At 58.9% G+C, this 58,609-nt stretch overlaps 2 protein-coding genes across 2 annotated transcripts; one reads left to right on the top strand and one right to left on the bottom strand.

Moving 5' to 3' along the window:
* Positions 1-6,622: 6,622 nt before the first annotated feature.
* Positions 6,623-15,694, bottom strand: MRPL21 (mitochondrial ribosomal protein L21). The gene is made up of 7 exons (XM_066252265.1): positions 15,571-15,694; positions 12,124-12,181; positions 11,452-11,537; positions 9,883-10,046; positions 8,123-8,175; positions 7,651-7,754; positions 6,623-6,744 (listed from the first exon to the last, which is right to left on the bottom strand). Exons 1-7 carry the CDS (start codon positions 15,668-15,670, stop codon positions 6,680-6,682), a joined length of 630 nt encoding a protein of 209 aa, XP_066108362.1. The 5' UTR covers positions 15,671-15,694; the 3' UTR covers positions 6,623-6,679.
* Positions 15,695-15,751: 57 nt separating this feature from the next.
* On the top strand, positions 15,752-36,608 carry IGHMBP2 (immunoglobulin mu DNA binding protein 2). Its single transcript, XM_066252266.1, has 15 exons — positions 15,752-15,878; positions 17,682-17,851; positions 20,079-20,262; positions 20,448-20,545; positions 21,951-22,114; positions 22,854-23,054; positions 24,174-24,321; positions 25,538-25,712; positions 28,387-28,569; positions 28,811-28,929; positions 29,445-29,539; positions 29,659-29,782; positions 30,801-31,901; positions 33,834-34,006; positions 36,077-36,608. Exons 1-15 carry the CDS (start codon positions 15,793-15,795, stop codon positions 36,272-36,274), a joined length of 3,219 nt encoding a protein of 1,072 aa, XP_066108363.1. The 5' UTR covers positions 15,752-15,792; the 3' UTR covers positions 36,275-36,608.
* The last annotated feature ends 22,001 nt before the right edge of the window (positions 36,609-58,609 follow it).

The following is a 58,609-nucleotide window of genomic DNA, read 5'->3' on the forward strand; positions in this document are numbered from 1 at the left end:
CGCCTGGCCTGGGACGACAGGGAGTGATGGAGTGGGCGGAGCCTGCGTGCTCAGCCTGGCCAGGTGGGCGGGGCCGGGCACCTTGCAGAGTAGGAGAGGGTTCTGGCGTTGGAAGCGGTGCCCTTCCACACCTGCTGCTGCCCACAGGACAGTCTCCTGTCCACTGACCTCACTCACAGTGGCCTTCCTTGCCAGGTCCCCTCCTCTTCCCACTTGCCACTCTCTCCCCAAGTTGGCTCCGTTTTCCCAAGCATCCCGTGTCTATCGGGGCGATAGAAGTAACAGCATGAGCACCGGCGGCGCCAGGCCTTGTCCTCAAACCAAGGTCCCAGCTCGGCCTCTGGACTTCACCATGACGATGTGGCTGGGGCCCGACACGAGAAGTCAGTTTCTTGTGCTTCCAAGTATTTTTCGTGAGCGGAGCTTGTCTGAGAAGTCTGCTTGCCAGGACGCTCGTATCCGACGTTCGTTTATTCATCCATCCATTCACCCACCCTTCACGTTATCCTTGCGATCCTCTTTATCCTTTATCCTTCTCAGGTTTCAAGCGCTTTACCCACCATTCTTTTGCCCAGTTTGGAGACAAAGAGACTGAGGCAGAGACAGGTGGAAACAGCTTTGTCCAAGGTCACATGGCTTACAGGGGGCAGAGTTGAGTGCGAAGCCCCAGCAGACGGGCTCCAGGGCCAGGGTGAGTGGCTGCCGTGGTCCATGCAGACCCACAGAGCTGGGCTCCACCAGCCCAGGTCAGGAACTTGGTTGTCACCTTGTCCTGTGTAGGGCACTGGGCCAGGCTTTCTGCAGGACCCAGAAGCAACAACAGCACTGTTTTTGTGAGCAAGTTGCTCAGCCTCCCCGAGAGATAAACAAAAGGACTTGGCGAGATTCTGAAAGTGTCTGCAGCCCTGGTCACATCTGGAGTGCGGGACGAGCACCCAGGCTTTCGTAGTGACCACTGTGGTGGCAACGGACACAAATAGAGCATGTCGGGACAACGCTCTAACCAACTGAGCTACCCTGCCAGGGCCAACCTACAATTTAAAACAGAGGATGGCACCCTCATCTGCGCGCAGAGGCTGATGATGGAGGCTGTGCCCGCAGAGCGAGTACTGCTTCTGCCCGGTTTGAGGAAGGAGGAAACCGGAGCTCAGAGGCGAATCTTCCCATCAGAGCTGGGGCTCCGGACCAGGTCGCCTGTCCTGGGAAGGTGAAGGGGTCCCACGAGTGGGCCCCGCACAGCCCGCAGAGCGAGCACGGTGAACTCTCCTGAGTGCCGAGTGTCCCTCAGGTAGGAACACGACTATGTGCTAACCGGGTGGGGACAGGTGGGCTGTGTGCGGAGGCAAAGGTGCAGAAGGAAGGTCGTTTCCCGGGGTCGTAGAGGGCTGTGAGCTCAGGGCTCAGATCCTGCCTCCTGAAAGAGCCCCACAGTGAAGAATGTTCTCTGAGCCTCCTGAGACCTTCTAGTCCAGTTCCAACACTCCTGGGGGAGAGCGTGTGGCGCCTGGCGATCCTTTCATGACGCTGAACTCGGGGAGGCCTGGCGGCAGCCCGCGTGCTAGGCAGCGGGGGTGGGGGGTGGGGTGGATGGGGGTGGGCGGGGGTAGGGGTGGGGGTGGGCGGAGACCCTCCGGGGCAGCTCGGCTTCAGGTGCCCCCTCGGGCAGGCCCTCCGGAAGGACGTGTTCTCCTTTTTGGAGATTTGGAAAGTTTTCTCAAGGATATCATTCCTTATCAGATGATACGCCAGTTTTGCTTTCAAGGTTTGGGTTTGACAGGGACGCAGAGCATTCCCTTACAGGGGAGGAGGCATGAGTTTCTGTGAGCGGTGGCACCGTCCTGGGGGCAAGAGCGTTTACTACTAGGGAAGCGACGTCAACCTGCCATAGCGTCAGCATTTAGCCAGCACCACGGCAATGACGACCACGGCCCTGCACACCACCCAGGGCAAGAGAGGGCGGGTACAATAGTGTGCCCACGCCACAGAGAAGGAAACTGAGGCACGTGGCATGAACTGTCTCAGGGTCACAGAGTAAGCGGCAGAAGTGGGGTTCAGCCCCCCTCACAGAGACAGACTCTACGGGGAATGATTCAGGGGTCTGGACAGGTCCCCTTATTTCCTTATCTGTCCAAACCTTCAGGCGGGGGAAGCCCCCTGACTCTCTCTCGGTTAAGAGGGGAGCCAGTTTCTCAACCCCTGGCCACCCACAGAATTCCCCGGGGAACCAAAAACACTCCCCGGGTGGTCTGGCTCCCAACCCAGACCCAGTGCATTGGAATTTGGAGTTTGGCATCTGGCCATGGCATCTTTTCTTTTTTAAGATCTTATTTATTGATTTGAGAGAGAGAGGGGGGGGGGGAGAGAGAAGGAAGTATCAACTGGTAGTTGCTTCCCATATGTGCCTTGACCAGGCAAGCCCAGGGTTTCGAACCGGAGACCTCCGTCCTCCAGGTCAGTGCTTTATCCACTGCGCCACCACAGGCCAGGCTGGCCACAGCATCTTTAAAAGCTCCTGTGTGCACATGAGCTCTTCTGTTTGGCACCTCCCAGCACCCCGACTCGTTCTGGGATCGAAATCACAACCTAACGTGCAACAGGTTACTCTGGAGCAAGAAACAAAACCTTTCTGTGTGGAGCCCTGAGGAGCTGGGGTCTGCTGGCTAGAGCAGCACCGTGCGCTCTGTCCTGACCAAAACCCCGGGCAGCGCCGAGGTGCAGCTGGGATGGAGACTGACCACAGTCTCCCTGGGCTTCCGTCTCCTTGTGGGAGAAACGTGTGAAAACCCGTGTACCTGTCGATGTAAGAAACATTGAAACTGGGAATCTTTTTTTTTAATTGAATTTATTGGGGTGACACGGGTTAACAAAAGCATACAGGTTCCAGGTGTCCAATTCTACACGTCTTCTGTATGCCGTATTGACTGTTCACTCCCCCAAGTCAGGTCTCTGTTCATCACTGTTTATCCCCCCCAATCCAGTTCATCCTCCTCCACATCCCACCGCCACAAGAGAAACTTATTTTATTTTTAAATTGATTTGAGAGAGGAAAGGAGAGACAGGAACACCGATCTGTTCCTGGATGCGCCCTGACTGGGAATTGAACTAGCGACCTCTGCACATCGGGACAATGTTCTAACCAACTGAGATATCGGCCAGGGCAGAAGAGAGTCTTGCTTTTTTTTTAGCGAGGGAGAGAGGACAGAGATGAGAAGCATCAACTTGTAGCTGCGGCGCGTTAGTTGTTCATTGATCGCTTCTCCTACGTGCCTTGACCGGGGGGTCCAGGAGAGCCAGTGACCCCTTGTTAAGCCAGTGACCTTGGGCTTCAAGACAGTGACCTGGGATCATCGACATGATCCCATACTCAAGCCGGCAACCCTGCGCTCAAGCTGGTGTGCCTGCACTCAGCTGGTGACCTTGGGGTTTTGAACTTGGGACCTCAGTGTCACTGCTGGTGTCAGTGATTCCAGGAGCCTGAGGTCCAGGGCCACCCCCTCCCTTTGTTGAGCTCTGTAGACAATGCAGAGTCCCCTGCACAGAACACAAGGCTTTACCTGTTTGATGCTTTCAGACCTATGTTTTCCTGCGGTCCCAGTAGACACGGGTGACTCCATCTCTTCCACAAAAGCCCGGGGCCATCAGCCTCGGTGACACCACTGGACAGGCTGCCCCAACCCTCCCTCCCCAGGACCCCACAGAGGTCTGCACTGCATGGGAGGAATCGCTCTGGTCCTTCCCGGGGACCCACCATCCTCACCAGTGGCGTGGAATGAGGGATTCTGACAGAGACGTTCACTCTTTAGGAGTGCTGTGGGTCAGGTGTAGTGGTTGATGGTGGTGGGTATGTACACATCAGGGAATTAAACAGTGCCCTCTGCTGGAGCTGGCAGGCTAGTGGGGAGGCAGGTGAGAAACCCCAGGACAAATAAAATAACGGGGAACAAGACATGGAGCAGACAGTGTGGAGTGTGTGTGTGTGTGGGGGGAGGACCTCATGAGATGGGGTGGCCCGAGCAGCCTCACCTGAGCTAGTGACAAGAATTCGCAGCAGCCAGGCCTGCTGGTTAGTGATGGAGGTGACAGACCCTTATGGCTCTCTCAGCACCTGCTGGGCTTGCCTGGGATGATTTGGGTGGCACTGTCTTGGGCTTTGGGCCACTCGCGGCTGGGAGAGTGTGGGCTGAGCTCTGAAGTCCAGGGGAGAAGCCAGGGTGAAGACTGAGGGCAGCCACGGGGCCTTTGGAACCGGGCGAGGCCCAGGAGGGTGCTGACTGGGTTGGCGGCTGGGTTAATGGGCAGTGGGGCACACAGGTGCCCAGAGACCGCCGGGGAAGCCTGCACAGCTAACTGAGCAACAAAATGTTCCCGTGGAAAAGGGAACAGAGAAACCTGGCCTGGGTGGACCCAGCAGGCCGCTGGGGTGGGACAGTGAGTGCTGGTGTGGTCAGAGTGTCCTGCCAACCCTGAGCCGATCCACACTGTGTCTGGGACACCTGCCAAGAACAGCTGCGTCAAGAACCTGCCAGCGCCCCGGCCGGGTAAGCCCAGCTGGTTAGAGCACCATCCCGACCTGCGGAGGCCGTGGGTTTGATCTCAGGCGTGGGCACATGCGAGAATCAACCAATGGCTGCGTGAGTAGTGGAATGCAAAATCGGTATTTCTCCATCTGTTTCTCTCTCCCTTAAATCAACGAATTAAAAAATACCCCAAACAGAACAGAAAGAGCATGTGAGGGAACACTCACACTCCGCTGGTGTAGATGTTTCTGCTTTTCCTGTTACGTGATGTCATGAACCTCGTTGTATGTCTGTTTTTAGAAACAGTGGTAAAATAGACATGCCGTACAACTTAGCACTTTACCCACTGGTGACAGTTCAGGGACATCAAAGATGCTGCAACCATCACCCGTGTTCCCAACTTTCCTGTGACCTCCAACAGAAACCCCGCCCCTGGGACACAGCGGCCCCTTACCCGCACCCCGTGACCCATCTGTGCCCCAGGACTCTGCCTCTGCCCGACGCAGGGATTGCGCAGCAGCAGAACCACCCACGTCTGTCGTTCGTGTGTGGCTTCCCAGGTCCGTCCGTGCTGTGGCACGTCAGTGCTTCGTCCCTGTTCATCTGGACACGAGTTATTTCTGCCTTCTGTGTGGACGGCGAACTGGTCCAGTTTCCGAAAGGGGTCAGTGGTCACCAGCGCAACACTGCTGTGGATGCTGTGTGCGTGCCACCAGGTCCCTGATCCCGGGCCGGAGGGGCTGGGCACATTTCTCCTCCACCTGAGGGATGAGGAAGCGAGGCTGGTGCTTGGGAACCTGGCTGAGATCGGACACGGCTTGTGGGTGCGCGGCTGCAGAACCCCCACGGAGCTGCGCTGACCGCCCTGGACTCTCGGTCCGTTCTCTCTTTCAAGCATGTGAATGTGCGTTCGGTCGAACAGTGTGGGAGGTGAGTCCTGTCTCCTTGTTCACGACCTGCACGGGGACAATCTCAGGGTGCCGTGCCAAGCGGGCAGAGAGGGTGCTGGGGAGAAGGCCAGGCCCGGGACTGCAGACACGTCCCTCAGACGTCCATGCGACCTAGGGTAGTGGGCAGCACGAGAGGGCACCCCCCCCTCCCAGCCCAGCACCTGCAGCCAGGAAACCAGCTCCCGGGGCTCCTCCTGCAGGACTGCTGCCGTCCCCTGCTGTCCATGGAGGGCACTGCCTGGGAATGAGTGTCCCCAAGGGCCTGCCCAGCAACCCTCCTACCTGAAGGGGGTGGGGGGGAGGGCCAGGAGAGAAGAGGGAGAGGCCTCCTGGGTGGGTACTGTCTTCACTTTTCGATTCCCACATTGCAGGGATGAGCCCCCAAGGCACTCTTGAAGGAATCTTGCCCAGAAGCTATTGGCTATGTTTGTGTCCCTTGAAGGCCCTAACTATTCTCCTGGGGGGAAGGCCCTGCCTTGAGGGCTGGCACGGAACCAGGGCCTGGGCATCGGAGAGCCCCTTCCTCCCCCACACTCGCTCCCCAAAGTCCTCCCCTCCCTTCCCTGGGCCACGCTGGGTCCAGGACCTGTCCCCTCTCTCCTGGGTCAGCTGCCTGCCCGAGTGCCCCAGACCCTTCAGGGCAGGCGTCTGCTTCAGGTTCAAACCTCCTCTGCCCCCTGCTGTCTCTGCCACTTCGTAGCACTGGCCCCTCCTCCGTGGTCAGAGCCCTCCACTCCGGCCCTATGACCTCCTCCTGCTGGACCCAGCGGAGCAAAAAGCTAGACAGCACAGCAGTGTCTGGGCCCAGAGAGCCCAGAGTCTGTCCCAGCTTCCTACAAAGTAGGTCACGACACACAGGGACCCCGGGGGACTCAGAGACGAATCTGTACTGTGTCTCCTGGCATCAGCACCCAGGTTCTAGCTGCGCCCCCAAAGGGTCCCTCTGGCCCGCTGTCCACAGTGGGGGGTGCAGGGCAGCCGACAATGCCAGCATGCCTCTCGCACAAGCACCCAGGCTCTGCTGGGGGGGGGGGCAGGCCTGGGACCCCTCCACTCCCACCCCCCACCCCTCCAGCCTTGCCCACTCGGGGGGCTGCCGCTCCCCAAGGACACACGCGCGGACACGGCGCTCAGCCAGAGCATCAGGACACGGGCTCGGGCTCCCTGAGAAATGGGTTTATTCCTCCTCTTCTGTAAATGCCGGCTCAACGATCAGCACAGACGCGGAGCGATCGCAATGGAGTTTATCCGGAGGACGGTCTGCGGGTTCACAATAACTGGGAGGGAGAGAGAGCGTGGTCACAGCGCGGCTGCAGAACGGGGACCTCGCTCAGCAGCCGCAAGAGGTCCTGCCACCTGATGCTGGCTCTTCGCACGAGGGACTGTGCCTTGAACCAAATCGTCCCTGGGCGACACCGGCCACACACCTCCCATGGCACGAGCTGCGAGTGGAGTGTGCTGACCGCTGAGCCCACTGCTGTGTGAGCCCCGTCAGAACCACAGAGGCCGTGATACCTGGAGGCCCGGTGTCCAGGAGGGCCCTGCCGCGGGCCCCGCCTCCCCCCACGGCACCCACTCGGAGAGCCCTGGGCCGCAGTGGGTGCACGGCCGCGTGGGCTGCAGTGGGGCTTCCTCCCAGCCCAGCCTTGACATCACTCCCCTCCTGCCTCAGCCTCCGTCACAGGATGCTGACCTCACGTCCTCCACGTCCTAGCCGGTGCACCTTCCTCTTACGAGGATGTTCGTGTGACACCAGTAACACGAGACAACACACAGGCACAGATGCTGGGTTCTGCTGCTCAGGGGCCAGGAGCTCTGATGAGCCTGCCACATGCACTTGACCGTGAGGACGCTGTGACCCTGGGCCCTGGCTGGCACTCTTCCCTCAGGAACATGCGCCACATCTGTGTGCGTGTGCCAACGCGTGCTCTCAGGCCTCCATGCCCGCTGGGAAGGGGCCGGGCTTTATGAGACGGTGCCACCCTGTGCGCGACCGAAGACCCACTTCCGCTCACGCACTGCCCGCTGCCCGCCGACACGGGCTCTCTCCACTGACGCGTCTGAGCGCAGGCGGGCACGGGGTGCTGCTTCTCCCGTGTCCCCGCATGAGCAAACCTGTCCCTGATGTCCCGCCATCCCCTCCTGGCCAGGCCTGGCAGGGGTGCCGCCCGAGCAGAACTTACTGTTCTTCTTCCTGTAGTTCTTCCTCTTCCTGAACTTCATGTTGACCTTGGGCCACGACTCTGTTTTCTCGATGACCGTGGCTTCGACACGCACGAGGTCCTTCCTGGGAGGGAGGAAAATAAAACGTGACACGCCTCCGCGGCCGGGCTGCGCCTCTGCCAATGCTTTATGCGAGACTTCCTAAAATGGAGGTTTATATTTTTGCTGACTGTAAGAGCGATATACGCCTTCCCTGTACACAATTGGAAAGCAACAGAGAGGCACAAGGAAGGTGGCGTGGTCCGTCGTGCATCTTAAAGGCCATGCGGGACTGCATTGGCACCAGGCCGCTGACCAGCCTGGGTGTGCTTCCCATGGGGGCGCCAAGCACCCACTACACAAAGTATAAGTGCCTTGTGTCGGGCGTCCGTACAAGTGACGGCCGCCCCTCCACCCGGCCCGGACAGAGCCCCGCACCCCAGAGCACGTTACCCCAGGAGAGGCTTGCCCAGTAACGTGAAGTCGTCAGCACCAACCAGCAGGACCTGAGGGGGGAAACGGGCATGAGCGGCGAGCAGCATGGAAGTGGCGAAGAACTGGTGGCGACTCGGCCGCCCGGGGAGATGAGAATGGTATCGCTTGGGGGCCGTGCCGCGGGCGTAGTGCGCTGTCTTGCTATCGGTTCTCTTAACCTTTAGCTGCACTGGCCACTGGCGGTATCTGGCGGACATGCCCCGACTGCCCGGTGTGGTTATGTGATGTGGTGATCACCTATGAAGGTAAGCGTCAACCTCCTATGAAAACGGTGGCTTAAAAAAAAAAAACACCCTCCTTAGTGAAGTTTAACATGGCGTCTTTTGAAGCCAATCTCAGGACCGCTAGGACTGAAAACCGGGCTCAGGTGTGCCTGCGTGTCTGATGGCAGCAAATCCTGCACTGCCACCAAAGCTCGGCGTGGGACACCATGCTGCTGAGTGTGGCTGCAACGGACCACCTTTGCATTCTAAATTTTTTTTTTTTTTTTTATTTATTCATTTTTTAGAGAGGAGAGAGAGAGAGAGAATGGGGGAGGAGCAGGAAGCATCAATTCCCATATATGCCTTGATCAGACAAGTGCAGGGTTTTGTTTTGTTTTTAATTAATTTTTTTTAGTTTATTCATTTTTAGAGAGAGGAGAGAGAGAGACAGGGGGGAGGAGCTGGAAGCATCAACTCCCATATGTGCCTTGACCAGGCAAGCCCAGGGTTTCGAACCGGCGACCTCAGCATTTCCAGGTCGACGCTTTATCCACTGCGCCACCACAGGTCAGGCCACCTTTGCATTCTAAGTGAGACACTGTTTTTATCAGGTGTTGGAGGACCGTCTTAAATTTTACTGGTTAAAAAAAAATCCAATCACACTAAACTTAAATGTCTAAAGACACAGCATAGTTATAACAACACCGACGGATTAAGTACGTTAGACAATGACAATACATTGATTGAGTTACTCTCAGCACGACAGGTGCTCTATTGCTGGGTTCCCTAAGTGATAAGAAGCCGTCTGCGTCAGATGAGGCGTTCTATCACGTTTCCGTGAATGTGAAATGTTTCCAAGCAACGCCTTTTCAGAAATCTCCACATACACATTCCCATAGGCTCATGTCTCCTCGCCACGAAGACGTCAGTGTGCTCTGCTCACGAGCTCATGACGGAGCCACAGTGTCCCCAGAGTCCTGTCAGAGAAGTGGGCTCTCTGGCTGCGGACACCAGCTCTGCGCTGAGAGTCCTGCTCAGATCGCAGGTGGGGGGGGGTCTCTTAGCAACAGAGTGAACGGGCAAACACTCCACACTCACAAAGACAGGAGGCAAAAATAAAAAACAAAAACAAACAAACAAGGAAGAGTTTTAACAAGTAAAGGAACTCCTATGTGTCATACTGCGCTACAGTAACAGTAACATGCATCCTAGAAAGATGACCTCGCACAGAGCTTGTCTTTTCCGTGTAGTTTTCTACACAGAAGCTGAGGAGGTGAAGACTGCATCGACCCGTGAGCACAGCAGACGGAGTCACACCCGGCGGGCAGAAGCGTGCAGCTGAATACACAGATGGAGCATGCAGCCCCGAACGGTCAGAGAGAGCCGGCACCCGGGGAAGTGCCCAGACCCGGGCCTGGGCAGCCTGCAGACAGACACCTCCCTGGGGACGGCCCGGGATGGCAATCGCACATTTGGTGACCAAGTCCCCAAATGCACAGAGGCCAACAGTCTCACCTTCTCCAGCCGAATCCTCTCCCCACACTCAATGTCTAACTCGTTGTCGATTAAAATCAGGTCTTCGGACGTCACCTTCCACTGGTGGCTGGCAAAGTGGACCACAGCAAAGAGCCTGCCGTACTGGCCAGCGGCGATCAGCCCGTTCACCTTCCGCACGACCTCTGCGGAGAGAGGCCGGACAATGGCCGTCATGCACACGGAGGGGCAGTGGCTACGCCTCCACGCTGACCCCCAGGACAAAACCGCGCCTCCCCTTTCCGCTTTCCTGGTGGCTGGCCACAGGGCGGGTGAGGGCTGCTGGCCAAGCCCTTCCCCTCCCTGCTGCGGGCATAGGCGCCTGGGCACGGGGCCTGCCTGCTGTTCTCAGGAGCACTGGCGTCTGGGCATGAGGGGCATGGAGGCTTCATAGGATGCCCCCTGCACCCCGTCCTTCTCTGGCCTGATCACGCAGCATGATCAGGTCATGGCTCGGTCCTACGGCTCCGGGTGGCCCCCCGCCCCAGCCATTTGGCTCCCAGTCGTCATTAATAAAGAGCTGGGGGACTGGGAAGTGTGCGAACCCGAGAGGCCCTCCTGCAAACCAACAAGGGGCATCTGGAGCGACACCCAGGGGGCTGGGTCCTCCCCGCACGCCTCCCCACACAGCCACCTGCTCCCACGTCTGTGCCTCTGCCCCTGCTCACACCACTACGACCCTCTTACCCTGCACCGTTTACTGTCAGAACCGCGTCCAGTGAGCCCTGCCCCACTGGCCTCGCCTAGGGCTGGACGCAGGTAAGCACCCCCAGTTCCTGCCCTGGGGACCACCCAGACCAGAGGCTGCACAAGGCCAAGGCCAGGACCCAGACTGCACCTTGCTTATCTCACAGTCTCCAAAACAGCATATTAAAACTAGATGATTCCAGCCTGACCAGTGGTGGTGTGGAGAACAGAGCATCGACCCAGGACGGTGAAGTCCCAGGTTTGAAACCCTGAGGTCGCCGGCTTGAGCAAAGGGCCACTGGCTCGGCTGGAGCCCCCCAGGCAAGGCACATATGAGAAGCAATCAGTGAGCAACTAAGGTGCTGCAACTACAGGTTGATGCTTCTCATCTCTCTCCCTTCCTGTCTCTCTCTCAAACAAACTAGATGATTCTATGTATTGACCTGCTTTTCCAGCTTTTGTTTGGAAAACAGAGGACCCCACACCCTCCTCACGGCAGGCTCCAGGGACACTCCTGGGTCACCCTGACAGTGCCTCCAGCACGCAGGCCGGTGCCGGCGTCCACTGGTCATCATGCATCTTGCTCTTCCGGTCGGGGAGGAACCTCTCCCTGAACCCACATTTCTACCCACAGCAGGAAGACATGTGTGCACCCCCACTTTCCCTCCCTCACACGCGTCACCTGCTTCAGGTGCTGAGGGGTCCCTGATAAATGACAGGGGCTCTCAAGTCTGCTGCTAAGGGACAGAAGCGATCCAGAGCGTCCACACTGTGTGCATCCCGGGGCATGGAGGACCGTGACACCCTCTGTCCGTGGCCAGCATCCGCGTGGGGGGGGGTGCTGCCCCTCTCTCTGCCTCTCACCTGCATGATGTCTGGTCTCCTCGGCGGGGTCTGGCAGAACGACTTCTGGCCAAGGTGGTGAACTCAGGGATGTTTTAGGAACGTATCTGTAAAAAAACATTTTACACACGCATGTCACACACATGTGAGAGGTAGTTCAAAATCATAAGAGATGGCCGTGTCCCAACTCCGGGAAGGACGGGGGTCCACCATGTCACCTGGTCATGTCTCGGGCGCCCCCTGGCCAGGAAAGCCGCCCTCACAATCAGAGCGGTCTGTGCGCCCACACCCTGGGGGCCGGATGCTGGGAGGGGCGGTGGGTGTCACGTGGCTCAGGACCACAGCGGCACCTTGGTAGGGCCCCACCCTTTGGTATAAATGTGAGGACAGGCCCCCCACGCACCCTCTTAGGGCTGCCATGCATTTCAGCGGACAACAGCTAATTGCTCATAGTCAAAAGAGAGACTGTAGCATTCTATCTACCCGGAGGGACCGAGACCTGGGAACACCCTGCTCTTTGGACCCTTGAAGCTCTGCCTATACTTATTTATGCCAAGGGGCTGAGGAAAACAGAAAAGTGAACAGGAAGTCTAACTATTCGTGAGAACCCAAACATCTGAAGCTCTGCTTCCAGAAACAAAGTCCTAGAGACGAAAGGAAAAGAGTCCCCGAAGACCACACTGTGCCCATTACCCTTGTGGGAGCGAAGTGCTCTGCGAACCGAACCTCCGAGAAGCAGACCACAGGGAGGCTGAGGGAGAGAGAGAAACACGGCAGTTACTACCGCGGAACACAAACCACCCCGGGCGCCACGAACCGCACGGCTGTTGCTGGTATCAGTTTAAACCGCATCACAACTTGTCTACTGAAAATCCAGGTCGACAAAGCTGAAGGACCATCGCTGGCCGTCGTTAGTTACTGTAAGCGTCCAGATCCATGCATCCCATGGACACAGCTTAGCTGCAAACGCAGAGGACAGAGCTCTCACTAACTAGCGTCTTGTTAAAAATTGAGCTGTAATTTATGTACCATAAAAGCCACCTGGTGAAAGCTCACCCAGTCACAGGGGCTCCCCATGCTTGGGAGCCGCTTGGTGGATCTACCATCTTGTTGGGCTTAGACCTTAGACCTCTCCTCTTCTTTAACTAGGGACACTGCTCTGGTGACTGCATTCGTAGAATGGATTTGTCACTTGAACACTGGCGACTCCCACGTTTACACCTGCAGCCTGGACTTGGGTACCCACCTGTGTGCCGTCGCCACCTGCGTGTCTGACAGGCATCTCAAAACCTACCAATGGCTTCCGATCTCCCTGCGTGCCTGCTTCTCCCATACCCCTCCCGTCTCACACAGCGGCAACTTCACCCTTCCTGATGCTTCACCCCCAAACTTTGACCTTTCTCTCACACCCCTCAGCCGACCTACGGGCAAGTCCTCTTGGCTCTCTGGTCAAAAGATCCAGGCTCTGACCAATGAAATCATCCAAGCCACCGCCATCCCCTTGCCTGGGTGATGACTAACACCCCGCTCTCCCTCCTGCTCCCCGCTTTCTCTGCACAGCAGCTGGAGCGGTCCTGTTAAAGCCCAGGTCCCATCATCTCACTATTTTGCTGAAACTGTCCAAGAGCTTCCCATTTCAATCAGAGAAAAAGCAAAAGCCCGGCCTGACCAGGAGGTGAAGTAATGGATAGAGCGTCGGACTGGGATGTGGAGGACCGAGGTTCAAGACCCCGAGGTCGCCAGCTTGAGTGCGGGCTCATCTGGTTTGAGCAAAGCTCACCAGCTTGGACCCAAGGTCGCTGGCTTGAGCAAGGGGTTACCGGTCTGCTGAAGGCCCGCGGTCAAGGCACATATGAGAAAGCAATCAATGAACAATTAAGGTGTCGCAACAAAAAAAATGATGATTGATGCTTCTCATCTTTCTCCATTCCTGTCTGTCTGTCCCTGTCCCTCTCTCTGTCTCTGTAAAAAAAAAAAAAAAAAAAAAAGGAGCAAAAGCCCATACAGCGCCTGCCTAGAATCCTGTGCTGGCCGCTCTTTCCTCGAAACCCCTCTCCACCTCAGGCATCTATACAAGGCTACTTCCCTCAATTTTCCTGGGTCTCCACTCAAACACCATCTCTGTAGAGAAGGCCTTTCTTGACCGTTCTATTTAAAAACAAACCCCTCTCACTCAACTCACACTTTTTCTCCATAAGACTTATCAGCTTCTAACATATATACTATGTCATCTACTTATTTAAAACAAACAAATAAACAAACACTTCTGGTCTCTCTGAACACCCAGTCTCCCTTATACACAGAAATTATTGTTGTGTGTGTTCACGATTGATGGATGCCCACCCTGGACCAGTGTTTGACATGTAACAGGTACTGAATGGATGATGAATGAATGAATGATGGAAATCTCTGCTCGGGCATCCAGCGAAGCCCCCGTGGGAACCCTCTGTGACTGGAAACTTGGCACCTCTCTTGGGAGCCCTCCTACTGTTAAACCCTCAGAAAGTTTCTGTCCCTATCTACCTGCCTGTTAACTCGTGCCAAGGTCTTAGCTTAGCCTTGGACCCTACGGCGAACAAACGTGCTCCCTCGTCTCCCACAGGACCGTCCTTTCTATCTCTGAGGTCTGAGGCTGTGTGTCCTCCCATCCCATTTCCTTCGCTCACTCTTCCAGGTCCTGTCTGCTCACTCGTTTGGTCACCTTCTCCGTACTCACTACACTTTGCGTTTCTCTCCTAAAAAGTTTGAGTCTGGAATTGAACGCAGCATTCTGCAGGTGGTTGACGTCAGCAGAACAGAGGAAGTCCCACTGCTTTTCGTGAAGACGTCCCTGCCTACCTCAACCCACGTTTTATTACGGAAAACGTCAAGTATGCAAAAGTAAAAAGAATAGCCCGGGGAGTCCTGAGCCCTCAGTTATCCCTCTCCAGAATCAAGTTATCGACTCACGACCCATCCAGTGGGATTTACACTGCCTCTGGCCCAACTCTGTGATTAGTTTAAAGCAAATCAGACATTGCTGGATGAGTCAAGATGTCCGAGTATTTCTCTATATGGATGAAAAACAAGTGCTATCATAAATGATAAATTCCTAACTGGGCAGGTCATGGTGGGTAGTCATAGCACAGACCTATCCCTTCTTTAGTGACAGGTTTTAAGCCAGCCTTGTCCATCGTTTCTGTGCACCTAACACACCTCGGAAAGCCAGAAGTAACACTCATTGAAGCTGTCACCAACTCCTGAGAAAGCATATCAGCTGGCAATCTGATTCCTGCCTTGCCTTCCCTCCCTTCACCTTACCCTTCCTTCCCTTCCTCCTTCATCTCAAATACATAAAAGCAACTGCAAAACTGTTAGCTCCCTGGAGCACTTGAGATCTCGCTCTCCCTCCGGCAACTGTCATTCTGGTTCAAATAAACTCTTACAAATATTCTCTGCAGGTCTGGACATTTCTTGAGCCAGCACACGAAAGACAACTCGTTAGAAGACAAAAGAATGTAACCATGGGACTATCATGGCACCTGAAAAAGGTGAAATTCTTTAACATCGTCAAATACACGTTCAGTCCAATTTAAAAACGTACGTAAAGACTCATGCATACACACACCCTCCAATCATTTTTGGGCAGAAATTGAATGTTTTTGATGAACATAACATTTTTTGAGCTTCATAACCCAGTGTCTAAAATACAACTTTTTTTTTTTTTTAGCTGAATGGGTTAAGATTAGGTAAAGGCATCATCACCATTTTCCCAGGTGAGGACGAGAACGCTCAGAGAGCAGCTTGAAGCCCGGGTGTTGGAGCAGGACCAAGCTGTCTCAATGATTCCTTTCCAATTCCCTGCTGTGTGACCCCGGGCAAGTTACCTAACCTCTCTGAACCTCAGATTGCTCCTCCCTGTAATATAGGGCTTATACATCTGTTGAAGAGCTATTTTCAATGATTAAGCTACTAAATAGAGGAACCAGGATCTGAATCTAGCGTTCCCCGACTCCATGGCCTGGGTGCTACGTTCGTAGCATCAAAAAAGGCGATCAGCACCCGAGGGCACCAGATCGGACGCAGACACACACGTGGCGGGACGGCGGGAAGCTACAGATCGTCCTGCTTCCTTCTTTCATCCCGCGGCCCGGGTCTCACCCGCTCCGAGTCCCGATGGTCTGAGGATGCTGCGGCTGCACGCAGACACCAGCTGCCCGAAAGTAATTGGCAGCGCCGTGACCGCTACCGCCGCCGCCATCTTCCCGCAGCCTCGGCCGGAAGCGGAAGCGCCGCGAACCTGGTGCGTCGACGCACCGGGCCCGGCCGGGAACATCTTTCCCCGGGCGGCACCCGGACCGGCATACGGGCTGGGCGGCAGCGATGGCCTCGGCGGCCGTGGAGAGCTTCGTGACCAAGCAGTTGGACCTGCTGGAGCTCGAGAGAGACGCGGAGGTCGAGGAGCGCAGGTACGGCCGCCGGCCCGGCAGTTCCCGCAGCCCTGTTTGACCCGGGCGGACCCTCCGGGGAGGCTCGGCCACCTCCGTAGGTGGACATCTCGTCCCTCCCCCGGGGCAGCCCGTCCGGGTTTTGGACCTTCGGAAAGCCCTTCCTGAAGTGCCCCCTCCTGGGACTTCCACCCCGACGTTCTGCCTCTGTCCCCGGTGCGACCCCCAGCCTCCTCCCCCGTCCGCGCTGCTCACGGTGGTATCTTGCTGGGTACCGGGTACCAGGCCCCAGGACGGGGGTGATTGACCCTGGGAGCCCGGGTACGAGCAGAAAGGGTAGACGGGAACCTGAGCCGTTCCCTTCCAGCGTGACAAGTGACAGAAGCTAACCCCGTGTGCGCGGAGAGGGCTGTGGTGGGAGCATGGGAGAGAACACCTGACCTGGGGGCCATTAGTCAAGGTGGGCTTCAGGGAGGAGGTGGCGTCTGAGCGCAGCCCTGGGAAAACAGGAGTGAAAACGGCCCGGAGGAGGGGATGGTGGTGTCTGAGCAGGAGCCGTCATTCCACCAACGCACGAAGAGCACGCTTGTTGAGGGCTGTCAAAGCATTTCGTGTGCATCAATCCCCTTACACCTTATGCCACTTCTACAAAGCGTGTTACTGTTATTCTCACTTCGTGTCTGAGAAGATGGAGACAGAGCCGGGAAGTATATGGCCCGAGGCATCAGGTAGAGTCCCGTCCTGACCCCAGAGTTTGCACTCAGCCTTGGCCCTATATACACAGATAGGCTGGTGAGAGAGGTTTTGATCGTGACAGGTGAGAGCTGTTGGGGAATCCAGCTCCTTGGTTGCTGGCTGTGCCACTTCGCAGGTTACACCTCTGGGCCTTAGTGACCGCGTCTGTAAAGTGGGATCATTCCTGCCTCACATGTTTGCTGCGAGGACAGGGTGAGTCTGCTACACGTCAAGCGCTCAGCCCGGTACCAGGTGCCGAGTAAGCCCCCGTGAGAAGACGAGCAGGCATCAGATTGGGGAGGGCCTTGCTCAGGAGCCTGTGTCCGGTCTAGTGCAGAGGCTGGGCCTCAGTGAAGTTACACAGGTGGGGGGATAGTTAAGTGAAGCAGGCAGTGAATAGATTGGCATTTTGGGGGGATCCCTTGGGCGCGGATGCTGGCCACGGGAGGGGGAGAGCCCAGGCGTTAGGCAGTTAGAAAGTTCTGTTTAATCCCGACCGTCAGCGATGTGGGCTTGCCTCTGAGTCAGGGCTCCGGAGGTGAGAGCGAGGTTCCCGTCTACCCCTTTCTGCTCGTACCGGGCTCCCAGGGTCAATCACCCCCGTCCTGGGGCCTGGTGCCCGGTACCCAGCAAGATACCACCGTGAGCAGCGCGGACGGGGGAGGAGGCTGGGGGTCGCACCGGGGACAGAGGCAGAACGTCGGAGTGGAAGTTCCAGGAGGGGGCACTTCAGGAAGGGCTTTCCGAAGGTCCAAAACCCGGAGGTGGATTCAGGGTGTAAATGGGGGGGGGCCCAGTAGGACTTAATGACTCGTGGGAACCAGGTGTGGGGAGAGAGGAGCAAACGCGGAGGTGACTGTAGGCTCTGTCTCAGGTACCTGGGAAAAATGCCGTGTCACGGACCGTTCTGGGGGAGGCAGGAGCAGCAGGTCTGACAGGCGGAGGCAGGGCCTGACCTTCGCTGTCTCGCATTTACTGCCTGGGCCCCCAGACCTTTATTTTCTCTGCCGTTTTATATTTCTGCTGCCCGGGTAGAAATAAAAGCTGATGAGGTATGGACATTGACGTTTGCTATTGGGTATCTTCCAGGTCCTGGCAGGGAAATATCTCTCTCAAAGAGCTCCAGAGGCAAGGCGTCTGTTTGCTGAAGCTGCAGGTGTCCAGCCAGCGGACCGGGCTGTACGGACAGCTGCTGGTCACCTTCGAGCCCCGGAGATGTGCGTCTGCGGGAGTGCTGCCCAGTAACAGCTTCTCTTCCGGTCTGTGCGTCTCTGACGTGGGCACAAAACGGAACGCAACTGGCCTCGCACTGGGAATTTTGCTCTTGTGGAGACTGGGTTACACGTGACCAGCTGACAGGGCCGGGGCTAAGGGGTTATTATGGTGCCTGTCACGGTTAAAGGGGCGGGGTCACGGTTAAAGGGGCGGGGTCACGGTTAAAGGGGCGGGGTCACGGTTAAAGGGGCGGGGTTACGGTTAAAGGGGTGGGATGGAATGTGCACATGAAATGTGTATATTCGGTTAATAAGTGTTGTGGAGTGAATGACCCAGGAGATCGGTGACTGGTCGATAAACAGGAAGTGGAAGTGGCATTTGTTTCAAGAGGGAGCCAGCTGAGAATTTTTTTTTTTTTTTTTTTTTCTTTTCATTTTTTTCTGAAGCTGGAAACAGGGAGAGACAGTCAGACAGACTCCCGCATGCGCCCGACCGAGATCCACCCGGCACGCCCACCAGGGGCGACGCTCTGCCCACCAGGGGGCGATGCTCTGCCCATCCTGGGCGTCGCCATGTTGCGACCAGAGCCACTCTAGCGCCTGGGGCAGAGGCCACAGAGCCATCCCCAGCGCCCGGGGCCATCTTTGCTCCAATGGAGCCTCGGCTGCGGGAGGGGAAGAGAGAGACAGAGAGGAAAGCGCGGCGGAGGGGTGGAGAAGCAAATGGGCGCTTCTCCTGTGTGCCCTGGCCAGGAATCGAACCCGGGTCCTCCGCACGCTAGGCCGACGCTCTACCGCTGAGCCAACCCGGCCAGGGCCAGCTGAGAATTTGATGTGTGGCTGCAGCTGTTGGGAAATTCAGGTGGAGTTTTTTTTCATCTTCTGAGGAGCGGTTTTAAGGCTCGGTGGCTTCAAGACGTACATTTGCGAACGTGGGATCCTGTTCAGGGCACTCGTGGGACAGTCACAGAAGGGCGAGGGGGAGGTCCCCATGGCGGCCCGGTGCACAGAACCTGGCCTCTGTCCCGGCAGCTGTGTTTGTTGCCGCCTGGTGTTTCCCCATACAAGTTGGGCAAGGAGGCAGAGAAAAGATGGGAGGTGCAGCTGAAAATCCTCAGCCCTGGGGAACCCCCCCACCCCCACCCCGCTGAGCACACGCCTGGCCAATGCCCGGTGTGCTCTTGTAGACACAGAACAAGCTTGATGGAACCATGTGGGTGGCCCCGGCTTTATCTCAGAGTGGATTCTGTTTTGGTCAGAACTGTGTTCAGGTGACAGAAAACCCGAGCCAAACTGGCTTGGGCAAGAAGGGCTGCCCCGGCCGCAGTGATGGTGGCGGGGCTCGGAAGTCACGGGGACTGAGCTTCTCTCCGTTTCTTGGCTTTGCCCTCTTCTGAGTTGGCTTCCTTCTCAGGCGCCACGTGGGAGCAGTTCTGCCCCCTGTGTGCCCTCGGGGTTCCGGTCCAGCTGGAGAGAGTGAGGACCTCCTTCCCAGGTGCCCAAGCAGAAGACTCCCTGTGTCTCAGGGGCTGTGATTTGGTCCCATGCCCATTCCAGAACAGTCACTGTGGCCCGGGGGCGTGCGAAGCACTGAGGGGCTCAGGCATGGGTCACACGCTCAGCGTCCCTGGCAGATGGGTGAATCACCGGACAAATATCACAGGACGTGGGGAGATCCATGTGGAGTGGGCAGCAAATGCTGTCCCTCTTTCATTGGTGTTCTCCCCCAGATGTGCTTGTGGCCCCCACTTCATCCAGGGCCCCCCTGCCCACCTGTCGTCACTCAGGGCGGTCCTTACCGCACACTCTTTTTAAAAGGCGAAAGATTTATACGATCTGAAGAGAAACCAGAGCATCCTCACACTCTTTTTAAGATGGCTCCCTCGTCCCTCTCCACGCCTCCCCGAGCTCTGTCTCTCCTTAGAGCCCTTGGCACTGACACTTGACAGTATGTTTATTTCTCTCCTCCCGAACGAGAGTGCAGGGACTGGGCTTGATTCCTAACTAGGGCAGTGCCCAGAGTGGTGCCTGGTGCAGATCAAGCACTTGATACATTGTATTGACGGCCATGTTTGTTTTAAACAGTTCATTGGAAAAAAAACAGAATAATTCATTGATCTCACATCAGTTTTCATGTGTAATTTAGATGTTTTTTATTGCTACTGACTTTGTTTCTAAAGAAAGTAACAGATAGGATCTTGGAATTGATTGTATCAAGTAATTCACGTTTAACATTATCCAGTATTTGTGTAACCGAGTCTTTGTTCTGCAGGCGATATTGTAGGCGTGTATGACGAAGGCGGTCAGCTGGCCACTGGGGTCCTGACCCGGATCACCCAGAAATCGGTCACAGTGGCCTTCGACCAGTCCTGTGACCTCCAGCTGAGCCTGGACCGAGAGACTGCCTACCGACTGTTAAAACTGGCCAATGATGTCACTTACAAGCGCCTGAAAAAGTAAGCATGTGACCGGACATCACACGTAACATTGTCCTTAAACGCGGCTCGCTCAGGCTGACCACATCCCCGCTGGGCAGAGAGCGTGTCTGGTCTGGGCTTGTCCGGGAGGCGGGGCTCCGGGCGCCGGGCTCAGTGCTGGTTTTCACTGCGTTCCTCACTTCGTTCCCTCCCTGCCCGGGCAGAGCGCTCATCGCCCTGAAGAAGTACCACACCGGCCCCGCGTCCGCGCTCATAGAGGTCCTGTTCGGCGGCCGAGCCCCCAGTCCTGCCTGTGACATACGTAAGGACTTCCGCTTTCTCTCTGCTGGTTGAAATCTCTGGGGAAAGCAGGGAGAGTTTTGGCAGGAGTTTGAGGACGCACAATGACAAGAAGTCACTTCAGTTTCCTTTTATACTCCCTGTGGAGGGCCTGCGTGGTGAGGCTCTCTTTCTGTCCTCGGAGTGCGAGCGGTCGTGTGAGAGTATCCATTTTTAGTTTGAAAAGTCTCACTTGGTGTTTTTCTCAGCATCCTTTGAGTTGAAGTCAGCCTGTTTCTATCGCGAGAGTGACCTGTGCTCAGCGTGGTTGGAAACAGAAGTAGGTAAACAGAGATAGTCGCTCGGAACCCGGCTGTTCCGTTCGCCTCACAAGTACTTGTGTCTCACCTTCAAGTCTTTTACCCTCATCCACACACAGCTGCGTGTTTGTGTTTTACACACGCACACACGCACATGGCATCTACTCCCTCTGAGGGAACACGCCGTGTCACGGACGGCTGACACCTGAGACAGGACGCTGTGTGGGGCGGGGACGTGCGTGGGCGCCTGGGCTCAGCCGGCATCGCCGCCGTCCCTGTCCGTCCGTCCGTCCGACTCGTTCAGAGCAGCGTGCCAGGCCCGTGAGCTCCTGTGCCCGGTTGGCGAGTGTCTCCAGGGACCGGGCGCTGTGGCCGGGGGCGGGGGCGGGGGCCCCGGGGAGCGGAGCTGGGCCCGCCGGTGCCTGCTCTCTGAGCATGGAGCACACGGGGCGAAGACGTAGCCCTGCTCATGAAAGAGTCAGAGCCAAGGGGCCGTCCTGGCGTCGGCAGGACCTTTTCTATCATTTATTTTTGCCACTCTGTGGGCACGAATCAGAGGAACGACACGGCCGGAACAGGCGTGGCCCAGGAAACGTTTGCTACTGGAGCGTGAGCTGGCAGGCTTTTTAATTTATTTTTTATTTTTTATTTTTATTCAATTTTAGAGAGGAGAGAGACAGAGACAGAGAGGGAGAGAGAGGAGAGAGACACAGAGAGAGAGAAGGGGGGAGGAGCTAGAAGCATCAACTCCCATCTGTGCCTTGACCAGGCAAACCCAGGGTTTCGAATAGGCGACCTCAGCATTTCCAGGTCGACACTTTATCCACTGCGCCACCACAGGTCAGGCTGGCAGGCTTTTTTTAGTAAGGGACAGATGGCAGGAGTTTCAGGCTCTGCGGGCAGGTGCGGGCACAGGCAGCGTGATGGCGCGGCTGGGTTCCACGGAGTCCGGCTCAGGGACTTGGGCAGTAGGTTGGGTCTGGCCTCGTCCATCCGTTGTCTGCCGACTCCTGTTCCAGAGAAATCTTTTGAAAAGACAGAGTGGACTGTTTAGTGTGGACTGAGTGACTCCCGGGGGGGGTCCTGCTCCCCCCTGTGCAGGATCTAACACTGTGCCTCCCCCCACAGAGGCGCCGACCTTCCACAACGCCTCCCTGGACGCCTCCCAGAGGGACGCAGTCTTGTTTGCGCTGTCCCAGAGAGAACTGGCCATCATCCACGGGCCCCCGGGCACCGGCAAGACCACCACGGTGGTGGAGGTCATCCTTCAGGCTGTGCAGCGGGGTTGCAAGGTGGGCAGGGGACGCTGCTTCCCCCTTGGCACTGAGCGGCTCGGGTGGAGCTGGTCAGGACATCCCTGACACCTGCTGAGCTTTGGTGGGCCCCTCCTGGTTCCCGACAGCTGCACAGGACGCGTGGACGCACTCGGGAACGCGGGGTGGGTCACGGAATAGGCTCCTCCCGCCCTCTGAGGCCAGAAGCCCCGGGGTCGACTGGGCCGTGGGCTGGGATTCTCTCTCGGCGCACCTGCCGGGCTCGCTTGGCATTTGGGGCTGAACGGGAGGTGTCCCCCACCCCCTTTTGACGTTGAGTGAACGGGCGCTCTGCCTCTTCTGCCGGCTGCCGCCTGCTCCCGGCAGGACTGCTGCTGGGGAAACAAGATCGAGCCCAGTTAGCACCTCTCCCCGGGCCGTGTAGTCAGATAGACAACGGAGTGACGTGCTTGGTGATGAGCTGATGTCCTGGCCCAGTTCCTTCGGGCCCTCGGACAGTGACACAGGGCTTAGTGTTTCCGGTGCTCTGGAGATGGGTGGGTCCTTCACACCTCTGTCCTAGTTATCTAGAGACAGTGACGGTGGCAGCGCCACGAACCCTGCGGGCTGTCCCCGGTCCCTGCAGCCACGGGTTCGCCTCTGCCATCCACACCGCGCCGTCCTCTCTGTACCTGTAAGGCGTCTGTTTGTGAACGGACGGGCCATGCTGTCATCAGCCGTGCCCTCGCCAAACCCGGCCTCGGGCTTCGCCCCCCAGGTCCTGTGCTGCGCGCCCTCCAACGTCGCCGTGGACAACCTGGTGGAGCATCTGGCTCGGTGCGGGCGCAGGGTCCTGCGGCTGGGCCACCCCGCACGGCTGCTGGAGTCCACCCAGCCGCACTCCCTGGACGCGGTGCTGGCGCGCAGCGACGGTGCCGGCATCGTGGCGGACATCCGGAAGGACATCGACCAGGTCTTGGTACGTTGTACGTCTCGGCCCCTGTCCGCTCTGCGGGTGGTTTGTCGTGGGTGGGCTTTTCAGGGACCGAATGCACCTGCCCGCATGCCCTCTTCTCTGTGTGGGTTCCTCCGATGATTTCCAGCGCTGGGACGGCCCACATTTAATACAGACCGATGCCGCCCGTTCATAGGGAATTAGCTGTCTTCAGGGTAGTTTCACGAGCAGGTGAGGGACTGTCTGAAGGAAGATGGGGCTCTTCTGTGTCCCTCGTGTCTGGTTGTGCTGTCTGGGTGGTACTGTTGGTAAGGAAGAAAAAAAAAAAACGAAAGAGAAACCTCTGAAAGGAAAAAGTCAGAATATATATACTCACCCTACCTAACTTGTCGGTCCATTTCACACAGCCCTCCTCGTTTGGGAGAGAGAGGCAGGTCCATGGGAGCCGGCCCTCCCTGCAGAGCCGCGATGGCGCGGGGCTGCGGCGTGGGGACAGCCGGGGAGGGGACGGGGCAGCGTCTGTGCCTCGGGAGGGTCCGCTCGTGTCGGCGCTGGGCCACAGACGTGCAGGGGCCCCTGGTCCAGCTCCCATTCAGGTCGGTGCTTTCCGGGGCTGCCCGCCCTGTGAGTTAGGCCTGTCACTGCTGCCGGGGCCCCGCCCTCCACAGCGGGGCTCACAGGGAAGGACTGCGCTGCGTCTCTCCTCGGGGGTGAATGTACATCGGGGTGTCGGTCACCATTTTATGGACGAAACACAAGTTTTTAGTCTCCTGACGAACATGGAGTAAAGGGCGAAGCTCAGCGTCTCTGTCTGAAACCCGATTCCCGAGACGGCAGGTGCTCCCTCTCCCCCGCGCGGGGCCCCGAGTTCCGCTCCCACCTGCTCTCGCAGCCGCAGCGCCGTCTGCACCTCCCTGTGCGGTGACAGTGGCCCTGGGCCCCTGCAGTGTGTCGGTGCTTCCTCACCTGCGTGCACCTGTCGCTCCTTCAGGAACGAGTTTGACTCTTCAGTCCCTTTAAAGGAACTTACTGAAGTGAACCAAACGGTTCTAAATAAAATTACTTCGCGAACTACAACGTGCCGAGTTAAGTGCAAAATTGTGTCCAAATAAAGGTGTTTGTTTTCTTTGTTCTCCTTTATAGGTGAAGATGAAGAAGAGCCAGGATAAGGGAGAGAAGAGCAGCTTCCGAAATGAGATGAAGCTGCTGAGGAAGGAACTGCGGGAGCGGGAGGAGGCCGCCATGCTGGGGAGTCTCCGGGCAGCCGAGGTGGTCCTGGCCACCAACACGGGTGAGGAGGGGGTGGCCGCTCCATCAGCCCGCGGGGGGTCCCCCTGCATCAGATTCCGGGCAGCTAAGGTGGTCCTGGCCACCAACATGGGTGAGGAGGGGGTGGCCGCTCCATCAGCCCGCGGGGGGGCCCCCCCTGTGTCAGATTCCTGGAGACTTTGTTCATGGGGAACAGCCTTCCCCCGTTGGGTAGAATTTACAACAAAGCCTTCTGGCCTTGGAGTTTCCTTTGTGGGGAGGCCTTTTTTTTTTCTCCTGAAGTTAGAAGCGGGGAGGCAGACAGACAGACTCCTGCATGCGCCCGACCGGGATCCACCCAGCACGCCCACCAGGGGGTGATGCTCTGCCCCATCTGGGGCATTGCTCTGTTTCAACCGGAGCCATTCTAGCGCCTGAGGTGGAGGCCATGGAGCCATCCTCAGTGCCCGGGCCAACTTTGCTCCAGTGGAGCCTTGGCTGCGGAAGGGAAGAGAGAGACAGAGAGAAAGGAGAGGGGGAAGGGTGGAGAAGCAGATGGGTGCTTCTCCTGTGTTCCCTGACCAGGAATCGAACCCGAGACTTCCACACACCGGGCTGACACTCTACCACTGAGCCAACCAGCCAGGGCCTGTGGGGAGGATTTTAATGACAAGTTCAGTCTCTTTAATTGACATAAGGATGTTCAGGTTGTCTCTTAAGTAAACTTGTACCTTTAAAGACATGTATCCGTTTAACCCTACGTTGTTGAATTTTTAGGTGTAAAGTTGTTCAAAACAGCCTTGGGGGTGGGTGGCTTGCCCACAGCCCCCTCCGCTGTGGGGAGTGCCCCACAGGGACTGTCTTGCTGCCGCGGGAGGGAGGGCCTGGTGCGCTGGCCTGGTGTGGTCGGACCCACGACGTTTGTCTCTGGGTGTGGGCTCAGCAGGTGATCGTCCTGAAAGCACCTCAGAGGAGGATTCACTATATTCAGAAAACGATACAGGAGTAGCATTTAGAAATCAGGCAGCCGTCCAAGAACTTGGAGTTGCAGCCTCAGGGGGTGTGGATTTTGGTGGTTGAACATCGGAGTGGCCCACGGCGGGGGTCACACTGCTTCACAGGTGGCCAGGGACTGTGGCCGTTGGAAGGCCTCGCCAGATTTTTGCTAAGATGCACGTTGGTTACACACAGTCCGAACGTGGCCTGGCGCGGGGCGCAGCCGGGGCTGCCGTAAGGACCAGGGCTCCCTCTCCCACCAGGTGCTTCTTCCGACGGCCCCCTGAAGCTGCTGCCGGACGGCTACTTCGACATGGTGGTCATCGACGAGTGTGCTCAGGCTGTGGAAGCCAGCTGCTGGGTCCCCCTGCTGAAGGCGAGCAAGTGCGTCCTGGCCGGGGACCACAAGCAGCTGCCCCCCACCGTCATCTCCCCCAAGTAAGACCATCTGCCGTGTGCCTGTGCCCCTCGGGCGGCACCCCTTGGTCCCGTCCCTCGGGGCCGGCCCAGACGTCCGGGCTCATGGGGGGTCCCCGATGTGTCGCTCTCTGCACTTCCTCATGCAGATGTCACCTCAGGCTGTGCTCCTGGAGGTCAGGGCTCATGGCGCGTTTGTCTCGTGGCCTCAGCCCTGCTTGTTGGACTGAATACCACTACGTGCATGCCCACGCGCTCTGTGGGCTGGTCTGACCGCGCGGGGCTGGTTGGCACGCAGCCTGGCCTGGTCCCTTGGCCTGATCTGTGGAAGGATGCAGGAGTGACTCAGCACACAGTCCGGCTTGCGGTGGGGACAGTGACCCTATTGCTGCGATCAGCACAGAGTCCGGGGGGGGGGAGCTATGGCTGCCCCCGGCCCTCTCCTCACCTCATCCCCGCCCCCCACTGCTGTGGCCACACTGGCCTCCTCTGTCCTTGCGGTCCCCTGCTCTGGACCTCCAGTATCGGCGGGTCACACCTTTTACTTAGGTCTCTGCCCAGGCGGACCCTGCGTGTGGGCCCCCGTGACTGCCCTGTGTGCACGGCGTCCCTGTGACCCTCGGGCCCCTTCCTGTGGCTCACTTAGAGCTTCTAGCACATGTCACTCCCCAGTGGTGGTGGGGCCCGATCGGTCCGTTTGTGTGTCTTCCCGACTGGAGTGTTAGTCACACGGGGCCTGGGGACAGCCCGGCACGAGGGAGTCTCTGAACAGACGGGCCTTTCACAAGTGGGCCCCACAGTCTACGTGCAGAGAAGCACGAGGAGGACTGAGAGCCCTTGGGGCTCCCGCGAGGGGACACGTGCTGCTGTGTGCCTCCTGCTCGCTGTGTCTGGGTCGTGCTTGATCTTGGAACTCTGGTTGTTCTGAGGAGCAGAGAAGGGAGGCACCTGGCAGCTGGGGCCGCACCAGGGGGCGTGGGGACCCGGGGCTGCGGGGCATGTAGGTCCGGGTGCCACAGAGAAGGGAGGTACCTGGCAGCTGGGGCCGCACCAGGGGGCGTGGGGACCCCCGGGCTGCGGGGCATGTAGGTCCGGGTGCCACAGAGAAGGGACACCTCGGACGAGGTGTTTCAATGTGAGGGTTTAGGGAGATGGTGGGGTGGGAGAAAGGGTGTGTCCTGGTGGCAGGGGGGCCTCCGGGGGACTCGGCTGGGACGTCTGGAGAAGGAAGCGTTCCAGGAGGAGGTCCCCAGGGTGTCCTTGAAAGAGGGCTTTGTCCCCTGGAAAGCTGGTGTGTGAGAAGCTTACAGCTGTGCCCTTGGGGAGTGGGACCCTGTTGTGTCCCCTGGGGGAGGTGCTGTAGGGGGTCATGCTGGGTATCTCTGGGTTTGCAGTCACCTCCTGCCTTATGCGACATTGGCAGCTTTCAGCACAGATCTTTGTTTAACAAGTTCGACCGCAGAGCTCTTCCGAGTTTGCAGGGGCAGCAGCCCTGACGTAGGCCCTTTCCCTGGTTCTGTTACCTGCCTGGCGGGGGGAAGGGGGGACGGTGTCCCCTGGAGGCTGAGAGGTCTGCTCTGCAGCCAGTGGTCTGGGGCTGGCGGCCTCACCGCTCTGAGGCTCACTGCCCCCGGCAGTAACGGCAGCCCTGCGGGTAGCTCGTTGTGAGGACCGAGTGAGGACGCGCCCGAAGTGCGCAGGAAGCTCAGTCGTGGGCAGTGGCTCTCGCGGCCACAGTGCCTGGTCCAGGAAGTATCCCTGCTGTGCTGCTGGAGCAGAGCAGCAGGTCAGGACCTTGCAGTTCCCAAGTGAGGTGATAGTCGGTCTCCGTGGGTCGCATTCATGGTGTGGCGAGGCCGCCTTCCACCCCGCAGTTGTCGGGGTTCCACCCCCGCCCCCACAGTTGCCGCGTTCCCCCCGCCCGCAGTTGTCGGGGTCCCACCCCCGCCCCCGCAGTTGCCGCGTCCCCCCCGCAGTTGCCGGGGTCCCCCCCCCCCCCCGCAGTTGCCGCGTTCCACCCCGCAGTTGCCGGGGTTCCACCGCCCCCCCGCAGTTGCCGCGTCCCCCCCGCAGTTGCCGGGGTTCCACCCCCCCCGCAGTTGCCGCGTTCCACCCCCGCCCCCGCAGTTGTCGCGTCCCCCCCCCGTCTGCAGTTGTCGGGGTCCCACCCCCGCCCCCGCAGTTGCCACTTTCTCCCCGCAGTTGTCGGGGTCCCACCCCCGCCCCCGCAGTTGCCACTTTCTCCCCGCAGTTGTCGGGGTCCCACCCCCACCCCCGCAGTTGCCATGTCCCCCCCACAGGCACTGCGGTCCTTAGCCCGTGTCCCGCCCCCTCTTCAGCACCAGCATGGAATATCCTCTGTTCTCTGGTCCCCTTGTCTTTGTGGACTCTGTCCCTGGGCCTTCCTTTTAACGAGGATCCTAGTGATGACAATCTCCTCGCCGCCCGATGGCCCAGGATCAGCCGTCCATCTCAGACCCTTCCTACACCACCTCTGCCAAGGCCCCGCTGCCATGATCCTCAGGCCCCAGGGTCCGGACGTGGGCATCTGCGGGGCCGTTGCCCGGCCGACCACCCCGCCAGTTTCAGGTCGGACCTGGGGAAGGAGTCGGGGTCCGGGTCCTAGGACTGCTGTCCTCGCTGTCCCCGGGACGCAGTCCACCCCCTCCCCCCAGCTCCTCTGTCTTGGGCGCAGGGCCGCGCAGGCGGGACTGGCGCTGAGCCTGATGGAGCGCCTGGCGGAGGAGTGCGGCGCGGCGGCGGTGCGCACGCTGACGGTGCAGTACCGCATGCACCGCGCCATCATGCAGTGGGCCTCGGAGGCGCTGTACAGCGGGCAGCTCACAGCGCACCCTTCTGTGGCGGAGCAGCTCTTGCGGTGAGTGGTGTGGTGACGCCGCCGTGCCCCTGAGGGTCAGTACCGATTTCAGAAGGACAGTCGCCTCGCCGCCCAGCTTTCTGGAGTGGGGAGTGGGCTTGCCCCGGAGAGCTGGACTCGGGGTCTGCGGCCTGACGTGCCCCCCACCGGTCGGTCGCACTGCCTGTGGGCAGCACCCTGGGCTGGGGGCTCTGCGTTCAGGCGCTCTGTGCAGGGCTCACACGTCTGTGCACCCGCGCAGGGACCTCCCGGGAGTGGCTGCCACCGAGGAGACGGGCCTTCCCCTGCTGCTCGTGGACACGGCGGGCTGCGGGCTGTCCGAGATGGAGGGGGAGGAGGACCAGTCTAAGGGGAACCCCGGTGAGCTCTCCTGCAAGGGTCAACGTTTCTGCCTTGACAGACCCCGGGCTCCTCCTTAAACACACACACCCTTCTGAGTCACCGACGTGGGAACGGAGCCGTGGGGATGGGGTGGTGGGGACCGGACGCTCTGAGGCTTGGGCGTGGGTGTCACTCCTCCAGGAGCAATGCCGGTTCGTGGCAGCCAGCAGCCTGGGCAGGCTTCATAGTCCTGATCAGGGCAGAGGGGCTGGGGCTGCTTGGCTGGCCGCTGGATGAGGCCTTGCTCAGCCAGCAGGGCATCTGCTCGGTTCCACTGTGGGGCTGCCACTCACGGAGGACGTGTGGCCACATGTATACTGGGGGTTTGCTATTTCAGGAAGTTCATGTTGGCTGGACACCGGCCCTTAACTCAGGTGTGAGCCCCCAGGATGGTGCCACATCCGCTGGTCCAGTAGGAAAGCACTGAGAACACGGGTGCTGGCCCGGGCGCCCCCAGGGTCCCCTGTCCTGGGAGCCTGCTCTCTGCCCCGCAGGTGAAGTGCGCCTCGTCTGCTCACACATCCAGGCTCTGGTGGGTGCTGGCGTCCTGGCGAGGGACATCGCCGTCATCACGCCCTACAACCTGCAGGTGCGGGGGCCCCTTATTCCCCTCCGTGTGCACCTCAAGGGTGGGGCGGCTCTGCAGGCCGAGTGTCCGAGCCGCCTGGGTCCAGCTGGGCTGAGGCCGCGGCCTTGCTCGTGTTTCAGGTGGACCTGCTCAGACAGAGCCTTGCTCACAGGTACCCTGAGCTCGAGATTAAGTCCGTTGACGGCTTCCAGGGCCGGGAGAAGGAGGCCGTGGTGCTGTCCTTCGTCAGATCCAACAGGAAAGGTACGGAGCGTCCATCGGGGCCGTAGACGGAATTTACTTACTCGGAGGTCGGGCTGGATCTCTCCTCGGGCCATGTGGGTCCCTGGGGGTGTGGTCACGGAGCACCATGGTCCCCATGAGCTGGTGGTGAGTGTGGTGTGGGAGGCCTCTGACGGGAATTACTTGGGGACCAGTGTGCACTCCAGGGCGACCTGAGCTGGTCCCAGCAGGGGCACAGGGTGGAGGGAGGCTCCCTGGAGGCCTGAGCACCCGGCCGAGGGGGAGGTGCCCCGAAGCCCAGAGCTCACCTTCGGCCTCCGGGCAGCCGCAGCCCTGGCGCGGTTTTCCTGCCGGGGCAGTTTGGGTCGTCTGCATGTGAGGAACTTGTACCCAGGACAGTGTTCAGTTAACAGCTCTGTGCAGCGTTGTTGGTAGAAGGTTGACAACAGACGAGAGGTAGCGTCAGCTGTGGAGGGAAAGGGGAGAGACTGGGGTGTCCGTGGTGCCCCCTTGTGTGTCAGCTGCGGCCACGCCTGTGTCCTCGGCTGCCTCCTGGGTCTGGGCTTGGGGAGAGGGCGGTCGACTTGGAAGTGAGTGACAGTGTGACAGCGACTGGAATTCCGGCCGGGTAAGCAGGCCGCCGGGCCGCCGCGGGAGCCAGCAGGGTGTGCGAGCAGCGTGGCCTCCCACGGCATCTCAGTGCTTCTGCCACGAGTCAGGCGGTGGTGTGGGGGCGAGTCCGCGACGGGCGGGAGGCGTGGTGAGCTGTAAGCGGGTCCTGCCTGGCTGGTGGCTCCTGAGCAGGCTGTGCGTCTGCCCTCCTGCTCCTTGGTTTTACTTTTATTTTTTTAGTTAACTTTAGGGAGGCGGAGAGGAAGGGAGAGAGAGAGGGAGAGGGAAGCATTCGTTCATTGTCCCCTTTAGTTGTGCATTCATTGGTCTCTTTCATGTGTGTCCTGACCGGGGATTGAACCCGTAACCTTGGTGTTTCGGGACGACGCTCTTACCGACTGAGCTAACCAGCCTGTCCCGTTTGTAGGTGAAGTTGGTTTCCTTGCGGAGGACCGGCGGGTCAACGTCGCCATCACCCGCGCACGGCGCCACGTGGCGGTCGTCTGTGACTCGCGCACGGTGGGCAACCACGCCTTCCTGAAGACCCTGCTGGATTACTTCACGGCACACGGGGAGGTGCGCACGGCCTTTGAGTATCTGGACGACATCGTCCCTGAAAACTATTCCCATGACAGTTCCCAGGGCCACGGCCAAGGCGGTGCAAAGCCCCAGGGCTCTGCCGCCTCCGCCAGGAAACCAGGAAGCCTGCGGCCGGAGGGAGCCCGGGAGGCCAGAGCAGCTGCCAGGCCGGCCCAGAAGACAGCGGGCGGGAAGCCTGGCGGCCCCAAGGCCCGTGCACAGCCCCGCGTAGGCAGCCCCGAGGGCATGGGCAGCAGAGACCCCGTCGAGCACTTAAGGACCATGATAGCAGAGTTTGTGGCGAGTGAGCAAACGCAGTTGGAGTTTCCCACGTCCCTGAACTCGCACGACAGGCTGCGCGTCCACCAGATAGCCGAGGAGTTCGGGCTGAGGCACGACAGCGCCGGGGAAGGGAGGGCCAGGTTCATAACTGTGAGCAAGAGAGCTCGGCCGGCTACGGCGGTCCCACCGGCCACGGCAGTCCCACCGGCTACGGCGGTCCCACCGGCTACAGCAGTCCCACCGGCTACGGCGGTCCCACCGGCTACGGCGGTCCCACCGGCCACGGCGGTCCCACCGGCCACGGCGGTCCCACCGGCCACGGCGGTCCCACCGGCTACAGCGGTCCCACCGGCCACGGCGGTCCCACCGGCTACAGCAGTCCCACCGGCCACGGCAGTCCCACCGGCTACGGCAGTCCCACCGGCTACGGCGGTCCCACCGGCCCCGGCACGGGCTGACAGCCAAGCCCCTCTCCAGCCTGAGCCCCCCAGCCCCACGCGGGCGGAACCCCCTGCCAGAGAGCCAGGCCGGGACCTGAGGGCTCTGCACCTGGAGAGGCTGCAGAGGGAGCAGGGCCGGCAGGAGCAGCCAGCCACGGATGGGTCACGAGCTGTGGGCTCGGGGCTGCGGAAGTTACCAGAAAAGAAAAAGAAGAAAGATGTGAAAGGTAGGTCGGGCCAACTAATGAGAACACAGGCGTGGTGTCCCTGTCACTGGCCCCCTGCGGGGGGTGACAGGTGACGCCGACCCTCGAGTCCCCGAGCTTCATGCAGGCCCAGCAGGCGGGAGCGTGTGCACGGCGGGAGGGCCTGGTGGAGCAGGCCGCACGGTTGCGGAAGTCCCGCGGGCAGTGGGGGAGAGTCCTGACCTCTGCGGTTGCTCTGGTGACAGTGCCCCTGGCTCAGGCCCAGGAAGGGGCTGGCCGTCTGCCGGGGAGCCCCATGGGGCCATGTGCTCTGTCCCCATCCTGCCCTGGGGCTGGGTGTCCACAGCACGGAGCTTGAGGCCTGGTGGTCGCAGCGGGTTTTCTGGACGGTCCGTGGGAGCCGTCCCCTTCCCCTTGATTCTCATACTTCCCATGAGCAGAGCTGCACGGGCACAGCCACCCGGTGTCTCGGGCTGCAGCTGAATGCGCTCTACGGCGTGGAGCGGGCCGTGCCCGTGTGCCAGGCTTGGGGCCAGTGAGCAAGACAGACGCCGCCCGCCCTCCAGGGCCGACGTGCTGGCCGGGAGCGGTTAAGGCCCATTTTAAACTGTGCTGCGAGTATGGTAAATGCCACCAAGGGGCAGGTGCCAGGAGTCCGAAGGAGGACCTGGCCTTCCTTCCGGAGGGGCGTGTCACGCGGTCATTGGAGGACGGCGTCCTGGGGGTGGCGTCAGGTGTGGGTGTCGCTTGGGGCTGGAAGCGCTTCTTCAAGCGGCTGTTAGAACCCATCTCACCGCTCGAGCTGTGACCATGACCTGTCTAGTTGGTCCCAGCAGCTGAAGGCAGAGGCCAGCCTGATCCCCGGGGCACATCTGTCCGCCTGTTGTGCTGGGCAGGTGAGGGGAAATGGTGGCAGGGCAGTCCTGCAGGACTGCTCCCATTCTGACCCAAGCGCCCGCCGGGTGCTGCAGGGGCCCGTCCTGCCTGTGCCGGGCACTCAGGTCGTGGATACCAGCTCCGGGGTGAGGCCTCCCAACCCTGGGAGTCTGGATCTGTGAGTGTTAATGCACGTGTATGTTACAGAACTGCAATCACCTGCTACTTTGTATCTCTTTCCCACTCAAGAGCATTTTGCTACAACTTGAAAATATTTTCTGGCATCTGGTTAAAACGTTCAGGTCTAGGCCCTGGCCGGTTGGCTCAGTGGTAGAGCGTCGGCCTGGCGTGCAGAAGTCCCGGGTTTGATTCCCGGCCAGGGCACACAGGAGAAGCGCCCATCTGCTTCTTCACCCCTCCCCCTCTCCTTCCTCTCTGTCTCTCTCTTCCCCTCCCGCAGCCGAGGCTCCGTTGGAGCAAAGATGGCCCGGGCGCTGGGGATGGCTCCTTGGCCTCTGCCCCAGGCGCTAGAGTGGCTCTGGTCGTGACAGAGCGACGCCCCCTGGTGGGCAGAGCATGGCTCCCTGGTGGGCGTGCCGGGTGGATCCCGGTTGGGCGCATGCAGGAGTCTGTCTGACTGTCTCTCCCCGTTTCTAGCTTCAGAAAAATACAAAAAAAACCCCCAAAAAACGTTCAGGTCTCGAGGCTGTTCCCTGCGTGCGCTCTAGTTACGTACATGACAGTTGCCCTGGTGTGGCGGCCTAGATGGTTTTGGGGTTTTGTTTTACAGTTAATGTTGTCGGGAACACGCTCACAATGATGTCTTTCCAGGACTAAAGGGGGGAATTTTCAGAGGCATTCCCACACACCGCAGCCCCTCTAGGGAGCCCGCGTGTGTGCGTGCGCACACACACACGTACACACTCACACACACAGGTACACACCCACAGCGACCCCGAGCACGATGGAGCCTGCGCTTGCTCTCTGGTCCTGACCCAGAGGCAGCAGGCAGGCCCGGCGGGAGACTTCTTCTCCGATGCTTGCTCTTCCCTGTTTGAGTGCCACTTTCTCCCCCAGGACCTGCGGCCCTAGATCTGCCCGCCGCGGAGGACTTCGACGCCCTCGTCTCTGCCGCCGTGAAGGCCGATAACACCTGTGGCCTCGCCAAGTGCACGGCCAGCGTCGTGACTCTGGGCCAGCTCTGCTCACACTGCGGCCGCCGCTACTGCCTCAGCCACTGCCTGCCCGAGGTATGCCGGCCCCCGCGGGGCTTCGTGTGAGGCTCCGTGCCCCCGGCAGATGCCAGAGCCGCTAGCTGGTGACAAGCTCTCAGTGTTCCAAAGGCAGTGGGGTCCGGGCTGCTGGGGGTCTTGGCTGCCGTGCAGAGGAAGCTGGGAGGAGGCCAGGAGGCTGTGTGGGCCGCAGGGCCGTGGGAGTGGAGATGTGGGGCATGGCTTGGGGGCTGGCACTGGCGGTCTGGCAGGGATGAGAGGAGAGGCACCCAGGGTGGTCCTCGAGGTGGTGGTTTGGGCAGTGGGCTCTCGGGGGTGGGGGAGGGCCGAGCGCCACCCCGGTTGTGGCTTGTAGCCTCTGAGGCGACTGTTCAGGAGGAGCTGTGTCCTGCTGCTGTCCCACTCTAGGTCAGGGGTCACAGCTGCTCGCCCACTGGGGAGCTCTGCCCGGTTCCACCCCAGAAAGTGTCTCCTGGGTGACGGGGCTGTTGCCGCCTCCCCACGTTCCCAGGGGTCACACAGCGGGCGGTTTAGAAAGCTCAGTTATCAGCTGTCACACCCCAGGATCGGGCGGCCAGGGAGCATGCTCGGGGCTGGCACAGCTCTGCGGGCGCTGGGCGGGCCGAGCGCCTGGCGCTTCCTGGGTCCTGGAGGCCGCTCTGGGGCAGCTCTGGGTCCTGGAGGCCGCGGGGGGGCCAGCGGGGTCCCCATGCCCTGTGCCACCTGTCCAAGTGACCTGAAAGGAAAGCCCGGCAGCGTGGGGCGATGGGGACTCCTGGCTGCAGACGGTGCTGCACGTCTCCCACTCGGTTCTGGGGCCTTCCTGATTCCAGAGTCAGGTCTCTGGCAGTCCCCACAGACATAGAATTTTTTTTTAATTGATTACTTTAGCGACACAGAGAGGAAGAGAGGAGAAGAGAGAGCGCATAAGAGAAAAGCGTTCATTTGTTGTTCCACTTAGTTGTGCATTCATTGGTTGCTTTCCATACATGTGCCTTGACTGGGGATCGAACCCCCAACCGTGGTGTCTCGGGACGACGCTCTGCCCGACTGAGCCACCAGCCAGGTCCCGGTTTTCTCTGTGCAGTGCAGGAAGCACAGGTTTGGTGACAGGCCTCCTCCACTTCCTAGAAGGACTCTGGGCACCGGGCCTGTCGAACTCTAGATGTGGCACCCTCCTCGCTGTCACCTCCTCCCTGTCCCTCTGATGGGGGCGGGTGAGGCCTGAGTCTTCCGGAAACGGCGGGGCAGACGCCCCTGCGAAGGGCAAGCAGCGGCTAGCGCGCACTTGCACTGGGGTCAGATGCGCGGCAGTAGTTTTTAGCCGAGATGAGTGCAGTTCTGCCCTGGGTACATTCTGCTCTATCAACAGAGCTGCGGGCGGGCGGGCCAGCCGCGTGCTCCTCTGTGTCACCCGCAAAACAGCGTCACCCCGTCAGGGAGGCTGGGGACCTGGCCCTGCGCTCCCTCTGATTAGAGCAGGGGTCCCCAAACTTTTTACACAGGGGCCAGTTCACTGTCCCTCAGTCCATTGGAGGGCCGGACTATAAAAAAACTATGAACAAATCCCTATGCACACTGCACATATCTTATTTTAAAGTAAAAAAACAAAACGGGAACAAATACAATATTTAAAATAAAGAACAAGTAAATTGAAATCAACAAACTGACCAGTGTTTCAATGGGAACTATGCTCCTCTCACTGACCACCAACGAAGGAGGTGTCCCTTCCGGAAGTGCGGCGGGGGCTGCATGCAGCCCGCGGGCTATAGTTTGGGGACCCCTGGATTAGAAGATGGTCAGGCCAGTCGGGCTAGGGAGAGGGCTAGGGAGGGTGTTCCAGCCTGGCCGGGCACCTGTGGGCTGCGTGCACGCGTGCCGTGCGTGTGTGTGGATAGAACACGCGTGCGTGCGTGTGGATAGAACACGTGTGCGTGCGTGCGTGTGGATAGAACACGTGTGCGTGCATGTGAGTGGATAGAACCTCCTAGCGTTTGCACCAGGACATCATGGTCCCGAGCTCTGCAGCGAGTGGGACAGCAGGCCCATCCCTACCCGGCCCCACACTGACTTGTGTGTCCCTGCCAGATCCACGGCTGCGGGGACAGGGCGCGTGCCCACGCCCGGCAGAGAATCAGCCGGGAAGGAGTGCTGTACGCCGGCAGCGGGACCAAGGACAGGTCCCTGGACCCAGCCAGGAGGGCACAGCTCCAGCAGCGGCTGGACAAGAAGCTGGACCAGCTGAGTGGCCAGAGGAAGAGCAGGAGGAAAGAGCAGGGGAAGTGACGGCTGGCTCCCCGGGGCCCCCGGACCCCACCTGTGCGCATGCGGCTGGGGGCTGCATCCGGGGTGCTCTTTGCGCCTTGTAGCTGCTGCCCGGGACCGAGCCGCCAGACCCAGGCTGTCCCCACCAGGGCTGCGATGGCAGAGTCTCTGCCTTCCCTCCCTCCCTGTCACCTGTGATGGCAGCGTCTCTGCCTTCCCTCCCTCCCTGTCACCCGTGATGGCAGCATCTCTGCCTCCCTGTCACCTGCGATGGCAGCATCTCTGCCTTCCCTCCCTCCCTGTCACCTGTGACGGCAGCGTCTCTGCCTTCCCTCCCTCCCTGTCACCTGTGATGGCAGCGCCTGAGTCCTCATCTTGAGGCACTGCCAGGAGGGACAGGAAGCCTCTGTTCCCGGGAGACGTGCCCGGCCCATCCACTGTCCGGGGCTGGCCGGCTCCCAGCCTTCAGGGTGAGGGGGCCGTGGAACCCCAGCTGACAGGCTTGGGGACAGCACCCGCGAGTGCAGGCATTTCTCCTGCGTGTCCCTGTGTGGTGACTCACCCTTTGTTGGAGCAGTGACTTCACCAAGGACGTTCCTGTCTGTCCTCTGCCCCTGCTGTCTGCAGTGACCACACCCTGAGCTGCAGGGCAGCTCTGGCCAGTCCCTGCTCCCATGAAGTCTGGAGGGTCACCCCTGGACGAGGTTCCTTGGTGCCGGGGTTGGGGACGGGCTGAGCGGCTGTTCCCCGGGACTGTCCTGGGAAAGCGCTGACCCAAACAGCAGGCCCTCGCAGAGGGACCCTCCAGTGTCCTTTGCCAGTTGCTTTATTTAAGAACCTCAGGTGTATTATTTTAGCCTCAGAGTTTTATTTGTTTCAAAGGGTATAAGTTATTTAAAATTAAAGATATGTGCACACTGCCCACGATGTGTTGTGCGTCTGAGATAAACATCCCCCCCTTTGCTCACGTACCTGAGGGGTTGAAGGTGCAGGATGGGTGATGTTTGATTGAAACGCACAGGCGTCCAGAGGCGTGAGCGCTGCTCAGGGCAGGCTGGGCCGCCGGCTGCTGCTGGGGACGGCCCTTGTCCTGTTAACGGGGTGAGCGGGAGAAGACATTTCCTGCTCGACTTCCCCGCCTAGAGAGGGTCTGGAACCAGGAGGGCTAGAGCTGCAGGGTGAGGAGGAGCAGAGGCGGGGGCCCGGGGGCCCGGGGGTCCGGCTGCGGCACAGCTCTGCCTCCCCCGCCTGCACGGCCCCGGTCGCCCCACAGCTACTGCCGGACTCCCAGGACGCCCTCTGCCGTCTTCCCCTCTGCCGTCCTCCCCTCTGCCGGCCCCTCCTCACCCGCCTCTCCCGTCCCACAGCGCGCAGTGAAGCTCAGCGGCCCTGACCGGGCACTGGGGCGCCCGTGGCTTCTGTTCCATTGCCCTCAGGAGCCTCGTTTGCCCAGCATCAGTGCACCCTCCGGGCCGGGGCGGGGCACCCTCCCCCGGCGATGCCCCTCCTCCAGCCCAGGCCGGGTGCCCGGGTGCCACCCTGGTCCCGCCTCCCCCCTCGCATACACAGCTTCCTGCTCGCTCCTGTCAGGGCGTTTTAGGACTGAGCTGTTCAGGACGGGGCGGGGCAGGGACTCCATCGCCCTGTATTTAAGTGCCACCCCCGTCCGTCCCTCTGACGCCTGTGTAAGCAGAGAGTGCCCGTGTGCCGGCATGGCCCAGGGCGTGTGGACGGTCGGCCGCAGTCCTCGCTCCCCGAGGGCCCGGGGCTGCTGGGAAATGTGGACGGATGACTGCGGGGCACCGAGGTGTCTGCATCTGAGGTCACAGTTGTCGGGTGCCCGGTGCTGAGGGCGCCTGCCTCACCTCCCGTGATAGCCCCGACCCCGGCCACAGGGAGGCTGTGCCCCTGGCTCGATCAGAGAACCACGTCCACCTGGCCACAGCAAGGCCAGGCTCAGGGATGGGCCAGAGTCCAAACGGCCCATCACGCTTCCACTCTGGGGTCTGTGCACAGACGCTGAAGGAAGCGTGTTGGCTCCTCCTCCACTGCCGTGGCCGGCAGCCACCCCTGCCTGCGGGAGGCAGCCGGTCTGCAGGAGGGAGAAGGCCACTGCGGACACAACCACGATGGGGGCGGGTGTAACCTGGTCACATTGAGTGCCCGGATCCACCCACGCCTGGCCCCCGCCCCATTCTCCCCAGTGTCCTGAACTAATAAATCTCCCTTTTTAGCTGCAGAAAGTCTGCCTTGCGTTTCTGTCACTGCAGCCACAAGGGTCTTTGCTGGTCCAGTTGTGCCCACGTCTACACGTGCCCAGTCCCAGTGTGGGGGCGCTGCCATGTTGCTGCACCTGTCCTCGTCCGAGCAACAGCAGGCCCCTGCCTTCACCCCCATGCTCTCCCCACGGCAGAATGCCGGGAGGAGCTCGCCCCAGGGCAGAGCAGGCTAGCCGGCCAGGGCTGGGCCCGGCTCCAGAGGGCCCGGATCAGAAGACCCGCCCCACGTCTGAATGCTGGCCACATCGGGCGCGGCCTCGCGCACCCCTCTCCCTCTCCGAGCCTGTCCACGCCTCTGCAGCGGGGACGGAGGTCTCCACGCCAGCTGTGCCGAGAAGTCCACGTGGGGAGCAGCTGGTGGCGCTGTGCTTGGGCCAGCGTTGGGTCAGCGGGCTCCGCACGGGCACCTGGTGCACGCTGGCCCACCTGTCCGCGCATGGAGTGCACACTCCTCCACCACCGACCACCCCGGCCAGTTTCGACACGTTGTTAAAATGTCAGAGCTGACGGTTGCGGGGCCATTTCCGTCTCTCACCCCGAGGGGCCGTGTTAGGAAAGTGTTGTAGCTGGTTGTTTGACAAATGTCCTACAGTTGGCCTGGACAGGGGAGCCCCCATCCCGAGTCCAACATCTTCCCAGCCAGCAAGTGTGACCCCTGGAGAGCTGCAGGGGTGTGCCTCCTGTCCTCTGTGGAGGCTCAAAGGAGGGGGGCCTACTGCTTCCTTCTTTAGGGGTGTTGCGGGTGGGGGGCGTACAACACAGGAGGGAGCCCTGGCTTTGGAGCCTGTCAGCCCTGGGGTTCACACCCACATTTACCTCAGACAGTCTGTGTGGCCCCGTGCCTCAGTTTCCCCATCTGTAAAATGGGCAAATAACAGGACTTATCTCGCGGGGTTGCTGTGAAGATGGGAATGCCTTAAACATCAGCAGGCCCCGGACCCTCAGCGCTCGGGAACACCTGCTGTCCTTGTCATCTCACAAAGCCGCAGCGACAAAGCCACAGGTAGCTAGCTCCTCACGCGGGTTCAGCAAATGGCCTTTGCCACTCAAGGCCAAGGCCAGGTTGCCACAGGCGCACGCGCGCGCGCACACACACACACACACACACCCGGCAGCGGGTCGGCTGCCTGCAGAAGTTGCTGGTTTGGGAGCCCTGCCCCTCGTGCGGGCTCCGTGCTTCCTTCTGCGCAACGGGGCTTGTCCACGCCGCCTGCCGGTGGGTGGAGGACAGCAGCGGCCAGCCTCCACTTCTGTTTATTCACCTGGGTTTGTCTGGAGCGTTACCCAGGGGGATTCGTGAGCTGGTGATGGGCACCGCGCTGCTCTGGGACGCTCAAAGTCCGAGTTACAACCTGGCACTTAAAAGGAATTGCGTTCGGTGCCAGGAGGGCTGCAGCAGCTGCGGCCTTATTTGGACTGGAAACTTCTTCACTTGGAGGAAGAGCGGAGGGAGTAGCGGCTTCTCCTCTGGGCCAGCAGACTTTTAACTTTGCCAGGAGGGGTTGTCCCATGGGTGAGCGGTTCTGGTTCTGTTCCTTCTCTCTCGCATTTTTTTTTTCCTCTGGCATTTTTTTTTTCAGCCGCAGGGCCACTGCCCGGCTCTCCTGTGCCCTCTGCTGCTGGGGGTACAGGTGGCTTTGTTCAGGCGTGATTATTAGCTGTGAACGACTCTGAATTGGGAAACTGGGAGGGGCTGTGCCCCCTTCAGCCCCACAACGTCCCCTGGTGCCCGTTTGCCCATTGAGTTCCCTTCTATCCTTCGTGTGTTGAGAGTTGTTATTTATTTATGCGTTTTTTATTAGAGCTTTTCTTTTTAAACCGTGAATAGGTTTTGGGCTCGGTCGTATGCCTTTTCTGCGCCTGTTGGGATGACCGTGTGGGGTTTGTCCTTTATTGTGTGAAGACCGTGCATCACGGTCCTAGATCATTGAAGGTTAAACCGACCTTGAATTCTTGGGAGAAATCCCACTTGGTCTTGGTGTATCGTTTTTGTTTACGCTGTTGATGGGGGTGTTCACCAGCATCGGGAAACCACTGCTGTGGGGTGCTGCTCCACATCTGAGCTGAATCACTCCGAGGGGCGGCCGCACTTCGGTTCTTTTCACGAAGGGAGGTGGCGCCCAGACAGACAAGAAACCCACAAAAGGGTTTCCCCTGCCCCCTCGTGTCCTGTTAAGTTTGGTGCCCACGCCATGCTTGGACTGTCACGTCGCTCACTTAGGTCCTCAGCCCCCAGGCAGACGGCTTCAGCTGTTAGGTGGTCCTGACCCGAGCTGGCTCTGCCCACCTCTGGGGGTGAGCAGGCCCCTGTATACGGCTGTGCAGTTGCGCTTTTTGAGGACAAGTTGGGGCTGCAGTCACCCCTGTGCCCTGCCCATCAGATCACGCACCTGGGCTGTGGACACTCAGAGGGAGGGCTACCCACTTGTAATTTCCTCAGAGACTCTGCGGAGGCTGCGGTGGCCCCGGACAGGTGGACGTGAGTTGTGTGCAGGGGGGCAGGGGTGCCTGGGGTAGAACACGCAGTCCAGCCACGCCGGAAACTCCTGGTCTGTCATCTTTAGCAGAAGAAGGAATGCCTTGGTATCCTGGTCCCACCCACACCTTGTCCTGAGTTGGGAGGACAGGGCTTGGCAGCTTGCGGGGGGTATCCCGGCCCTGTCCCCCAGCACCCGCAATTCGTGGGGCCGAGGCCTAGCAAATCCCGCTCAGTGCCGCTCTCTCTCAGGATGTACGGGGAAGACGCCTCAGTGTGGAAGCCAGGGGGGTCGGTGAGCAGGGCACCGGGCCAGGGGTGTAGACGCCAAGCCAGGGCGGGGGTCCTGCCGCACAGCATACTCGAGCTCGGCAGGTCCCACCGAGGGGCCCCCAGCCACCCGCCAGGGAGGGGGGCGGCCCATTTTGCAAGATGACAATGCAGGTCTTGCTTAGAGGCAAAGCGCCCCCCACCTATGACCCTCAACAGTGACATGGAGAATGGAGAACGTTCTCCCAACAGGGAGACTTACTTACTTTCTATTATTTATTTATTAGTGAGAGGAGGGGAGGCAGAGAAACGGACTCCCACATGTACCCCAACCAGGATCTACCCAGCAAGCCTACTAGGGGGCAATGCTCTGCCCATCTGGGGTGTTGCTCCATTGCTCAGCAACCGGGATCTTAGCCCTGAGGTGGAGACCATGGAGCCATCCTCAGTGCCCAGGACCAATTTGCTCCAATTGAGCCACGGCTGCGGGAGAGGGAGAGGGAGAGGGGGCAGGGGCAGAGGGAGAAGGAGAGGTGGAGAAGCAGATGGGCACTTCTCCTGTGTGTCCTGACCGGGAATTGAACCCGGGACTTCCACATGCTGGGCCCATGCTCTACTACTGAACCAATCGGCCAGGACCAAGGAGACTCACTTAAAAGAAAGACCCCCGCTTTCCAGAAAACAGGAGTGGGGTCTCAGAGGCGTGGAAGCCGTGGGTGATGGGGTTAAGCAGGGCTGAGGCGGAGGAGGGCTGGGAGCCAGGCGGACACTCTGGAACTAGGATGCTGGGGCAGGGTTCTCCCGTGCGTCAGAGGGAAGAAGGGATGCTCCTGTTCCCATGGCTACATAACAGATTTACCCAAAACTTTGTGGTTTGCTCCTGGGTCCTGGGGCTCAGGAACTGGGCAGGGCACAACGGGACTCAGAGGTTCCAGAGGCGGCCCTGGCTGGAGGGTGATGACCCTGGCGTCCCCCAGCGCTGCTGTGGTCCGGCTCACCCTGCCTCCCTCGCTCTTCTCCTACACCGCCTGTCCCCGCTCTGCTTGCTCCCAGGGAACCAGGCCAGAGCCACGCCCCTAGCCTCGTGGCTTTCAGCGGACTTCCGCTGTGCCATCCCCGACCCCACAAACGACGGTGAACTCACGGCTCCACTTGGATCTAGAAGGCATCTCAAACTCAGCGTGCCCCAGTCTGAGCGCCTGGTCTGCCCCTCAGTGGCGGGCTGAAGAGGGGTCCCCCCAAAGGTAGGTCTGCATTCTAATATCCAGAACCTGCGGATGCGACCTCATTTGGATGAAGGGTCCTTGCAGCTGTAACTAAGGCTCTCGTGCTGAGATGACCCTGCATTACTCAGCTGGGCCTAGATCCAGGGACAGGTGTCCTTCTCAGAGACAGACGAGGAGGCCGTGTGGAGTCAGAGGCCGAGCTTGGAGGGACACCGCCACAAGCCAGGGGATGCCTGGATCCCCCCTGCCCCCCTACAAGCTGGAAGAAGCAGCTTTGCAGTCCCCCCGCCCCAGCCTTTGGAGGGAGCGGGAGCTCCGCCCTGCTGGCAACGTGATGCTGGACTTCCATCCTCTGGACCCTTACATGAATAAAGGCTGTTTTCAGGTGATCCATTCATTGGCGGTCATTTGTTATGGCTGCCCCGGGACACTAGCACCCTCCAAAGCTGCGGCTGTGGCTGTGGCCTCGTCTTGCAGGCTGCCCGCCCCTGAACTCTCACAGCTGTCCCGTACACATCTCTCCTACAGCCCACACTGTCTGCCAGCCGGCAGCCCCTCTGCTTGGTGTTCAGAGCACTCTTCGAATCCGACCGATCTCCACGCCGGTGTCCCTGCGGCTGCGGAGGCGGGCTGGTCTGGGGCGGCAGCATTTTCCGGGACTCCCAGTGCGGCCCCCCGCACAGGTCACCCCGCTCCTCACTGCAGGGTGGCCAGCTGTTGACCTCTCTTCTTACTGCTCCAAAGCCACTTTTCCTGTGCTCTGCTCCGCGGGGCTGATGCTCCGCCAACCACGTCCTCACACTCCCGCTCCGCCAACCACGTTCTCACACTCCGGCTCCGCCCACCACATTCTCACACTCCGGCTCCGCCCACCACATCCTCACACTCCCGCTCCGCCCACCACATCCTCACACTCCCGCTCCGCCAACCACGTTCTCAGACTCCCGCTCCGCCCACCACGTTCTCACACTCCGGCTCCGCCAACCACGTCCTCACACTCCGGCTCCGCCCACCACGTCCTCACACTCCCTCTCCGCCCACCACGTTCCCACACTCCCGCTCAGCCAACCACGTTCTCACAGTCCCGCTCCGCTCACCACGTTCTCACAGTCCGGCTCCGCCCACCACGTTCTCACACTCCCGCTCCGCCAACCACATTCTCACAGTCCCGCTCCGCCCACCACGTCCTCACACTCCCGCTCCGCCCACCACGTTCTCACACTCCTGCTCTGCAGTCTGCAGGCTGGAGGGGGGGGGCAGGGAGGAGGAGGAGGGACCAGCGACCTGTTTTTTCTGTCCTTCTCAGGGTCACCCCAGCAGCTGCAGTGCCTGTTTTGCGCTTCTGTTGCTGCTCCCAGGACCAGCTCGGAGGCCGCACGGCGCCCCCCCCTTGGAGACCTGTGGGACTAGTCCTTTGAGCTCCCCAGTTCCGGAGCCCCCTTTCTGTCCCCTTCTGTCCCCCCAGGGCTATGGTGGGAGGGATCGCCTCTTCCTGGGTTTATTTTCTCCGTGCAGCTGGGTTCTGGCTCAGATCATTAGGTTGAAGAGTCCACTGTGGCTCTCCCTTTTCCTGGACGGACCCCCAGTGGTACCCCTAGTCTTCCGGCTTCAGGCCTTGTCCCCATGAGCTGTTAGAGGGGTCCTGGGGAAGGCAGTTCGTTCTCCGGAGACAAAGGGGCCAGAGGGAGTTCACTGTGGACGGGGGAGCCCTGGGGTTCGGGGTGAAGTGGCAAAGCTTAGGGAAGAGGGACACAAAACGTCATCGTGGCCACTGTCGCCGCACCCGCCAGCCCTCTAGCCTAGCATTCTGTGTTGCTTCCAACGGCAGGTCTTACCCTGTGAGCTGTGACATCAGTCGGCTGATCGGCGACCGCGGTGTTAAAAGAACTGGAAGGAAACAACCCGCTAGAGCGCGGTCCAGGGAGGCTTCTGTTGCGGCGTTCGTGCGCGCTGGTCGTGGGGTCCATGCCCTTCCTCGTGCGTATCAGCCAAAAGTGTCTGAGCTCCTTGGGCGGGGTCTGTGTCGTGGCTTTCAATGGGTGTGTCCCCTGGGTCTGCCCCGCGGAGCTTTGCAGTCAACGTTTGTCAGGTGCAATTGCTCCATCGTGATTTAAAAAAATAAATAAATTCTGTATTTATAGATTTAAGAGAGAAAGAGAGAGAGAGAGAGAGAGAGAGAGAGAGAGAGGAACATTAGTCTGTTCCTGTATATGCCCTGACTGGGGATCAAACCCACAGCCTCTGTATCAGGATGATGCTCTAACCAACAGAGCAACCCCCTCGGAGCTGCTCTCTCTGGGGTGTTTCCAGGGGCGTTTCCCTGGAGCCTGTCCTTAGCGGTTCTCTCCTCTGTGATTTCTCCCCTCCCCCTCGCTGGAGTTGCTGCGCTTTGTGCGGCCAGTGCAGACCCTTTTGCTAACCTGCTTATCTTTTCTGTTGTCCTTCCCCTGTTCTGTTGCTTTCTTTTCGAGACATCCCTCAGCCTTACTTTAAGAAATTCAAAGCGATCGCATTTTAGCGCTGAAGTGAGAAGAGCTTCTTGCGTCCCTTTATAGCTCTCTGCAGATACCTGCTCGTCCTGCCCACGTAGGCGTAGGAGGAGCCGCTCTCAGAGGGCGCCTGGCCGCCTTGCGAGGACCACCGTGGGCGTGGGCTCGGCTGGAGGGTCAGCCGCCGCCACGGAGCTGAGGAAGGCGGGGTGGTGGGAGGGTGTCAGTGTTTGTTTTTCCGCCTAGGTCCACGGATGGATCTGCAGCTCCCGTTGCCGTGTGGGACCGGCTCTCAGTCCCTGGTGTCAGTGCCTCCACCTCCCGCCTCCTCTCTGTACCGAACCCCGCCTCTCCGTGCCCTGGGCCCCGAGCAGGGTTGCCTGTGTTTTCACTGTGAAGTCATCAGAACTTGTTGCCTGATCCGCGGTGGCGTGCTGATGGGTGATTTCATGGCTCAGGAAGTGCTGCCCAAATGTTCCCAATAACACGTGCGCACTCGCCTCTGTCTTAATTCACACACGCTGCGCACAAGCCTTGCACGCCTGGGTGTACGCGCGGGCGGGGTTCCGGATGTCCCGGCGCCGGGTAGGCTGATGGGCACCTGCTAACGGTGCGTTCTGCTGAACATCCTCGGGGTCCCTCGCCCAGCAGCGTGGCGTCGGGGGCAGCAGGCGAGCGTCCTGGGAGCGCTCTGTCCTCCTGGGGTCGGGGGAAAGCTGCCCAGCCCTGGGCCCTCCACAAGTCATCAGGAGAGGAGCTCGTTCTTCCTCTGGCCGGCCCGGGGTCTGCCCCGTGGGAGTGTCAGGGTGTGTTTATTGGTGAACATATTGGTGGGATGTGCTGGTGATGGCATCTCGCCTGTGCTGATGGCCCCTGGCCCCTCTGGGGGTATGCGGGGTTGGGGATGAGGTCTAGTCCTAAGCTGGTGAGGGGCGCAGGGAGAGGTCGGAAGAGCTCTGGAATGTGCTCCCAGAGGAGGCCTGGGTGTGACTCACAGTATGATATCCAGAGTGACCGTGCCTGGGGTGTGACTCACACGAGGACGTTCAGAGTGAGGCGTGGCCGGGGTGTGACACATGCCGGGGAACCCAGAGGACGAGAAGAAGAAGGTGACCGCTGTTTGGGTGGTGAGCCAGGGGAGCTGCTGCCCAGTGTCTCCCATGGCCGTGGCCCAGATGTGGCCCAGATGTGGCGTGTGGGGCGGGGTTGGCCGGCGTGGGTCACCTTGCTTTCACCCAGTAGGGCGCCCTCAGCAGGAGGAGGCTGGAGGGGAGGAAGGGGTTCTGGGCAGAGGAGCATCCACTGAGGAGAGTCTGCGAGAGGGAGGTCCGTGTTCATCTGCCCGGCCCATCAGGGAGGGAGGGGGAGCCGGGCCCGCATCGGGGTCCACAGGCTGAGGCTGCGGCCATCCTGGGCTGTGCCGCGCACGGAGTGCTGCTGTCCTAACGACCGCCAGGCCCTGGGAGTTCGAGGCCACCAGGCCAGCCGCCCAGCCCCTGTCCCTGGGCCACTGCTCCCTCTATCCCTGCAGTGCTGTTGGGAAGTCTGCGACCAAACGCCACATCAGATTTGCTGTTTTGACTGTTGCCTGGGACTGTGTCACTGAAAAATGAGCAGAAAATTCCGAGACTGGCTCCTGGGTTCGGTATAGGGAGTGGCAGAGGACAAGCCTGAGCCTGTTCCCACCCCATCGTGGAGTCCTCTCCCCGCACACCGGTGGCGGACTGGGTCGCAGTGCTTTGTCTCGGGGCACGCAGCTCTGTTGTTCCGTCCATCGCTGTCTCTCCAGAGCCTGGCATGGGCCAAGGGGCAAGCACTGTTGTTGAAGGAGGTGGTGGAGCGTTTTTGCTGGGTTCTTGCGGCAGGGAGGAGCCTGGGGAGGAACCATTGCACCCATTTCACAGATGAGAAACTGAGGCTCCGAGGGGTGAGGGGCCTGCCAGCATTCTCGCGGGAGTGTTCTGCCATACTGGGGGTCGACTGCCTGTCTGACCGCTGGCCCCTGCCTGGAAGCAGCTGCAGAAGCAGAAGGGCATGTTGGGTGGGCCTTGATGGCCCCTGGCATGTGCGCCACCTCGCCAGCCCCAGGGGAGCACACCTCCTCCTCCCCGACCCTCCTCCTCCCCATCTCCCCGCCTCCCCGTCTCCCCGCCTCCCCGTCTCCCCTCCTCCCCGCCTCCCCTCCTCCCCCCTCCTCCTCGTCTCCCCTCCTCCCCGCCTCCCCTCCTCCTCGTCTCTCCGCCTCCCCGTCCCCCCTCCTCCCCATCTCCCCTCCTCCCCGTCTCCCCGTCCCTCCGCCTCCCCGTCCCTCCTCCTCCCCATCCCTCCTCCTTCCCGTCTCCCCTCCTCTCCGTCTCTCCTCCTCCCCGTCTCCCCCCCTCCCCGTCTCCCCTCCTCCCCCTCCCTCCGCCTCCCCGTCCCTCCTCCTCCCCATCCCTCCTCCTCCCCGTCTCCCCTCCTCCCCGCCTCCCCTCCTCCCCTTCTCTCCGCCTCCCCGTCCCCCCTCCTCCCCATCTCCCCTCCTCCCCGTCTCCCCGTCCCTCCGCCTCCCCGTCCCTCCGCCTCCCCGTCTCCCCTCCTCCCCGTCTCCCCTCCTCCCCGTCTCCCCTCCTCCCCGTCCTTCCGCCTCCCCGTCCCTCCGCCTCCCCATCCCTCCTCCTTCCCGTCTTTCCTCCTCCCCGCCTCCCTTCCTCCCCGTCTCCCTTCCTCCCCGTCTCCCCTCCTCCCCGTCTCCCCTCCTCCCCTCCTCCCCGTCTCCCCGTCCCTCCGCCTCCCCGTCTCCCCTCCTCCCCGTCTCCCCTCCTCCCCGTCTCGCCGTCCCTCCGCCTCCCCGTCCCTCCTCCTCCTCGTCCCCCTCCTCCCCGTCTCCCCGTCCCTCCGCCTCCCCGTCCCTCCTCCTCCTCGTCCCCCTCCTCCCCGTCTCCCCTCCTCCCCGTCTCCCCGCCTCCCAGTCTCCCTGTCTCTCCGCTTCCACCTCCCCATCTCTCTACCTCCGCTTCCCCGTCTCTCTGTCTCAAGCACCATCTTCTGTCCTCGCCCCTGCACTTCCCATTTGTGGCACTGGCCACAGTGAAGCTCAGTCCTTAGCCTTGTGTTTTGTTGTGTGGTGGCCGCTGCCGCCATGAGAGGGTTGTCAGCGTGGCAGGGAGCCTCACACAGGCGCACGGTGGGTGTTGGGTGAAGGAGTAAGAGGAACACAGATCGTGGGTCACCTGTCAGGACAAGCCCTCCTGCCCCGAGCCTAAGTTGCCTTGGAGGGAACATTCTCGGCCCCCCACCCACGCTGAGCCGGGAAGCCAGGGCAGGTGACTCCTTTGCTTCCCAGTATGAACAGGCGCCTCAGGAGAGCCCGCAGCATGGATGGAATTTCGTATCTTTCCTTGGTGCTGGTGAAGTTGCACCGTGGTCTACAAGGAGAGCAAAAATGGCCCCAAATCAGCCTTTTTCCTCCCATTATTCACTAAGTTTTTCCTCAGTACTTTTTTCCCCCATTAAAGTAAATGAAGAAAAATATTTCACTCTTTTTTTCTTCTTCTTTTTCTTTTCTTTTTTTTTTTTTTCATTTTTCATTTTTCTGAAGCTGGAAACAGGGAGAGACAGTCAGACAGACTCCCGCATGCGCCTGACCGGGATCCACCCGGCATGCCCACCATGGGGCGACGCTCTGCCCACCAGGGGGCGATGCTCTGCCCTTCCTGGGCATCGCCATGTTGCGACCAGAGCCACTCTAGCGCCTGAGGCAGAGGCCACAGAGCCATCCCCAGCGCCCGGGCCATCTTTGCTCCAATGGAGCCTTGGCTGCGGGAGGGGAAGAGAGAGACAGAGAGGAAAGCGCGGCGGAGGGGTGGAGAAGCAAATGGGCGCTTCTCCTGTGTGCCCTGGCCGGGAATCGAACCTGGGTCCTCCGCACGCTAGGCCGACACTCTACCGCTGAGCCAACCGGCCAGGGCCTTCTTCTTTTTCTGAAGTTGGAAACAGGGAGGCAGTCAGACAGACTCCCGCATGCGCCAGACCGGGATCCACCCGGCATGCCCACCAGGGGGCGATGCTCTGCCCCTCTGGGGTGTTGCTCTGTTGCATCCAGAGCCATTCTAGCGCCTGAGGCAGAGGCCATGGAGCCATCCTCAGCGCCCGGGCCAACTTTGCTCCAGTGGAGCCTCGGCTGCGGGAGGAGAAGAGAGAGACAGAGAGGAAGGAGAGGGGGAAGGGTGGAGAAGCAGATGGGTGTTTCTCCTGTGTGCCCTGGCCGGGAATCAAACCCGGGACTCCTGCATGCCAGGCCAATGCTCTACCACTGAGCCAACCGGCCAGGGCTCCACTCTTTTTTAAAAAAAGATTTTATTACTTAATTTTAGAGAGAAAGACAGGGGGAGAAGCATCGGCTCATAGTAGTTGCTTCCTGTATGTGCCTTGACTGGGCAAGCCCAGGGTTTTGTACTGGTGACCTCAGCGTTCCAGGTCAGCGTTTTATCCACTGCGCCAGCACAGGTCAGGCTAATTACTTCTTAAAATGACTTCTTAACTTATGCCAGAAGTTGAAATTTTTGAAATTCAGTTCTTCAAAAATTTTCCAAAAACCCACATCCCTTTTTTGACAAGCTCCCAGCACACCATTATCTGCCGCAGAGACTCCTTCTGCGCACCGTATGACAACCTGTACCCTCAGGGGGCAGACACGTGTGAGAAAGCCGACCTTGGCGATGACCTACAGCCGTATGATATAAGTCACTCTCTCATGTCACTACTGTTCTAGTAACGGAACACGAGGCATAAGTGGGTTAATTACTTAATTCCCGTCTCCAAACACAGTCACATTCGGAGGCGTTGGGGCTAAGGACTGCAACACAGGGCTTCCGGGGCCACAGCTCAGCCCGCCCAGCCTGAGCAGGATGGGTGGGACAGAGCAGGAATTCAAGGGCTCCTGGGGTCCCCATAAGGTCCCTCAGGAGCAGAACCGGCACCCTGGAGGCTGAAATGTCTGAAAATCAGAATCACAAAACTGCGGGAAGTGGTCCATCCCACCAGGGGCCAGCGGTTCACGGGGCCTGAGCACAGGGAGTGACGAATGCCTTTCTCCAAGCTGAATCCAGCCCTGGAGGGGGTCCTGCCCCCTGACCACGTTCGGAAGTCTGTGCCCCAGTGCACACTTCCCATCTGAGAAGCTGGACACTATCCCAACTGTGAGAGCCATCTGTCCCCTCAGCTGTGACCTGGAGACAGGGCAGACCAGGTGAGCCCTGGTAGGGAACTAGGTAGACACCAAGATCTAAAGGGACACCCTGGATTATAAACGCAGAATCAGTGACCCATCATCGAGCGGTTCGCAGCGCAGGACCCAGACTGTGGAGCCCCAGCGGACCTCCAGCCCTGTTCACACGGAATTGGCAGGGCGCCTGCAGCCGCCAGCCCACCCTGGGTAAGCGGTCTCTGCCATTCGCGTGGGTCCTTCCGCTGAGCTACGTGACGTCCTGGTTTTCACGGTTCTCAGTCCCTCCTGCAGTTGCCGGGCCGTGCACCTCCTGCAGCACGTATGGCCAGTCACATTCCTGGACGTGCCGCAGACGTTAGATTCGGTTCAGCCCCCACGGCGCCCCACCCAGTGTATCACGTGGGGGCGAGCGGGACTGCAGGCGAGAGCCCAGGGCTGGGGGATGGAAGGGGCATCCAGGGCAGGGTGTCAGTAAAAGGATCTGTGACTTGGCTTTGATGTGAACCCGAGGGACTGATGAATATGCATATGCCTCAAAGCCAACCGCTTTTTTTTTCTTTTTAAATTTAAGTGAGAGGAGGGGAGATAGAGAGACAGACTCCCCACATGCCCCCTGACTGGGATCCATCTGTCAACTCCCTTCTGGGGCCAATGCTCTGACCATCTGGGGCTGATGCTGGCAGCTGAGCTATTTTTAGTGCCTGAGGCGGAGGCTCCTGACCAGGAATTGAACCCAGCACATCCACACACTGGGTCGATGCTCTACCACTGAGCCAATCGGCCAGGACCAGCAACCCCTTTTATAAGGGAGTTGGCAGCCCCCAAATCCCAAGCCTGTCCAGCCAACCTCCCCGAGCTCTCACTGGCTGAGACAGGCCCCAGGGTGTCCTTCTGTGTGGAGCTCCCTCCGACCTCACGTCTGGCTGAACAGAGGTGTAATGTCCCTCCGACTCGGACAGTCCAGATATTCATCCCCTTGGCTGCGTGATTATTCTGGGAAGAGTGTGTGACCACTGCCACAAGACTAGGTATGCTCCATTGTATCCAACAAGAGCCAGTTCCAGGAGTTTCATGGGAAACTCTGAGGAAGTGGCGCTCTCCTGGGGTGCAGAGCCAGCAGCCTGGGAATGCGAGGTGTGGGGGGCCCCCCGATGCCAGCAAAGGGGAGACCGGTTCCTATGACACCCGGATCCACCCACACCTGAAGCCATGCTGTGTTTTGGACTTTGTCATCATAAAGAGCCAGTGACTTCCTGTCCACTTTGATCCAGCTGGTCTTCAGCTGGCTTCCTCCCTTCACTTCCGTAGCTGCCTGAACGGCAACGGCACGTGCTCGTGTCTGTCTGGGTTCTTGGGTTGCCTTAGGCGTGATCGACCCAGTCCGACCTGAGCAGAGAAAAAGAAAAGGACATTGATGAAAAGCATGGTGGGGAGCCGTGAACTGGTCGGCCCCTAGAGAACAGTCTGGAAACACCCTTCAGGGGCCAGAAACTCAGGACTCAGTTTCCCACGTCTCCATGTGTTGGGGCCGCCACACGTTACCCCAACTCAGTGGCTTCAAACTATCGGTACTCATTCTCTCCCCGCGCAGGAGGCCAGAAGTTGGACCCGCGGTGCTGGCAGGGTTCCCACCCGAGGGCCCAGGGAAAGGTCTGTCGGAGGCCTCCTCCCAGCTCCGGGCTGCTGCCTCATGACCCCTAGCTGGGCTTCTGTTGTCACACAGCCTCTTCTGTGTGCCTCTCTGTCCTCAGAGGACCTTCTCTTAAGGACACCAGTCTTTGGATTGGCCTTAGGGCCCACTCTTTCCAGTATGACCTCATGTTATTTCAAAGTCACATTGAAAAAAACAACATAATTTTAAAGTCACATCTTGAGGTTCTAGGTGAACAGGAATTTTAGGGGCCCCTTCTTCAGAGACCCCGCCCATACCCCCTGGTTGTGCCAGGTGATGAGAAGAGGGCTTACAGGAAGGAGGGGGGGGGTCCCTTTGATTTCCGTGGCGATGGTGCCAGGCTTACCGTTCCCATCAACACTGGGGGTTGGCGTATGCCACTGTGGACAACAGCGCGGAGGTTCCTATAAAACATATTAAAAATAGAACTGCCGAACGACCCAGCGATCCGCTTCTGGGAAGACAGCCAGAGGAAATGAAATCAGCCTGGCGAAGGCGTATCTGCATCCCACACTCATCGCCGTGTTAGTTACAACAGCCAGGACATGGGAGCCACGTGAGTGTCGGCGGATGGGTGAGCGGATAGAGGACGTGCGACGGGACGCTGGGCAGCCATAAAAGGAAGGAAATCCTGTGGCTGTCAGCCACACGGACACCGTGCTCAGCGGGGAGCCGGCCCTGCGGCAGGGCGGGTGTTGGACGATCTCACTCCCCTGCGGAGTCGATGAGGGTGGAGCTCATAGAGCCGGAGAGGAGGGTCGTGGTCGCCGGGGGCTGGGGGTGGGGTGGGGCACGTGGGGAGACGTTGGTCAAAAGGTATGAACGTCCAGTGATAAGACGAGGAAGCGGAGGGGTGGGCGTGACGCTCGGCGCCATGACTCGAGCCTGCCATGCTGTGCTGGGTGCGTGAGAGTGGTCCTAGCAGGAGCGGTCCCGTCACACACACACAGCATGACCGTGATGACAGACAGGGTGGATGGGTGAACTGGGCAGTGGTAATCATGTCCCAACGTAGGTATTAAAGCACTTATGTTGTATACCTTAGAAAAAATCGTGTTATACAACCTAACCAAAAAAAGAAAGAAGAAAGAGAGAGAGAAAGAAAGAAAGAAAGAAAGAAAGAAAGAAAGAAAGAAAGAAAGAAAGAAAGAGAGAACAGGCAGGCTGTGAGGCCATTCCTACAAGAGGTTGTGCTTTTGTCTTTTTTTAGAAAGGGGACTGGACCTTGGACCATCCTGGCAACAAGCCCACCTGTACACGCCTTTTTCCTAATTCGCCCATTTCTAAAACATCTGCCCCCTCGCTGCTGAGTGTCTCGGAATGTCCTGGCACTGCCCCTCTGTGTCCTCCCTGGGCCGTGGTGGGTGGGGGGACTCCCAGGCTCCACGCATCCCCTTCTTTTCCCGGAGGACTTCAGGGCCTTCCATCTCCATGAGGCTAAGGGCTCTGTGCCATCTAAGCCCCTGGCCTGGGCAGGTTCCAGATTCATTTCAACCAGCGTGCAGGCTCCTAGGACCACAGCCAACCACGTGGGTGCGGACGCGGACGCAGGGTACAGTTTCTGTAAACACACACGCATCAACACATTCCTCTTGGTCTGAAGTCAGTACGCACCCCCCCCCCCCATGTGCACCCTCCAAACCCCATTCCCTCCAAAGTCAGTGGCTTGTTGCTAACAGCCTGTGACTCCTGCTTGCCCCCCCTCCCCCTCCCCTGACCTTTGCAGGTGGGGGTCCGAGTCACTGTCAGGAGGGTGTTAGGTGGGACAGGAAGGGACTGGAGCTCCCTCCAGAGGAAGGGTGGGAGGAGACACGCAGGGGTGGTTCCACAACGGGCTCTTCGGGATCTGCCCTGTGGCTCCTGGAACCTTCCCGATATCTCTTTTTCCATGGACGGACGTGCAGCCGCTTGTGAGCAGTGGCTGGCTCACAGTTACGGCTTGTGAATGTGTGTTGAGTGAATAATAATGGTAAAGCTATGAATTGGACAGAGGCAGCACATGGCAGAAAGACATTGTTTTTTCCAAATCAATCTCAGCTTTCAGCCTACCAAAAAAAGAAAAAGTTTCAGCTTTGGCCAGTTGGCTCAGCAGTAGAGCATCGGCTCAGTGTGTGGAAGTCCTGGGTTCGATGGCCAGTCAGGGCACACAGGAGAAGTGACCATCTGCTTCTCCACTCCTCCCTCTCTCGCGTCTTTCTTTCTCTCTCTCTATCTCTCTCTCTCTCCCCCCCCCCTCCTGCAGCCATGGCTCGAATGGTTTGAGCAAGTTGGCCCCAGGAGCTGAGAATGGCTTCATGGGCTCGCCTCAGGTGCTGAAATAGCTCGGTTGCTGAGCAACGGAACAGCAGCTCCAGATGGGCAGCATTGCCCCACAGGGAGCTTGCTGGATGGATCCCAGTTGGGGTGCATGTGGGAGTCCATCTCTCTGCCTCCCTGCCTTCCACCACCCCACCTCTCACTTAATAAAAATATAAAAATAAAAAAAATAAGAAAAGTTTCTTTCATTGTTGCTATAGTAAGTCCTTGAGTTTCAGTTCAGTCTAGATCTTGAAACAAGAAACTTGGGATTTGTCATTCTTTTGACTTAAAGTATTCAGTATTGTCAGAAGCAGCTCCAGCCCAGGGCTCCTGAGATTCATGGATATCGATGGAGACAGCTCTGTGGTCACCCCTTCTGCTGTCCTCAGTTGACCCATGGGTGCTGCTAGCATCCCTGAGTTTGAATGGAAATTTCTCTGCCTTCCCTCCAAGCTAAATTTTGTGAAGCCCAAAGCTTACACGCAAGAGGCGGCTGCTCCTTAAGAAAAAGAACCCAAGCTTATAATATGAACTTTGATGTAACAATTAGTATTTATTTAGAATGGGGGGGGGGAATCTTTATAGCCAACCACAGATTTTAAACAGCTGACAAATGCCACAAATAATATAAAATACAAAAGGTTGTAATATTTTTCCCCCTACCTTTCTGGACTGCACACTCTTTGAATGCCTTTTCATATGCCAGCAGTTTAGAATATTTTCCACAAGATAATTCAATCTATTTTTAGCATGGCTGATCAAAATTTACTTTGTATTGCTAATAGTTTCACAATGTTTCTTAGCTTCTCCACTGGGTCGTGGTGATATCTTGTACATTTTTAGGGTTGTTATCAAGTCTGGGCAGACCTTTATCATGGTGTTTCATATACAAAAAGTAAGATTTCAGATTTTCCTGTATGGGTTTACTCTGCAGTGGTCTTTGAGTGGATGACACCCATGAACTATTTTGTTGGCCCTGTCCTTGCTGCAGTGGTGACTTGGGATGGTGAACTGTCATCATTGATGTCAAAGCAGCATAAGATTGAAACATTTCCCAGCGTGTTATCTGATGAATTCCTATTCGTCTACCTCCTTACGGAAAACCCGAGGGCCTAGTGATGCTTCTATTGCCAAATGACCTCTTCTTCATCAGTCACTTTAAATTATTTTCTTTTTCTCTCTCTTTCTCTCCCTCCCTCCCTCCCTCTCTCTTTCCTTCCTTCCTTCCTTCCTTTCTTTTTCTTTCTTTCTGAGGGGAGATAGTGAAACAGACTACTCAGTGTGCCCCAGCCCGGATTTACCCGGCAACCCACATCTGGGACTGATGCTTGAATCAACTGAGCTATTTTTAGCACCTGAGGCCGACATGCTCAGACCAACCAAGCTATCCTCAGCACTGGTGCTCAAAACAATCAAGCCACTGGCTGTGAGAGGGGAAGAAGAAAAGAAAGGGGGAGAGGGAGGGGAAGAGGAACAGATGGTCGCTTTTCATGTGTGCCCTGACTGGGGATCGAACCTGGGACATCCATATGCCAGGCTGACACTCTATCCTCTGGGCCAACTGGCCAGGGCGTATTCTTTATTTTTAATTTACACTTGACATTCAATACTATTTTACGTTAGTTTCAACTGTACAACGTAACGATCAGACATTTATATAGCTTACAAAGTGATCCCCCCCAGTGAGTTTAGTGTTCACGTGGCTATCCAAAATTACAGCAATATTATCGACTATAGTTCCCCGTAACTGTTTTTATAACTGGCCATTTGTACTTTCTAATAATCCCTTCCTCTTTTCACCCCTCCCTCCAAGCTCCCTCCCAGCTGACAACCATCAGTTTGCGCTGTGTGCCTAGAGTCTGTTTCCGTTTTGTTTGTTTATTTTGTTCTTTAGATTTACGCAGTGGGATAAAGAGGATGGGATACATACACACAATGGAGTATTCCTCTGCCATAAAAGATAACGAAACCTTACCGTTTACAACACAGGGCTGAACCTGCAGGGTGTTCTGCCCAGTGCACTAAGTCGGGCAGAGAAAGACAAGTAGCGTGTGCTTTCCCTTCATGGATTACTCTGCCTGCCATCCCGTCCTCAACGTCTAGCTAATGGCCACGGGCTTCAAAACGCACCTTTATCCTTTTTCTTTCATCGTTCATTAATTTTAACCCGAACTTCCTCTTCTTTCCCAAATAAAACAAAATTAGAGACAACAAAGACTAGAAAAAGACATAAAGATGACGGGAGACCGTTCTCTGCGTATCCGTTTAAGTCAAGAGCATATTATTTCTGTTTTTTTGGAAATGTGTCTTTCGAAAACGTCTTTCCAAATTCGGATGACCTTTTTGTCTGCAGTGTGTGCTTGCCTTCCAAGTCCAGCCTTCAAAAATATTTTTTCGCATCGTGACCACGTCACCGTGGTGCTCACAATGTGAGGCTTGACGAGCCTGGGGTCAGAATTCCTCTCGTTTTGCGCCTGGCTCCTTAAGAGGAAAAGCGAGGCCACCGTGCTTACAAGAGGAGCTCGCAGGACACCTGTGACCCTGTAAAACCCTGCTGTCATCGGCAGCTGTGCAGGCCAGTGCCTCTGATGGTCTGCCCTCTCACAAGGCTGCATACCTGAGGGCTGGGACCAGGGGTGGCATTCAGCCAGTTTATACAGTTTGACAGAACTGGATAACTAAATTTTTGTTGAGTTCTGCAAACGGTTGTTAGAATGGCACTTGTCATCAGGGTCCTCTCTGAGGTGGGCGCCTGGGCAGCCGCCCAATGTGGAGATCACGAATCTACATTCCTGACTCTCTTTTAACGTTCACCTGTGCAACAGCGTATGCTAAGCGCCCGTAGTCGTGTTCATTCCGACCATAGGTGAAAAAACTTGCAAGCGAGGATGCCAGCATGGAAATATTTTAAATAAGAGTTTTATTGGTTTTTTTTTTCAGGTATTACTTAATATTTTTCATTAATATTTTAAAACTCTTATAATCTAGTTTTGTGGACCTCTTTTATTGTTCTTATTTAAGTGCATGGAATAATAAACTACCTTTCGGCATCTCGTTTTTTTATATACTTAAAATGGCCATGAGGGCAGAGGACCGGTTGTTACATTATTTGAATCCCACCGCTGGTCTGGGCTCCGTCACGGCTCCAGACAACCTCCGGCCCTGGTGCCCTGAGCGTCGGAAGTCCATTCACCAGATCGGGGAACGAAGTTACGTGAAGTGACTGTAGGTGATGTAGATTAATGTCACTCACCCCTATATGTTCCCCGCTCAGCTCCCCCCCTCAAATGTCCACCAGTGGCCGCTCCAATGCCACTGAGGCAAAGGGGAGAAGGACAGAGACCTCGGTGGAAGGAGAAACAGCAGCCGTATCCAGTCCTGGATAAAATACACCCCAGTGCAAATCCCGCCAACATACCCCCGCGTGACCTCAGCCGGGGGCCTTCGCGGAGTCCTGTCGGCGCGGCTCCCACTTGTCAGTCTTACCGCGGGTCTCCAGGCCCCGCCCCGCTCCCTGGGGCGCCCGCTGCGGCCGGGCCCCCTCCTGCCCGGACTCCTGGGGGCGGGGCTCCCACTGTGTCAGCCTTACCGCGGGTCTCCAGGCCCCGCCCCGCCCCTGGGGCGCCCCCTGCGGCCACGCCCCCTCCTGCCCGGACTCCTGGGGGCGGGGCTCCCACTGTGTCAGCCTTACCGCGAGTCTCCAGGCCCCGCCCTGCTCCCTGGGGCGCCCGCTGCGGCCACGCCCCCTCCTGCCCGGACTCCTGGGCTCCTTGGTTGTAGGCCACAAAACCCACTGCGGCCGAGCTCAGTAATAGAAGGAGTTACCTGGAAAGAGCTTGGAGAGCCGGCACAGACCGGAGGACCCGGCGTCATCACAGGACAAGACCGCAGGCAGATGTCAGGGCGCCGCTGTGCGGAGTGATACTTCACACGCTTCTCCTGCCCTGATCGTGCTCATCATCAAGGTTTGTGTCCTCAGAGAGAGGCGGCCTGGCCGGTTTCGGTCCTGGGCAAACCCTTAGATTCTCTGGGATGGCAAGGACGTGGTAGAAAGAAACCCAGGGGCCCCTACAGTCTCTGGTGTGGTGGACTTCCTGATTAACCAGGTGTCCTGCAGCGAGGGACCGTTGTGAATGGTGGGGTCCTAGGAAAGGGGACTCGAGGCCACACAGCACCCCTACCCCAGCCCTCCAAAACACCCAGTTCATACAAGTCATCAGCATGGACTGAGTCCTTGCTGTGTGCCAGATACGGCTGGGCACAGCACGGCCACCTGACGGTGCCCTCAGTCAAGCCGTGACCCAGGTGCCCCGTCCCCACTCCAAAGATGCGAACATGGAGAATTAGATTTCGTGACTTGCTGAGACCGTAGCAAATGTGTGATGGAGGCAAGATGTTCCTCCCCACACCCCGGCGGTATGACCCCCGAGTTCTTCT

Source organism: Saccopteryx bilineata, chromosome 1, assembly GCF_036850765.1.
Source record: "Saccopteryx bilineata isolate mSacBil1 chromosome 1, mSacBil1_pri_phased_curated, whole genome shotgun sequence".
In the NCBI taxonomy this organism is placed as follows: domain Eukaryota; kingdom Metazoa; phylum Chordata; class Mammalia; order Chiroptera; family Emballonuridae; genus Saccopteryx; species Saccopteryx bilineata.

What these genes read in the sequence shown, in the direction of transcription:
- MRPL21 (XM_066252265.1), bottom strand. Translation starts at nt 15,670, where the DNA reads ATGGCGGCGGCGGTAGCGGTCACGGCGCTGCCAATTACTTTCGGGCAG. An exon ending in AGCACTTCGCTCCCACAAGG is followed by an intron (nt 11,538 to 12,123) that starts GTAATGGGCACA and finishes GTTTTTTTACAG; the next exon opens with ATACGTTCCTAAAACATCCC. An exon ending in CTGGGCAAGCCTCTCCTGGG is followed by an intron (nt 7,755 to 8,122) that starts GTAACGTGCTCT and finishes CCTCCCTCCCAG; the next exon opens with GAAGGACCTCGTGCGTGTCG.
- IGHMBP2 (XM_066252266.1), top strand. Translation starts at nt 15,793, where the DNA reads ATGGCCTCGGCGGCCGTGGAGAGCTTCGTGACCAAGCAGTTGGACCTG. An exon ending in GCGGAGGTCGAGGAGCGCAG is followed by an intron (nt 15,879 to 17,681) that starts GTACGGCCGCCG and finishes GGTATCTTCCAG; the next exon opens with GTCCTGGCAGGGAAATATCT. An exon ending in ACTTACAAGCGCCTGAAAAA is followed by an intron (nt 20,263 to 20,447) that starts GTAAGCATGTGA and finishes CTGCCCGGGCAG; the next exon opens with AGCGCTCATCGCCCTGAAGA.